This window comes from Piliocolobus tephrosceles, chromosome 12, assembly GCF_002776525.5.
Source record: "Piliocolobus tephrosceles isolate RC106 chromosome 12, ASM277652v3, whole genome shotgun sequence".
Lineage (NCBI taxonomy): Eukaryota > Metazoa > Chordata > Mammalia > Primates > Cercopithecidae > Piliocolobus > Piliocolobus tephrosceles.
The window spans coordinates 32,602,082-32,674,170 of record NC_045445.1 but is presented as its reverse complement, the minus strand read 5'-3'; the positions used below and the strand labels follow the sequence as shown (position 1 = coordinate 32,674,170).

At 35.9% G+C, this 72,089-nt stretch overlaps 1 pseudogene; it reads right to left on the bottom strand.

The window, feature by feature from the left end:
- Positions 1-45,692: 45,692 nt before the first annotated feature.
- On the bottom strand, positions 45,693-63,910 carry LOC111535962 (annotated as a pseudogene).
- Positions 63,911-72,089: the final 8,179 nt, after the last annotated feature.

Here is a 72,089-nt window from a genome sequence, read left to right as displayed (position 1 = left end):
GGGTACCATCAACTTGAATTTCCTGATGACCTTGATCATAGTGGAAGTTGAGGGTTTAAGTTATTCAGTAGAGACCTCATTGATGTAGCCTTTCATCAAATCCTGTCATGAAACATGGTAAGATTCTACCCCTTGAAAAATAATGTTTTCCTTGTTTTTTTTTTTCAGTTTACAGAAATGCCTTATAAAAATTTTTAAAATAATCAATGATTTGGTGGAGGAAGAAAGCAACCAAAATTAGTGAGAGAACTTATAGAGTAATTCATGTATGTGTGTGTGTTTTGGGATCAGCTCACACTCTCATTTATTTATTTTCAATTCTTGATTGACAAACAATAGTTTTGTATATCCATGGGTTACAATGTGATTTTTTTGATCTCTGTATACATTAAAAAAAGATTCAAGCAAATTAACATATTGATCACCTCACCAACTTGTCATTATATTCTTTCTGGTGCAATTGAATGAAGATAAGGTGGTTATTAAAATAATGTATTTTCTCATTTTCCATGAATATTGGGTATACCATATATCTACAAATTCCCTTCTTTTTAAGTATATACCTAGTGCAAGTGGGTATCACACCAGCCCATATACTCATATTTACATATTCATTAATAGTGCCTCTGAATTAATGAGAAGCTCTGCTTGTTTATTTTGCATATACTGTAAAGTAAAAAAAAAGTTTCAATTAGCATTCCGTGTGCATGAAGAGAACAATCAAGGACCCATATGGGGGGGTGGAGCAAGATGGCCGAAGAGGAACAGCTCCAGTCTCCAACTCCCAGCACGTGCGACACAGAAGACCAGTGATTTCTGCATTTTCAACTGAGGTACTGGGTTCATCTCACTAGGGCGTGCCAGACAACTGGTGCTGGTCAGCCACTGCAGCCCGACCAGTGAGAGCTGAAGCAGGGCGAGGCATCACCTCACCTGGGAAGCACAAAGGGGAAGGGAATCCCTTTTCCCAGCCAGGGGAACTGAGACACACAAACCTGGAAAATCGGGTAACTCCCACCCCAATACTACGCTTTAAGCAAAGGGGCACACCAGGAGATTATATCCCACAGCTGGCCGGGAGGGTCCCACACCCACGGAGCCTCCCTCATTGCTAGCACAGCAGTCTACGATCCAACCGCAAGGCAGCAGCGAGGCTGAGGGAGGGGCGCCCGCCATTGCTGAGGCTTAAGTAGGTAAACAAAGCCACTGGGAAGCTCGAACTGGGTGGAGCTCAGAGCAGCTCAAGGAAGCCTGCCTGTCTCTGTAGACTCCACCTCTGGGGACAGGGCACAGTTAAACAACAACAACAACAACAAAGAAGCAGCAGAAACATCTGCAGACGCAAACAACTCTGTCTGACAGCTTTGAAAAGAGCAGTGGATCTCCCAACACAGAGGTTGAGATCTGAGAACGGACAGACTGCCTGCTCAAGTGGGTCCTACACCCCTGAGTAGCCAAACTGGGAGACATCCTCCACTATAGGCAGACCGACACCCCACACCTCACAGGGTAGAGTACACCCCTGAGAGGAACCTTCCAAAGCAAGAATCAGATGGGTACACTCACTGTTCAGCAATATTCTGTCTTCTGCAGCCTCTGCTGCTGATACCCAGGCAAACAGGGTCTGGAGTGAACCTCAAGCAATCTCCAACAGACCTACAGCTCAGAGTCCTGACTGTTAGAAGGAAAACTATCAAACAGGAAGGACACCTACACCAAAACCCCATCAGTACGTCACCATCATCAAAGACCAGAGGCAGATAAAACCACAAAGATGGAGAAAAAGCGGGGCAGAAAAGCTGGAAATTCCAAAAATAAGAGCGCATCTCGCCCTGCAAAGGAGCACAGCTCATCGCCAGCAACGGATCAAAGCTGGACAGAGAATGACTTTGACGAGATGAGAGAATAAGGCTTCAGTCCATCAAATTTCTCAGAGCTAAAGGAGGAATTACGTACCCAGCGCAAAGAAACTAAAAATCTTGAAGAAAGAGTGGAAGAATTGATAGCTAGAATAATTAATGCAGAGAAGGTCATAAACGAAATGACAGAGAGGAAACCATGACATGAGAAATACGTGACAAATGCACGAGTTTCAGTAACCGACTCGATCAACTAGAAGAAAGAGTATCAGCAATGGAGGATCAAATGAATGAAATGAAGCAAGAAGAGAAACCAAAAGAAAAAAGAAGAAAAAGAAATGAACAAAGCCTGCAAGAAGTATGGGATTATATAAAAAGACCAAATCTACGTCTGATTGGGGTGCCTGAAAGTGAGGGGGAAAATGGAACCAAGTTGAAAAACACTCTTCAGGATATCATCCAGGAGAACTTCCCCAACCTAGTAGGGCAGGCCAACATTCAAATTCAGGAAATAAAGAGAACGCCACAAAGATACTCCTCCAGAAGAGCAACTCCAAGACACATAATTGCCAGATTCACCAAAGTTGAAATGAAGGAAAAAAATCTTAAGGGTAGCCAGAGAGAAAGGTCGGGTTACCCACAAAGGGAAGCCCATCAGACTGACAGCAGATCTCTCGGCAGAAACTCTACAAGCCAGAAGAGAGTGGGGGCCAATATTCAACGTTCTTAAAGAAAAGAATTTTAAACCCAGAATTTCATATCCAGCCAAACTAAGTTTCATAAGTGAAGGAGAAATAAAATTCTTTACAGATAAGCAAATGCTTAGAGATTTTGTCACCACCAGGCCTGCCTTACAAGAGACCCTGAAGGAAGCCCTAAACATGGAAAGGAACAACCGGTACCAGCCATTGCAAAAACATGCCAAAATGTAAAGACCATCGAGGCTAGGAAGAAACTGCATCAACTAACGAGCAAAATAACCAGTTAATATCATAATGGCAGGAACAAGTTCACACATAACAATATTAACCTTAAATGTAAATGGACTAAATGCTCCAATTAAAAGACACAGACTGGCAAACTGGATAAAGAGTCAAGACCCATCAGTCTGCTGTCTTCAGGAGACCCATCTCACATGCAGAGACATACATAGGCTCAAAATAAAGGGATGGAGAAAGATCTACCAAGCAAATGGAGAACAAAAAAAAGCAGGGGTTGCAATCCTAGTCTCTGATAAAACAGACTTTAAACCATCAAAGATCAAAAGAGACAAAGAAGGCCATTACATAATGGTAAAGGGATCAATTCAGCAGGAAGAGCTAACTACCTAAATATATATGCACCCAATACAGGAGCACCCAGATTCATAAAGCAAGTCCTTAGAGACTTACAAAGAGACTTAGACTCCCATACAATAATAATGGGAGACTTCAACACCCCACTGTCAACATTAGACAGATCAACGAGACAAAGTTAACAAGGATATCCAGGAATTGAACTCATCTCTGCAACAAGCAGACCTAATAGACATCTATAGAACCCTCCACCCCAAATCAACAGAATATACATTCTTCTCAAAACCACATCACACTTATTCCAAAATTGACCACATAATTGGAAGTAAAGCACACCTCAGCAAATGTAAAAGAACAGAAATTATAACAAACTGTCTCTCAGACCACAGTGCAATCAAACTAGAACTCAGGACTGAGAAACTCAATCAAAACTACTCAACTACATGGAAACTGAACAACCTGCGCGTGAATGACTACTGGGTACATAACGAAATGAAGGCAGAAATAAAGATGTTCTTTGAAACCGATGAGAACAAAGATAAAACATACCAGAATCTCTGGGACACATTTAAAGCAGTGTGTAGAGGGAAATTTATAGCACTAAATGCCCACAAGAGAAAGCTGGAAAGATCTAAAATGGACACTCTAACATCACAATTGAAAGAACAAGAGAAGCAAGAGTAAACACATTCAAAAGCTAGCAGAAGGCAAGAAATAACTAAGATCAGAGCAGAACTGAAGGAGATAGAGACACAAAAAACTCTCCAAAAAATCAACGAATCTAGGAGTTGGTTTTTTGAAAAGATCAACAACATTGACAGACCGCTATCAAGACTAATAAAGAAGAAAAGAGAGAAGAATCATATAGACGCAATAAAAAATGATAAAGGGGATATCACCACCGACCCCACAGAAATACAAACTACCATCAGAGAATACTATGAACACCTCTCCGCAAATCAACTAGAAAATCTAGAAGAAATGGATAATTTCCTGGACACTTACACTCTTCCAAGACTAAACCAGGAAGAAGTTGAATCCCTGAATAGACCAATAGCAGGATCTGAAATTAAGGCAATAATTAATAGCCTACCAACCAAAAAAAGTCCAGGACCAGATGGATTCACAGCTGAATTCTACCAGAGGTACAAGGAGGAGCTGGTAACATTCCTTCTGAGACTATTCTAATCAATAGAAAAAGAGGGAATTCTCCCTAACTCATGTTATGAGGCCAACATCATCCTGATACCAAAGCCTGGCAGAGATACAACAAAAAAAGAGGATTTTAGACCAATATCCCTGATGAACATCAATGCAAAGATCCTCAATAAAATACTGGCAAACCGGATTCAGCTGCACATCAAAAAGCTTATCCACCATAATCAAGTGGGCTTCATCCCTGGGATGCAAGGCTGGTTCAACATTCACAAATCAATAAACATAATCCAGCCTATAAACAGAACCAAAGACAAGAACCACATGATTATCTCAATAGATGCAGAAAAGGCCTTTGACAAAATTCAACAGCCCTTCATGCTAAAAACACTCAATAAATTCAGTATTGATGGAACGTACCTCAAAATAATAAGAGCTATTTATGACAAACCCACAGCCTACATCATACTGAATGGGAAAAAACTGGAAAAAAATCCCTTTGAAAACTGGCACAAGACAGGGATGCCCTCTCTCACCATTCCTATTCAACATAGTGTTGGAAGTTCTGGCTAGGGCAATCAGGCAAAGAAAGAAATCAAGGGTATTCAGTTAGGAAAGGAAGAAGTCAAATTGTCCCTGTTTGCAGATGACATGATTGTATATTTAGAAAACCCCATTGTCTCAGCCCAAAATCTCCTTAAGCTGATAAGCAACTTCAGCAAAGTCTCAGGATACAAAATTAATGTGCAAAAATCACAAGCATTCTTATATACCGGTAACAGACAGAGAGCCAAATCATGAATGAACTTCCATTCACAATTGCCTCAAAGAGAATAAAATACCTAGGAATCCAACTTACAAGGGATGTAAAGGACCTCTTCAAGGAGAACTACAAACCACTGCTCAGTGAAATCAAACAGGACACAAACAAATGGAAGAACATACCATGCTCATGGATAGGAAGAATCAATATCGTGAAAATGGCTATACTGCCCAAGGTAATTGATAGATTCAATGCCATCCCCATCAAGCTACCAATGACTTTATTCACAGAATTGGAAAGAACTGCTTTAAAGTTCATATGGAACCAAAAAAGAGCCCGCATTGCCAAGACAATCGTAAGTCAAAAGAACAAACCTGGAGGCATCACGCTACCTGACTTCAAACTGTACTACAAGGCTACTGTAACCAAAACAGCATGGTATTGGTACCAAAACAGAGATATAGACCAATGGAACAGAACAGAGTCCTCAGAAATAATACCACACATCTACAGCCATCTGATCTTTGACAAACCTGAGAGAAACAAGAAATGGGGAACGGATTCCCTATTTAATAAATGGTGCTGGGAAAATTGGCTAGCCATAAGTAGAAAGCTGAAACTGGATCCTTTCCTTACTCCTTATACGAAGATTAATTCAAGATAGATTAGAGACTTAAATGTTAGACCTAATACCATAAAAACCCTAGAAGAAAACCTAGGTAGTACCATTCAGGACGTAGGCATGGGCAAGGACTTCATGTCTAAAACACCAAAAGCAATGGCAGCAAAAGCCAAAATTGACAAATGGGATCTAATTAAACTAAAGAGCTTCTGCACAGCAAAAGAAACTACCATCAGAGTGAACAGGCAACCCACAGAGTGGGAGAAAGTTTTTGTAGTCTACTCATCAGACAAAGGGCTAATATGCAAAATCTACAAAGAACTGAAACAAATTAACAAGAAAAAAACAAACAACCCCATCAAAACGTGGGCAAAGGATATGAACAGACATTTCTCAAAAGAAGACATTCATACAGCCAACAGACACATGAAAAAATGCTCATCATCACTGGCCATCAGAGAAATGCAAATCAAAACCACAATGAGATACCATCTCACACCAGTTAGAATGGCAATCATTAAGAAGTCAGGAAACAACAGGTGCTGGAGAGGATGTGGAGAAATAGGAACACTTTTACACTGTTGGTGGGATTGTAAACTAGTTTAACCATTATGGAAAACAGTATGGCAATTCCTCAAGGATCTGGACCTAGATGTACCATATGACCCAGCCATCCCATTACTGGGTATATACCCAAAGGATCATAAATCATGCTGCTATAAAGACACATGCACACGTATGTTTATTGCGGCACTATTCACAATAGCAAAGACTTGGAATCAACCCAAATGTCCATCAGTGACAGACTGGATTAAGAAAATGAGGCACATTGGCACATATACACCATGGAATACTATGCAGCCGTAAAAAATGATGAATTCCTGTCCTTTGTAGGGACATGGATGCAGCTGGAAACCATCATTCTTAGCAAACTATCACAGGAACAGAAAACCAAACACCGCATTTTCTCACTCATAGGTGGGAACTGAACAATGAGATCACTTGGACTCGGGAAGGGGAACATCACACACTGGAGCCTATCATGGGGAGGGGGGAGGGGGGAGGGATTGCACTGGGAGTTATACCTGATGTAAATGATGAGTTGATGGGTGCTGACGAGTTGATGGGTGCAGCACACCAACATGGCACAAGTATACATATGTAACAAACCTGCACGTTATGCACATGTATCCTAGAACTTAAAGTATAATAATAATAAAAAATAAAAAAGTGAAAAAAATAATAAATAAATAAATAAAATAAATAAATAAATAAAAAAGGCAAAAAAAAAAAAGGACCCATATGAAGCCTACTTGTCTACATAAGTATATATTATAGCATTTGACGTTGTAAAAGACAGAGTAGGAATTAGAACTTGCGTATTTGTAGATTAATTGATCTTTCCGAGGATTTTATTGGTGTCTTATGTGGTATTTTGTCCCTTTACTTGAAAATAGTTACACTAAGTGACTTAAGTTTCTCAACAGGTTTTTCTAATATTTATCCCATTTATATGCAAAGAATGCTATTTGCTTATTTTGTGGAAGAGTATAACTGTCACAGTATAAAATTAAATATATGTTCAATGTGTTTGTGATCCATTACTCTATTATAATAGCTATTTATTGAAAAATGCTAATGGATCAGAGACAGAACCCAATCTAAATGGAAGCTACAGATCAGCTTCAAAAGCACAATCTTTATCTAGGTAACTGAGTCATTCAGAAACCAAGTTTGGATCCAGTTCCTTTATTAGCATGCAGCTTTAAATAAATGGTGCAAAAGCTGAAAATGACTAATGTTCTTGTCATTTTTTAAGTCTCTTCTAACTTAAGGCTTGGTATATAATTATATCAATGCTAAACATCTTAGGTGGGCAGCATATTATTTGTTTACGTTTGTCGCCTGGAAAATGAAAATAGCTGTATTTTTTCACTTGTAAAAGCAATGTATTTTCAATTTAAAACCAAAGAAATAATGACATTAACGTTAATAACTACAGGTAATAATCTAATATATAAATATCACCTATATTTCTCCATGCAAATAGAATTATTAAGACATTTTGATTGACATTCTTCCAGACAATTCTACTTTTTGCTTTGGCCATTTTCATTCACTCAAAAAATATTTATTGAAGATCTAATGGAACGCAAGGTAATAACATAATCTGCTTTTTCTTGTTGTTGTTTAGATCTCAAGTACATAAAATTTAGTTGTTCATACTGCTCAGTTCCTGTCATGTTGTCAACATGAACGTTGGCTACACTCCTATTTTATTTTATATTTATTTTTCATTTTCGTATTTGTTCTCCAAAAGTATGCCTCTTCCCTTCTCTCCATAATTGATACCTACTTTAGTAGATTACATTATGTGATTCTAGTCTACATTCCATATAATTATTTGGAAATATGTATATTGTAAAAATTATACAGTGCTACTTTATGTGTGTGTTTTATGGAAAAAGTATGGTGCTTTAAATATATAAATCTTTTTTTTTTTTTTACTTTTTACTGCTGCATAGCATTTTATTGTAATCCTGTTACATTTTACATAGCCATTTCCCTAGTGATGGACAATTTAAGTTCCACGATTTTACTTCAAACAACACTGTGATTAACCTCTATTACATGTCCTATCGTTCTGTACTCAAGTTTATTTGAGATTTCTGGCTTATAGGTCATACATATAGTAAACATTAAATTATTACAGAATGCTTTTCAGAATGCTGTTTTTTTTTCTAATATAGACCAACATGACAGTACATGAGTGCTCCTACATCCCCACCAGGTCTTAATCTTATCTGACTTTCTAAATTTGCTAATCGGATGGATATAAGGGGGTATTATATAGTTATTTCAATATGTTTTTATTATTATAAAAAAAGTTAAGCACTTGTTAATTAGCCATTTGTTTTCTCACTCTAAACCTTGTTTGCCTATATTCCTTGTCCTTTTTTCTATTGGATTTTCTGTCTTTGTCCTATAGGTTTGTAGGAATTCCTTGTGTATTCTAGATATAGATCCATTTTTGGCTTATGATATTGCATATGTCTACTCCTAGTCTGTCACCTGCATGTTAACTTTTGGATGGTGTTAACTTTGGCTTCATTTGAACTGAAATCTTACTTTGGGAGCAGGAGGCATATTCATTTTCCTTATGTTCCCATCATTTTTTTAAAATATTGTTTAAGAAGTTCTTCCAAGCACCTCAGCATTAAGTGCTGGAATTGTGCTCTTCCCCATTGCAAGCCTGGGGCAAGAGGAGGGCTGCTACAGCAGCAGTTTATCTTGGGTGATGAAATTTGTTGCACAGCCTAGCTTAGTGACCTGGAACTCGTCTGCATGTGATATTGCTGCATGTCCCAGCCTCCTCCCCTAAGATCATTGTGCAACATGGCTCTCTTTACTCCACCTCCAGGCAGAAATCCAGGCATCTGGAGCACCCACTTGCCTGGACCGGCAGCCTGAGCCACCCCACCCTTCATGGACATCCATCATTGTGTAGCATGGCCTTCTCTGCTTCATGCCTAAGCATGTCTCCAGGCATTCAGAACACCTGCTCACATGGATCAGCAGCTTTACCCACTACCACCATTCCTGTGAAGAGATCGTGTTGTAGTGAGGCCCTCTCCACTTCATGCCCATGCACATCTCTAGGCATCTGGAGTAAACTCCCCTAGATCAGCAGCCTGAGCCACCCACCCTTCCTGTGCAAAGATCCTGGTGCAAGAGGACCCTTTGTGCTATACACCCAGACATATCTCCAGGAATTCAGGTCACCTGCTTGCCTGGTTTAGCAAACTGAACCCCACTCTTTCTATGCAGAGATCCTGGTGAAGGGGAGCCCTTTCGGCTACACACTGAGGTGGATCTCCAGTCATTCAGAGCATCTGCTCGCTTGGCTCAGCAGCCAGAATCACTGCACCCTTCCTATGCAGAGATCATGGTGCAGAGGGGCCCTCTCTGCTCCATGACCAGGTAAGTCTCCAGGAGCCATGATTGCATCATTGCACTCCAGCCTGGGTGACAGAGCGAGACTCCGTCTCAACAAACAAACAAACAAACAAAAACCGAAATGACATTACAACATATCCCACAGGAATACGAAAGTATGAAAGATCCTTACAGACTATTATGAAAACCTCTACACACAAAATGTAGAAAATCAGGAAGAAATGAATAAATTCAGGGAAACACACAATCACCTAAGATTGAATCAGGAAAAAATTGAAACCCGGAGCAGACCAATATAGAATTCATAAATTGATTCAGTAATAAAAAAATCTACCAACCATAAAAGCCCCAGACCAGATGGATTTACAGCTGACCTCTACCACACCTACAAAAGAGTTGCTCTGAATTCTACTAAAATTATTCCCAAAAAAGTGTTAAGGAAGGACTCCTCCCAAACTCATTCTAGGAAGCCAGCATCATGCTGATACTAAAACCCGCCAAAGAAAAAATGAAAAAAGAAAACTACAGGCCAGTATCCCTGATGAACACAGATGCAAAATTTCTGAACAAAATACTAGCCAACTGAATCCAACAGCACACCAAAAAGTTAATTCACCATTATCAAGTAGGCTTTATTTCTGGGATGCAAGGTTGTTTCAACATATACAAATCACTAAATGTGATTCACTACATAAACAGAATTAAAAACGCAAACCATATGATCATCTCAATAGATATGGAAATAGCTTTTAATCAGATTTAGCAACTCTTCACGATAAAATTCCTCAAGAAATTAATCATCAAAGGAACATATCTTAAAATAATAAAGCTATCCATGACAAATCCACAGCCAACATCATAATGAATGGGCAAAAACTGGAAGCATTTCCCTTAAGAACTGGAAAACGACAAGAGTCCCCTTTCTCACCACTCCTATTTAAAATAATGATGGAATTTCTAGCCAGAGCAATCAAGCAAGAAAAATAAATAAGTGACATCCAAATAGGAAAAGAATAAGTCAAACTATCTCTCTTCATGGATGATATGATTCTATACTTCGAAATTCCTAAAGACTCTGCCGAAGGGCTCCTGTAACTGGTAAACAACTTCAGTGAAGTTTCAGGATACAAAATCAGTGTAAAACATCAGTGGCATTTCTATACACAAATAATATTTAGACTGAGAGCCATATCAATAACTTAATTCCATTTAAAATAACCACAAAAAATACCTAGGAATACATCTAACCACGAAGGCAAAAGATCTCTACAAGGAGAACTACAAAACACTGTGAAAAGAAATCATAGATGACACAAAAAAATAGGAAAAAAAAAACATGTCATGCTCATGGATTGGAAAAGTGAGTATCATTAAAATGGCCATGCTGCCTAAAGCAATACACAGATTAAACACTATTCATATCATGCTACCAACATTTTTTACCAAATTGGAAACAAAACTATTCTAAAATTGATATGGAACCAAAAAAGAGCCTGATTAGCCAAAGAAATCCAAAACAAAAAGAACAAAACCAGAGGCATCACATTACCCAGCTTCAAACTATACTATTATAAGACTACCATTAATCACAAGACCATAGTACTCATCCAAAAATGACACATAGACCAGTGGAACAGAATATAGAACACAGAAATGAAGCCTAACACCTACAACCATCTGATCTTTGACTAAGTGAACAAAAATAACCAATAGAGAAAGGACTCCCTATTCAATAAATGATGCTGGCTAGCCATATGCAGAAGAATGGAACTGAACCCTTAACTTTTAACATATGAAACATAAAAAATTAACTCAAGATGAATTATAGTTTTAAATGTAAGAACTCAAACTATGAGAATCTTAGAAGAAAACCTAGGAAACACCATCTGGAATGGCCTTGGGAAAGAATTTATGACTAAGTCCTCAAAAGCAATTGTGACTAACAAACATTGGAAACTGGAATCTGATTAAATTAAAGTGCTTCCGCACAGCAAAAGAAACTATCAACAGAGTAAACAATCTACAGAATGGGAGAAAACATTTGCAATCTCTGCATCTGACAAAGATCTAATATACAGAATCTATAAGGAACTTAAACAATTGAACAAGCAAGAAACAAGTAATTCCATTCAAAAATATGCAAAAGACATGAACAGACACTTCTCGAAAGAAGACATACATGCGGCTAACAAATATATGAAAATAAAGCTCCACATCACTTACCATCATAATCTCACACTAGTCAGAATCGCTGCTATTAAAAATTCATAAAACAACATATGCTGACGAGGCTGTGGAAAAAAGGGAACACTTATACACTACTGGTGGGAGTGTAAATGAATTCAGAAGCTGTGGAAAGTAGTTTGGAGATTTCTCAAAGAACTTAGAACTACTGTTCAACTCAGCAGCCTCATTACTGGGTGTATATCCAAAAGAAAGCAAATCATTCTACCAAAAAGACACATTCACTCTTATGTTCATTGTAGCAACATTTACAATTGCAAAAACATGGAATCAACCTAAGTGCCCAGCAATGGTGAATTTGATAAAGAAAATGTGGTACATATACACCATGAAATGCTACACAGCCATAAAAAATAATGAGCCATAAAAAATAACGTCCTTTGCAGCAACATGGATGCAACTGCTGGCCATTATCCTAAGTGAATTTATGCTGAAACAGAGAACGAAATATCACATGTTGTCACTTATAAGTGGAGGCTAAACATATGGTATTCACGGATGTAAAGATGGATACAGTAGAAACTGTGGACAACTTGAGGGGAGAAATAGGGATTGAAAAGGTTTAACAACTAACTAGTGGGCACTATCCTTAGTACCTGGGTGAAAAACCATTCATACCCCAAACGTCAGCATTACACAATATACCCAGATTAAAAACCTGCGTGTGTACTGCCTGAATCCAAAATACAAGTGGGGAAAAAAGAGCAAAGGGTTTGGAAGAGCCATTCTCTCCCAGACCACAAATGATCTTTTCCTATTTTTTTACAAGTTGACAGGTACTCCTGACATTATATGTAAGATGGTTTTGTTTTTGGAAGAGATAGAGGAGTTAGAGGGGAAAAAAGTACTCTTTCTACAACGTGAAGATCACAGAGATACTCTCATTATTTTTCTTTGGTGGGTTATAGTTTTATTTTTTCTTGTCTTGTTGTTTCACCCCTTTACAGTTTTTTTATATCTTGTGAGGCAGAGATCGACCTCTTTTTTCTCCATAGAGTATACTATGTTTGCTCAGACATTTACTAAATAATTCATTATTTTCTTTTTTGCTGAGTTGTTATACCACCTGTTATATTGTTTTTTTAGTTACTAAAATAAAACATTGCTTTTTAAATAAATTCTGAATATTTATCAGAGAACATACCCCACCCTACTTTTATTTATTGTTATTGTACATTTTCTTACTTGCAGACTTTCTCATTTCATATAATTTTAGCTCATATGATCAACTTTCAAATGAAATATTACTGGGATTTTATTGAAATTAAACTAAGTTTATATGTTAATATAGAGAGCATCAATATTTTAATATCACTATGTTATCACAGTTAGAAACATGGCGTATCTCTTGTTTACTTCCAAGACTTTCTTCAGTGAAAATATATCAAAATTATTAGTATTTTAAATAGATTATTCTTTGTGTCATGGTAGGAATAAACTGGAGAGATAAGAGTGGAACTGAGAGAACTCTAAGGAAGTTATTGCAGTAGTTTTAGAAAGTGATGGTAATAAGTTCTTTGGACGAATGTGGCAGTAGGAATGGAGTGAAAAGGGCAGATTCAGTATATAATTTGGTGGTCAAAACAGTATATAACATTTCAATATAGGTGAATGAACTGTGATAAAAATTTCAAAACATTTCTGGTTTGTGCAACTTAGTAAATGGTGATGCCATTCCTGAATAGGGGAAACTTTGCAGGGGTTAGGGCTTATGGGAGGCCTATTAAAAGTCTCATACAGGGCTGGGCGTGGTGGCTCATGCCTGTAATCCCAGCATTTTGGGAGGCCGAGGAGGGGCGGATCACCTGAGGTCAGGAATTCAAGACCAGCCTGACCAACATGGAGAAACCCCATCCCTACTAAAAATACAAAATTAGCCCGATGTAGTGGCACATGCCTGTAATCCCAGCTACTCGGGAGGCTGAGGCAGGAGAATCACTTGAACCCAGGAGACGGAGGTTGTGGTGAGCTGAAATTGTGCCACTGCACTCCAGCCTGGGCAACAAGAGCAAAACTCTGTCTAAAAAAAAAAAAAAAAAGTCTCATCCAGACTGATCTTTTTAAAGGTGTTATGAGAACTCGGTGTTTACCGTTACTAGGCAGATGGAACCCATGTGAGATTATAGATTAATAAGCCCTGGGAGATTCTAAATCAAAGTTACAAATATTATATTATTACTGTTATTGCATTTTAAGTAGTTTTGCTCACATCTGACATTTGGTTTCTACATCTGAACATCTTGAAACATTATGAATGCTGAATTAGAAATTTCTAAGTTTATGTTACAGATATGCTATTTTTTAGCTTTTTGCACTTGAGGAAATTACTTGCATCTATAGATGAGATCTAACTAATATTATATAATACTAGGATTGTTGTAACTTGTAAATTACAGGGCAATAACGCTGTGATTCCTGATATCTCATTTCCTTTACACTGATGGACTTCATTTTATAAAATTGATATAAAATGTGAAATTTTCCTAGAGTCATTTTCAAATATATTAAAAATATGGTAATTTTAAGGAATCCTATAATGAACCATAGTGTAAAATGAAACAGCACTCTCAGTTTTTTTCTTTTTCCCCAGTTGTTGTATAGTTGTCATTTCATGAATGTGGTTTTTATTTTAAGTAAATCTCTTTATTTTAAAAACTAAATATAAGCAACCTAGAAACATACCTCAAAGCACACTATTCTTTAGGGAAAATTTAAAAAGTAAATGCTAACACACAAAAATTGAAGAAAGCATGGTTCTAGATTTTAATTTAGGACTTGTGGAAAAAGGAAGAATGTGTTTACTTATTATAGGTATTTTTTTTGACAGACATCATCATACAACAGCAGTGTTTTAAGTCGTTTATTCCATACTGTGCTGTCAGCTGTGATAGCTAGAAATGCATATTGCTCCATGACAATTTAAAAAAAACGAATGACCATTATTTTGAGTGACAATTGTTATCAAATTGTGTGAAGTTAAATCTCTAAGTGAGAATTTGCTGTAGTAAAAGAAGCTTATGGGGATGGAAAATGTCAAAAGTAAGAGGGTTATTTAATAGCATTTTTTGTTTTGTTTTGTAAAACTAACAAATTTTAGGAAGTTTTAGAAAATTTGAAAGTGGAAATATGCATAAACAAATAAGATAGAACACAAGTAGTCAATATCAATTAATATTTTACATGCTCTTGCAGGTTTTTCCGTGAACTGTTTTATGTAATTAAGATAATACTGTATATACATTTTTGCATCCTACTAGTTGTTTTTGAAGTTACATAAATGGCATTTATCTGAATTATTAAAAAATCCTTTTAGATGTTACTTTTAATGGTATTAAAAAATCCTTTTAGATGTTACTTTAGATGTTACTTTAATGGTAGATTCCATTGAATATATGTATTCTCATTTATTTAACACATCAGGCGTTATTGGTCATTAGAGTTACAATATTTACACGTTTACAAGTTGCCTATTATTGTTCTGTCCAGTATCTCTCACCCTTTCTCCTGAGATTGCTTACATACCAACTGTAGCCACATCATTCCCAAAGATTCTGTCATGTTCTGGCAAGGTCTTAAGCGTCAGGCCATAGTTGAATGGTCAAACTGTTAGCATCTGACCTCGAACTTATTTTCTCCCATAGAAGGTTTTTGGATTTGCAGTCTAAGAGAGCACCCTCCCTCTATGGCTAAATGCATAAATTAAGTCCCTGGAAGCTGTGGGAAGCTATAAATAGTGTCACGTGGCAAGAGCTGATTTGTGATGAAAGTCAATTAAACAGCTACTCAGAAAAAAATAGTTCTGAGAGACAATATTTGAATTCCTGTTCCAGTTGCTCCTGAAGTGACCCCTGTAGATTCCACAGCTTGGCTTTTCAATCCTTCTTTGAATCAATAAACTAATAATCTCTTCATATTAAAAGCTTGTTTTAATTGAGTTTCTGAAACTTTCAACAAAAGGAGCCTTAATTTAAACACTGTATTGAACATCTTTGAGCATAAAACATGGTCCAAATTTGAAATTAATATCTTACAATAGAGTATCCAAAAATTCTGGAAACTTTTATATATTTTAAAGTCTCTAAATAAGGGGATTTATATATCACAATGTTTAAAAAAACTGAAAGAGACAGTTTTGATGAGTCATAGAGTTTTAGCTTATTGCTAAAGAAAATAATTGTGAGAAAGGTGGACAAGGAATTACAATAAGGTAAAAAGCAATTAAATCTCATCATGAAAAAAATCTGGAACACTATTAAAGTTTCTGTGGAAAAGGACACATAAAGAATGCAGACAAATAGCAGATACTCAACATTTGGTATGAGTTCTATTAGTATCAAGTGCAGCTAGATAACATTAATGAGTTTTGAGGAAAATAGATTGTGTAATATCATGTTTCAGAATGACATGAAAACAATGCAACAGTGTCTAGTATGGCCAAATTTCTATTACTTAAGGATTTCTTCATCACTTAACCATGAAATAGATATAAAGAAACCTGTTTTAGTGTATCATCAATGACAATTTTTCATCAAAACTTTTAATAAGGTTGTGTTCTATCAATATTATTGTGTAATACTATCTGACAATGGATTAATAACCAGAATATATAAGGAATTCAAACAACTCCATAGAAAAAAAATCTAATATTCCAATTAAAAATGGAAAAAATATTTAAATAGACATTTCTCCAAAAAAGACATACAAATGACAAACAGTCATATGTAAAGGTGCTCAACATCATTGGTCATTGGAGAAATGCAGATCAAAACTACAATGAGGTATCATCTCACCTCAATTAAAATGGCTTATATCCAAAAGACAGGCAATAACAAATGCTGGTAAGGATGTGGAGAAAAGAGAATCCTCATACTCTGTTGGTGGGAATGTAAATTAGTGTAACCACTATGGAGAACAGTTTGGAGTTTCCTCAAAAATCTAAAAATAGAACTACCATACAATCCAGGAATCCCACTGCTGGGTATGTAACCAAAAGAAAAGAAATCAGTATATCAAAGTGATATCTACACTCTCATGCTTGTTGCAGCACTGTTTACAATAGCCAAGATTTGGAAGCAATCTAAATGTCCATCAACAAATGATTGGATTTTAAAAATGTGGTACATATACACAATGGAGTACTATGCAGCCATACAAAAGAATGAGATCCTGTCATTAGCGACAACATGGATAGAACTGGAGGTAATTAGGTTAAAAAAGTCAGACACAGAAAGAGAGAATTTGCATATTCTCATTCATTTGTGGGTGCTAAAAATTAAAGCAATTGAACCCATGGAGTGAGAGAGTGGAAGGATGCTTATGAGAGCCTGGAAAGGGTAGTGAGGGTTGGGAGGGATGTGGGGATGGTTAATGGGTAGAAAAATGCATATAATTAGAAAGAATATAGAAGAGCTAGTATTTGATAGCCTAACAGAGTGATTATGGTATGTAATAATTTAATTGTACATTTTTTAAATAAATAAAAAGTCTGTAACCCAAAAGATAAATCCTTGGTGGGATGGATACCCTATTTTCCATGATGTGGTTATTGTTTGTTTCATGTCTGTATCAAAGCATCTAAAGAACCCCATAAATATATACGCCTACTATGTACCCACAAAACTGGAGAAAAAAAGAAATAAAGAAAAAAATTTAGAAAGATTTTTAGTCTTGTAATTGTTTTTCAGCATGATATGCTCTGGCTCAGAGAATATCTTTGAAATGGTGTAGATCAAAACAGATGTTAATCAAATTGATCACTCGTTTCCTTTACCATTTTATTGTTTTATGTAACTTTACAGTTTTTCCCAACGATGAAATCCATCTTCAAAGGAAGGAGATCTGTTACATTTGAGTATATATAAAGAAAGACTAAAATGTCTAAAGTCTCGAGAAACGCTTTTCAAATATATCTCTGAGTAGTAGTTGTACTACTGTAATAATTACATTGCCTATGAAAGTGACTAGTTTGAAGTGAATGTCACTTCTTTAGTTACATGTGGAGACAGATACATCATTTGCTTGTGCTCATATGTTTTAAAAGCATAGCCTAAATTTATCCCTTTCTGAAGTTAACTTAGCAACTGAAGCCAAATCTTAATTGGTATCAAAAGCTTCTATGATAGCACAGTGCCTTGCTTGTAAAATGCCCTTTGCAAATATTTATAGAATAAATGGGAAGACTTCTCCAGTCTTATCCATCCCTCAGTCTTCAGACTACACACTTCATTCAGATGTCAAGAAAGTGTTCCCTATTTATCTTTTCAGGCATGAACACATTTTTAATCTAATTAAGCAGCCCCAAACTCCATATATCAATTAACATGTTTCTACCTCAGCAAAAGGTTTTTTAAGAATTTAGTTCAGTTACATTAAAACAATGACAGAATTCCCTTACTAAGTAGAATAAAAAATACATAAATAGATCAATCATCTGTGTATAAGGCTTCATTATTACCTACCCTCCAGAAAGCTTTTCCCTGCCTACGTCATGCAAAAATATAGAGAGATTTTTGTGGGAAAGAACATAATCTCTTCCCACCAAGTTGGATCAGCTGGTTGCAACGTTTGCTTCAATTACATTCTTGGTAAGCCCTTTAATAGTGGATCATAGATTGAATGGAAGTGTCTGAGATGCTCTCTTCTCCTGGTAAGGTTCCCAATCTTTATTCCATCTATTCTAGTTTCCTTTTCCACTCCAGCAAACTCATAATACTGAGAACCTAGGAGGCTTATGCTTGAACACACAGTTGTTCCAGACTTACTGTATATAAGAGGTTTCTGAGGTAGCCATATGGTTGGAAGGTAGACTGAAGGATTTGTCTTTTTTTGTTTTGTTTTGTTTTTTGAGACAGAGTTTTGCTCTTGTCACCCAGGCTGGAGTGCAATGGCACGATCTCAGGTCACTGCAACCTCTGCCTCTCAAGTTCAAGTGATTCTCCTGCCTCAGTCTTCCGAGTAGCTGGGATTACAGGCATGTGCCACCATGCCCAGCTAATTTTGTATTTTTAGGAGAGATGAGACTTCACCATGTTGATCAGGCTGGTCTCGAACTACAGTTGCATTCACAGGGGACTCATATTGTTTTTCACTTACTCTATCTACTTATTTGAAATAGCTTTGGGAAGCATTAACGGAGATTTTGGAGTACTTAACATTCATCCCCAAGCAGTCCTTGGCTTTAGTACTGTCTAAAACCATCACATTTTAATAGCAATAAAATATATACTTAACCCTCCTGTTAGAACTAATGAAAACCTCTTGGTAATAGAGATGAATTTCTAAGTCCAGACTGTATATGCAATTGGAGTAGACCTTCATCAGATTGAGTTCCAATAATCTAAAAATATCAGACACTCTGGAAAGAGTAGGAAGGAAAGGGAGAGTAACTCTGCCAGGAATAGTGAGGGAAACCCACTAAGGAAACAGTGAATCTAAGGATCAAACATTCTGAATTTTAAAATTTTGATAGGAAAGATAAGTTTCATAATTTTAATTTTGCTATAGTCATATATATTCAATATTAGAGTTAAAAAGCAATGAAGAGATGTGTTAAGGCATAATAGAGAACTTTGAGAACTTTGGAATACATATTAGAGTATGACTAAATTTATTTCCTTTTTAGCTGGAACTAGTTTATAAAATTAATACATAGCCTTCAAAATATGAAGGAATAGAAGAGAGAATAAGTAAGTTTGGATTCTGAAAAATGGCAAATATTTCTTGAAGCCCCTGAACACCTGCATTTTCTAACATGAGTAGAAAGATATTTAAATCGGTAGTAGACTATTTTCTAGGAGAAAAATTTTATGTGGAGATATTGCATGACCCTGGAACAGAGTTTGTTTCCTGTTACTCATTAATGAAACCTGAAAGAAAAAAAAAAAACATTGAAGTAGAAAGGTATCCAGAGAGGCTCACAAAGAGCAGTGGGAAACAAGACTAGGGAGGGCCATTTAATATATAATGACTGGTTGAGTACTGTCCTAGGTTGCTCAACTAAGGTTTTTCCTCATTGTTAGCTTCTGCCCTTCTCCCTGTCTAACAGCACTAAGTGCTCAGTAAGATGACTGGCTATACCCTGGCCAACAGGTTGCCTTACTGTAATCTCTTATTCTTATGTTTGTTTACCTGTGAACTTGCAGTTGACCCTAATACCCACCCTCACTTTTCATATCAAATAAATTCCCTTTCTATTTGCTGAATGCTGGAATTGGGGGCGGGATTCAGTAGGACACAGTACCCAACCTCTCCGCCACCATGGCATTGTAAATGGAGGATGTTATAAACTAGAAAAGAAAATTTACATATAAGATCAACTTTTTGAGTTCAGTAATCTCTTGCATCAGCTGTAATTTCCTGAAAATGTTTCAGACAATATCTCTGCGTTATTGATGTAGAATTTGTTATCATCCACTGCAAAAAAAAAATACTCAAAGTTAGTCTATCCATGTTACATCTGCTCAAAACTACTGCAACTGAGTCCTAAATATTGTCCTAGTCTCTCTTCTTAATTTTGTTTTATTATTCTCTATATCTATAGCCTTGTGCAGAAATTTCACAGTTAAAATCGGAGGACAAGGGTAGAAATCATACATACACTTACCAAGGAAAGACTGAAAATATTTTTCTAAGTCACTGTAGCACAGCTGACAGAGATAGATGGGATCTCTGCCTTTTTTCCTTCAGGAGTTTCCTTTGCTCCAGGAAATGCTAACTCCTCTGTGATCGAATGGCTCACCTCTAATGTTCTTTGCCATCAGCAGAAAGCTATGCCCCATTGCTTGGCACAGAGTTTCCCTCTGTTTTTGGGCGCTGCTTCTTCCCAACAGCTGGGAAGGTATCTTGCTTTTGTCAGCGTTTTCTTTGAAACTTGTCAAGTGGAGCTCAGCTGCCTGTTAGAGCAGTGGTGATGTCATTTTGTATTCTTTCAAGAGTCTCCAGTTTGAGTTTGGGAAGTGGGTGGTGGCTGAGCGTTATTTGGATACTGTAGCTATGCCAAAGAAGTTCAGGTAAAGACCAGGAAGAACCTTTCTTCAACAGACGTTAAGATTAAATAATTCCACTCTGATGGCAACCGCAACATGAGAATTTCTTTCCTTGTTCTCATAACAATTTCTTCTCTTTTGCTGTATAGAGCCAAAAACAGTCATGTAGATAATAATTTTTCAATATTTTTTATCTGATGTGCAGTAAGTGATACAGTTTACATTTCAACACATGTATAAACAAATATAACTGGAAGTATTTCACAAAACAGCTTTACTAATGTGAGGCTTTCTGATATTTTATATTCTATCCTATTCTATTAAAACCCTGCTTGTGACCCAAACAACTTATTTTACAGCCCTATAAGGGGTTTCCACCTACAAATGAAATAAATTGATCTAGTCCAATAACAACTTGATTAATGAATTTCTTCTTTTGTTTGTATTTATCACCTTCTTGTTTTCTTAATTTAAAATTGATTTATTTCAATCTCTGTGAAGACAACTAGGCTGTACATTTATACAGTTTAAAAATCCAGGAACAAAAAAAGATAATCTCCTGTGTTACTGGTATTTCCTATATGTATGATCAGTAGTATGGTAAAACAAAAAGAGCACCGGATTGGGAGTGTCAGTCCTGGATCAGACATTATTTATCTTAAAGAACTTTAAGAAATCTCTTCCCTTTCTTAGATCTCAATTTTCTCAACTGTAGTATGAGGAGATTGGATTATAATTGACTTATAAGGCCTATTTTGAGAGAATTAGTGATTTTGTGTCATTTCTTTTAGGGAATTGCTATTGTGATGATGAGAGATAATATGTGAAATAAGCCTTTGCAAGATGTTTTGGCCCTCATTTGTTTATAACAACTGGTATATTTTATAACTACTTCATGCCTCAGTACTGTGCCAAATAGGTGCAGGACAAAGAAAATATAGTAAACTAATATATTTGCAGAAATAAAAGTATCTGAGCTCATAGAACTCTGCTATATTAATCTAAGTTGGAAGGACCCTTAAATTTATAGTATAGTCTAAGGCACTAGTTGATGGTCTTTGAGTATCACTTTTCCTAATAATAAAAAATCATCTGGGAGCCTGAGGCAGGTGGATCACTTGAGGTTGAAAGTTCGAGAGGAGCCTGGCCAACATGGTGATTTTGCATACCCACAAGGAGTGAATGAGAATTTCTGTTGTGTCACATCCCAGTCAGCTTTTGTTTGTAGCGCTCTCACGTATTTGCCATTCTATTTAATAGCTGTGTTCTAGTATCTGATTGCTGTCTCTGCTATCAATTCCCCAGTGGCATATATTGTTGAATTTCTTTTCATATACTTTTTTTTGTCATCATTATATCTTCTTTGGTAGGGGTCTGTTAATTTTTTTTTCCATTTTTAATTGGGCTACTTGAGTTTTTATTATGTTTTTTTTTTTTCAACTAGAGTTCCTTTATTAAAAGAATTAGATCAAGCAATAGACTTTGAATGAGAAATTTTTTTCACATCAATTTTACAAATACTGTATCACAAACATTCTACAGTACAAATTTAAATAAAGCAACTTTCTACCTTATTAAAAGATTCTTCACCTACTAAATAGAAACTGAAGGGGAAGCAATGCTATTAAGGATCACATATAAGCTAATAGAGGCAGCAGAATTATCTATTAACATTCTCATAACACTAGTCTAGTGACCTTAACGTTTTAATCACAGAGCTGCAGCTGTTTGCATGTGTTCTAAAGCTAGCATAATCTTTAAGACAGCCAGGAAAAAAAAAAAAACCCTCAAAACAAATTACATAATATTCTATCTAGAAAAATTTCCGGGAAGGCACATTCTTGGGTGAAAGAAAACCACCCCTTTGTCATTGTGATGCACTGAAAAAAAGCTTTGGAGCCTGATAGTTAAATGTCCTTTGTGCATTTTAGATAAAAGTCCTTTATCATATTTGTATTTTTCAAATATTTTCTTGTAGTTGGTGGCTTGTCTTATTCATTCTCTTAAGAGTGTCTTTCACATAACAGATTTTTAAATTTTTACATTTTAATGAAGCTCAAATTGGCAACTTTTTTCATGGATTGTGCTTACAGTGTTTTATCTAAGAAGTCTTGTTTAAACCCAGGATCACCTGGATTTTCCCCTACCTTATCTTCTAGAAGCTTTGATGGTTTTTCATCTTACATTTAGGTCTCTAACACATTTTGAGTTAATTTTGTGAAAAGATTAAGGTCTGTGTCTACATTCTTTTTTTTTTTTTTTTTTTTTATGTGGATGTTCACTTGTTCTAGCACGTTGAGAATAAGGTCCACCCTTCTCCCTCTAGAATCACAAGCCCACACTGGGGACACTAACTATCACAATGCTGGGGACTGAGGTATAAGGCAAAGTAAGACAAAGTATCACAAAGCTCTTCTTCTGAGTTTCAGTCTTATTTTTCTTGATTAAGCATTTACTTGGTTTCTGTAAGCCTTTGACTATTTTCTCAGAGTTCTGACAGTTTATTGTGACAGTTTTGCCAGACTTTTTAGTGTTCCTTTGAAATGATGGGCCCTTGGAATTTCCCATTCTGACATTTTCATGCCTTCTGGTACCTGCTGACTGTTTTGTAAATAATGTTTTATTGTCCCACTCATTTGTTTATGTATTGTCTATGGCTACTTTTGTACTACAGTGGCACAGTTGAGTAGCTGTAGGAGAGACCTTATGACTCCAAAGCCAAAAATAATGTTCTCTTTTCCCATTGAATTAGAACACCACTTTAATCTTAATTAAATATAGACTCATGTTCCTGTGCCTTCTACTACGTTTTTATGGCCAGTGAGTCTATTCTAGTAAGATTGGCACAATGTTTTAATTATTCCACTTTTATAGATAATATCTATCAATAAAGTCTTGTTTCAGTAATATTTTTATAACTTTTCATTATACTTTCTTGTGTCTGCTATACACGATCATTAGAATTATTTTATCAAGACATTTTCTATTCTCCACAATCCCCGTGAAAATCTGAATAACATGTATCATGTAATCTTTGTGTTTTTCTTTCTAAGAAATTAATGGATGTCAATTCCTTTAATTTATTTTTATTTCTCACAGTAAATGTTTCTCATTTAAATTAAACTGGTATATTTTTATTCTATTCAATCCCTAGAATTTAATATTTTAGCATGATTTTTTTATAGGTTAATTCGTTGTTCAGTAACAGTTGTGATATACAAGCACCATTTTCTCCATATTTTGTTAGGAATGCTTTTGGTGCTCTAATAGACGAAATAGGTTTCATCTCCTGTGGCAAATGCTGCACACTGGTTATATCTACTTAAAGTACTAGATTTAGAGAGATTTTTAGGCCTGTTGCAACTCAGCTGTAAAGGTAAGTTTCATAGTTGAATTTGACAAGTTAGTGAATGTGGATAGAAAATGGCAGCACATAACTGAATTTTACATACCTGTTCTTCTATTTTACCAGTGTGACAAACAGCTACTCATTTCCCTTATACATTTTTAACATGATAAAGAAGCTTTCTCCAATTTTCACTTCACTAAGAGTGTTTCCTGTCAGAAATTGGTGTTGACGTTTATCAAATGCCCTTTAGCAACTGTCAAGACTCATATGGTTCTTTATTAAAATACAATAGTATAAAGAGTAGGTTAAAGATTTTCTAATTCTAACTCATCTATTATTTCCTGTGATAAAATCAGTTTGGCTAACATGTTTGACTTTTTTTTTGTTGTTGTTAATATGTGATTAGATTGATTTGTTAGATATTTGGGATTTTCATGTTATGTTTATTAGTGAAATGTATCAGTATTTTGATTCTTTTTGTGACAGTGTACATCAAATATACCAGTTTGTTAAAAATAATTTTAAGCTTTTATCTTTTTGTCCTGTACTTTGTAACATTTTGGATGAAATAAGAGTATCTCTTAGTTTGAAGTTTCAAATAGCCTGTATAACACTGTTGTAAACTACTGTCATTATTAGAGGTATTTCTTTGAAAAATTTTTCAGTTGCTTTCATGGATGTTGGTATAACTTTATACTTTTTAAAAGTTAATTTAGTCATATATATTTCCCAGTTAAATACTTTACTAAATCAGTTGATTTTATTAGAATGGAGTTGAGCACTTGTATTTTCTCCTCTAATTTTATTAATTAGCATTTATTTTATAATAATACATAAATATAGATTTTTAAAAAATTACATGGCACAAAAAGAGTTTCAGGGAATAACAACAGTAGGCTGCATCAAACATCCCCACTCCTCAGCCCTGTTCTCTAAATATAACAACTTTAAATTGTTTAAGTTTTTTCTCCTAGTATCACTTCCACATTTCAAAGTAATATGCTTAAACTATTTTTATTTCATAATTTTAAAAATTATATATACTTGTTTCCTTGTGATGGTATAGAAACATTTAACTCTATAACACCATTCAAATATTTTAGTCTCCCATCTTCCAAATACAATTATAATTTTGAATAAAATTTGTGTGTATATTATTATGTCTATGTCAATATCATTAACTGCTAATCCAACCACTGTGCTATGAATTTCTTTTATACAACTTTTGAATTTTCATGCAACTAATAATTATCTTGTTTTCTCACTGATGAAGTTTCACTAATTGTTCCAACAGGTATGTGAAATGTATATTAATATTATCTTCTAAAAAATCAAATGCATAATTTAATGTGGCATTTCTATTTTTTCCCTGGAGACCATTTTTCCTTCTTAAATTCTGCATTCTTCTACACTATTCCACAATCATTTATCTCTGGGTATACTGAAGACCCATCATTCTAGCAGTACTTTCATTCACCTCCTAGGTTGTACCTCAAGTTTTCTGAATCCCATGCCTATTCTGTTGTTAGTAACTATTTCCTCATTTTCATGGAGCAAATTTAACAGTAGATTTCTGTGAAAGGAAACGCAGAAGGTAAAATTTTGAGCCACTGCACATTTGAAAATCTCTTTACACTATTCTGAAACTTGAACTAGGGGAATGGTACTCTCAGAATTTTAATGGCATCATTTCATTTTCTTCTAGTTTCTAGTATTGCACTTGAGAACTTTGATGCTATTCTGCCTCTCATTCCTTTTAGGATCATCTTTTTTATATCCAGTGTTCTGAAATTTCACAATATTAGTAGACCTTTTCCCAGTCGTTTTGTTAATACTTTGTTGGATATTTCCTTTAGGTGACTAATGTCTTTTAAGTTTATGAAATATTTTCATTTTATTTATTTGGTAATTTTCAACCATTTTCTTAGTTTTTAAAAAATGTGAGGTAATTCTACTATATAGGATGTTATACTTCCTGAATTAATCTTTTAACTTAAAAGAATTTGATATTGCTCATTGTCCAATTTTTATTGTTTTTGTTTTCATTGTTATTTAAACTTCTAGGAAATATCCTTGACTTGACTTTTCTTCTAACATTTTTAACTTTTAAAATAGTGAGTTTATTTTTAAATTCCAGGAACTCTATTTTTCCATGACTTTTCTCCATTTTGTAACAACCTGTTCTCATTGTTCAGTTCCCACCTATGAGTGAGAACATGCGGTGTTTGGTTTTCTGTTCTTGTGATAGTTTGCTAAGAGTGATGGTTTCCAGCTGCATCCATGTCCCTACAAAGGACACAAACTCATCCTTTTTTATGAACATCACACACTGGGGCCTATCATGGGGAGGGGGGAGGGGGGAGGGATTGCATTGGGAGTTATACCTGATATAAATGATGAATTGATGGGTGCTGACGAGTTGATGGGTGCAGCACACCAGCAGGGCACAAGTATACATATGTAACAAACCTGCACGCTATGCACATGTACCCTAGAACTTAAAGTATAATTAAAAAAAATAAAAAAAACCGGTTCTGATTTCAAAGACAAGTTCTTCAGCTTTTGGAATCTTGGACTTAGACCACTGGTTTGCCAGGGGCTCTCGGGCCTTCTGCCACAGACTGAAGGCTGCACTATCGGCTTTCCTACTTTTGAGGTTTTGGGACTTGGGCTGACTTCCTTGCTCTTCATCTTGTAAATGGCCTGTTGTGGGACTTCACCTTGTGATTGCGTGAGTCAATACTCCTTAATAAACTATTTTTCATATATACATCTATTAGTCCTGTCCTTCTAGAGAACCATGACTAGTACAGCTATTTAATGTCATTCTATGTAAAGAGGAATTAAAATATGAACTTATTAACATAAATATTAGAGCCCATTTTTATATTACAAAATGCCGATTTTAAGTGCAAATATAAGCATTTAAACCATGTGTGAAATCACTAAAATTATACAATGTATATTTTTTAGCTCATACCTGCATACTCCAATAGTGAAAATGCTGCATAAACTGACTGAACTGTTTTTGTTTCAGTTTTTCCACATATGCACCTTCTACAGACACTCTCTACCCATGACTTACTAATTTGTAGGAAGCAATAAGTGAAAAATAATAATATGTTGCTTTATCTTTTCATTTCTTTCTTTCATAATTTTCAATGTATTTGGCTCACACAGAGAAGTAACACAAGCAGGATCCTGTGGTTATTTTCTATTCTCAGAATTCCTTTTTTTTTTTTTTTTTTTTTTTGCTTTTGGAGTAAGTTCTGGTTGACACCAAAATCCTGGCCTCTAGGGGCTATTAGCTCCCATGTTTACTTAGACACAGGTGTAACACACTTACCTTATACTCACTTGGAGTCTTGCTGAAATGTCACACATCATGGATCCATTGGAATTTTGTACTCATAGATCAATATAAATGCTACACGGAAATGAGGTGGCAGGGAACAGTAGGGGAAATACGTATTGCATATCTCATGCACATGCTCCATTGTCCCATGAGGTTTCAAGTATAAAACCCAAGTTCACAGATATAATTAAGGACATCCAGACAGCAACATCAGAAGCTTTACAGCAAATGTTTTGAGCACAAGACTCTGTGCAATTGCACAAGTCACATACCCATGAAGTCTGTCCTGATTGCATGGGATCTTACACTTTTTGCTGTATTCTTTCTAACTTCGATTTAATGTCCAGTTTAATTATTTTTATTCTTGTTTATTTAAAGAAAACATATTTCAGTCTATAGATTTTGAGTACAACATTAGCTGTATTCCATACATTTTGGTGTCTAATTGTCACAGTTTTTCTACCCTATAATTTTGATTTCCTATTTAACCTAAGAGTTACCTAGCAGTATAACTTTTGGTTCTATAATGATATATCTTACTCTATAAATATAAGTCTTTAGAAAATGTCACATAATTTATTTCCCTTAAATAAAATTTAAATCCAAGTCTATTGTGGATTGAATTGTGTCCTCTAAAAATATATGTTGAAGTCTTAACTCCTAATATCTGTGATTGTAGCCTTATTTGGAAATAAGGTCTTTTCATGTGTAATCAAATTAAGATGAAGTCCTACTGAATTAAGATGGGTCCTCATCCAGTGATTGTTGTGTTACGAAATAAAGAAGAAGGAGATTTGGACACTGAGACACAGGAAGGAAGGGCATGGGAAGATGGAGGCAGAGACGGAATTTATGCTACAACCAGCTAAGGAATGCCAAGGATTGCTAGCAACCACCAGAAGCTAGATGAGGCAAGGAAGGTATCTCCCGTAGGACCCTCAGAGGAAGTATGCCCTGAAAACAACTTAATGTCAGACTTCTAGCCTCCAGAACTAGGAAAGGATTGATTTCTGTTGTTTTAAGCCACCCTAGTTTTGCTAATTTGTTATGGAAGCTCTAGGAAACTAACGTAGATTTTGGTACCAAGAAATGGGATGCTGCTATGACAAATATTTAAAAATGTAGAAATGGCTTTGGATTTGGGTAGTGGGTAGAGACTGGAAAAAAATTGAAGTAGATGATAGAAATGCCTCTATATTTGCTGAAAATATGGAGGTTAAAATGCTTCTGGTAATTTCTCAATTGGAAATGAGAAACATGCTATTAGACACTGGAAGAAAGGTAATCCTTGTTTTAAAAAGGCAGGAAACATGACGGAATTGTCTTCTTCTGTTGGATGGAAAGTAAAACTCATAATTGATAAACTTGAATATTTTCCTGAGGAAATGTCCAAGTAGAAGGTGGAAGATAGGGTCTGGTTTCTTCTTGCTGCTTGTAGTGAAATGTAAGAGGAAAGAGAAAATTGAGGGAAAAAACAGTAGAATTTGATGATTTAAACAATTTTCAGCCATTTATATTTCAAAAGCTGTTAAGACATGCTCTTTAGAGAACAACGGTGTGGTGGAATAAATTTCTACTGGAAAGATTAGGCGTGTGACACCTGAATCCAATTAACCACTTCTGCAGAAAGCCAAGAAAAGAAATAGGGTTATCCAGGAAAGATCTGTGGAGAATGCTCATGTCTAATGGCATGGGATCGTTTGACATACATGAAAGATGCACGTGGAATATTAGAATGTTATACCACTACATACACTGCCAGCTTGGACTGAAGGGAACAGAGATGGCATGAAATGAAGGAAGGCTATGCGACCTCTGAAATACTGCGTGAGGAAAACAGACTGATAAAACTACTTGGCTGCAAACATCTCTCATCTTTCAAGAAAAGGGATAAATGACTGAGTGTGGTTCAGAGGTCAATGGATCTTATTCCCATTTACCTCTGCTTGAGGGGATGGATTACCCCATTCTCTGTGATGTGTTTATTTCACATAATATGCCCATATCAAAACTTATCATGTACCCCATAAATACATGCACCTACTATGTACCCTCAAAAAAATTTTAAATTAATAAAAAGAAACTGAAAAAAAGGTCACTGGGGACAATGGAGCATCTGTAGGCCCAGAGTTGGGAGTTTCAAACCACAGAGGATTATTCTCAGGTTGGGAAACTTATTGGAGTATGCCTTACTCAGTTTTATATTTCATAGGACTCATAATCCCTTTATTCCTTTTGATTTCTCCCTTTTTTAGTGGGGAAATTTATCATATTTCTTTCCCACTATTGTATTTTGGAAGCAGTTAACTTGTTTACACAGCCCCACAGTAAAAGAGGAAATTTACCCCAGGACAGACCACACCAAGTGTATTACTAATACCTGATTTAGATGATTTAGAAAATGAGATTTAGATCTTTCTGAATTGATAATATTTAGATGAGATTTGGGACTTAGAGTTTATGCTGGAATGGTTTAAGGCATTAAAGAAAGATAAAAATTTGTGTGGAAGTTAAGGGTTGACTGCTATGTGTTTAATTTTGCCCCTCCCTAAAAGGGATATACTCAAAGTTCTATTTTCCTGTTTCTGTGAGTATGACCCTCTTTGGAAATAGGGCCTTTTGTAGATGTAATACAGTTATAATGAGGTCAAGCAGGCACTCATCCAGCGAATGGTATCTTTATAAGATAATACGGCGGAATATTGGACACTGAGACACAGAGGAGACAAATGAGAAAGAAAGCAATGGGAAGATGGAGGGAGAGACTGGAGTTATACTACCACAAGCAAGGAATGCCAAGGATTGCCAGTAACCATCCAAAGCTAGAAGAGGCACCTAAGAAATCATCCCTAGAGTTCTTAGAGGGAGAATGATTATGCTGATACTTTGATTTCAGATTCCTGGAATGGTGAAATAACACATTCCTGTTGTTTTAAGCTACCCAGTTTGTAGTACTTTGATATGACAGCCCTAGGAAACTGATTTAAAATCCAAACCTGAATTTTGTTGAATTTAAGGGAGATTACAAATTCAATCTTAATCAGGGCTAATACTCCCAAATCCATCCTGAGTTACAAAAGATGCCAGCAATATATCAAATGAGACATTTGCAAAGGCCCTTCTGGAGTTTGGCTCATGCTGCTGCTGCTTAATTGTTGAAATCTCTTTGATTCCATGTATATTGATGGCTTTCTTGATTCAGTGCACTTTTTAAAACAGGATCCTCTTCCAAGTCTAAAAACCATTGCTTTAGATATCTTGCAATCTTCATAGTAGACAATGATTCATAAAACCACAAACTTCCCAGTCCTCCTGAGTCTAGGAAAGTCTTCACTCTCTCTAGTGCTTATCGTGTCTTTTTTTCAGGCTTTCTCTCTCTCTCTCTCTCTCTCTCTCTCTCTCTTTCTTTCTCCTCCTCTGCCACCTCCTCTTCCTCTCCCTGCCCCCCGATACTACTACTTCTTCCTCCTTCTCCTCCTTTTCCTCTTCCTTCTTTCTCCTCCTTCCTCCTCCTTCTTTCTTCCTCCTCCTCTTCCTGTTCCTCTTTTCATTCTTCCTTCTTCCTTCTTCCTTCTTCCCTCTTCCCTCTTCCTGCTTCCTTCTTCCTTCTTCCTTCTTCCCTCTTCCCTCTTCCTGCTTCCCTCCTTCTCCTTCTCCTTTCTTCTTTCTTCTCTTTCTCACTCTCCCTACTACCTCTTCCTAAAGAATATTTAGAAAATCTATAGGCCGGGTGAAGTGGCTCATGCCTGTAATCCCAGCACTTTGGGAGGCCAAGGTGGGTAGATCACAACGTCAGGAGATCGAGACCATCCTGGCTAACACAGTGAAACCCCGTCTCTACTGAAAATACAAAAATTTAGCCAGGCGTGGTGGCACGTGCCCAGCTACTCGAGAGGCTGAGGCAGGAGAATCACTTGAACCCAGGAGGCAGAGGTTGCAGTGAGCCGAGAGCCGAGATCGCGTCACTGCACTCCAGCCTGGGCGACAGAGCAAGACTCTGTTTCATTAAAAAAAAAAAAAAAAAAAATCTATCATCTATATTGTCTTTAAGGGACTTGTATTTTGGATACATCAAACTTGTGTAAGAAAAAGGGAGCCAAGGTCTTACTAGCTTCTTAAAATAGAGGAAGGAAAAATCTACAGAACAAGAATTCTTTCTTTTACTTTTTTAACAGCTACAAATATAAAACAGAGATTAGTATAATAACAGACTACCCTGTCATAGTTCCATTCATTTTTAAATTTTAAAATAATACCCCTACTTTCACATTTTTATTGCACTGTAGTTGAATAATATAACACATGATTTTTTGCTTAATGAGAATTTATTTGTATTTATTAATGTCTTTCTGTGTTTCCATGTCAGTGATGTGATTGACAGAAAAATGTTAACACACACTCTAATGGTTATAGAGCATATTTGAAGAAAAAGGATCCACAAGCTTACCAAGACATGTACACAAATAAGAAAATCAAACATTTTATGAAACAGAGCTAAAGGATTTTCATGTCCCTGAGTCACCATGATAATTTAGAGCTGCAAATGATACGGTCACATAGAGTAGAATTTATTCCAAGTGCAAGATAATTTTGCCTTGGCTCACTAACTTTCTAACTTGTTTGACTGTGTCCAGTTTTGCTCCCTTCCAATTCATTTCCATACTGGAGTTAGAGTTATCTTGTTAAAAGGAAAATGCACTTATGCCACCCTTATATATAGATCTTTTCCATTCTTTCCCATTACGCTTAGGATAAACTGTGAAATCCTGAACGTTGCTTACAAATACTTCAGCTTTCAAAACACTGCCTACCTCTCCAGTTTCATTTCTTGTCCAAAATTCCTCAAGAATTCTCTTATTCATTATACCGTAAACATCTTCCTTTGTTATGGAATATGCAGTATTTCTCTCTTTCAATATTTCATACTTGCTGATTCTTCTACTGGTGTTCTTTTCATAATATACTACCTTGATAGTTTTTACCTTTTTGCTTTTTGGGAAATTCTTCTGGATTCTTGACTAGATTATATTATTTATATATTTAATTTCTACCTATGCCTCTCAATTTCTGTCTTCCCCAATTTTACCTGTTATTAACAGCTTGCATTAGTGAGGTACATATGTCAAAACTGATGAGACAATATTGATAAATTATTATTAACTAAAGTCCATGCGTTACATTAGGGTTTACTCTTTGAGTTGTATATTCTATAGGTTTTGATAAATGCATGAGACATCACGTATTCACCATTACGGTATCATACTGAATAGTTTCACTATCCTAAAAGTCTCCTTTGTTCCACCTATTTGTTCCTTCCTCCTTCCCTCCCTGCAAATTCCTGGTAACAGCTGTTCTTTTTACTCTCTCTATAGTCTTGCTGTTTTCTGAATATCATGTAGTTGAAATAATATAGTATGTTTGCTTTTCAGGTTGACTTATTTCCTTTCGTAATATCCATTTAAGTTTCCTCCATGTCTTTTTGTGGCTTGTTAGCTCTTTTTGTCCCTGAATAATTATTTATTTTATGGATATACCACAGTTTATTTATCCATTTGACCATTGAAAGGCATCTTATTACTTGTAAGTTTTGGCAATTATGAATAAAGTGGCTATAAATATGCTAGTGCAGAACTTTATGTGGACATGAGCTTTTCAACTCATTTGGATATATGCCAAGGAGCATGACTGATATGGTAAAGACATGTTTTCTTTTTAAAGAAACTTCCAAGCTGTCTTCCAAAATGACTACCATTTTGCATTCCCACCAGTGATAAATGCTACTTCATGTTGTTCCACATCATTGTCAGCGTTTGGTGTTGCCAATGCATTTGATTGTAGCCATTCTAACAGGTATGTAATGATATCTCATTATTGTTTTAGTTTATAATTTACTAATGATTTATGATGCTTAGTGTTATTGTATATACTTATTTGCCATTTGTATATAGTCTTTGGTGACATGTCTGTTCAGATTTTGCCCATTTTTAAATTAGATATTTGTTTTCTTACTGTTAAATTTTAAGAGTTATTTATATATTTTGTATAGCAGTCCTTTTTCAGTTATGTGTTTTACAAAGAATTTTTTGTAGTATGCAGGTAGTCTTTTCATTCTTTTTTAAAAATTATTTTTGAAACAGGGTCTCATTCTGTCCCCCAGGCTGGAGTGCAGTGGTGTAATCTTGGCTCACTGCAGTCTCAACCTCCCAGGCTCAAGGGAATCCTCCCACCTCGGTCTCTCCAGTAACTAGGACTACAGGCATGCATCACCATGCCCAGCTAATTTTTTTTAATATATATTTTTAACAGACACGAGGTCTCGCCATGTTGTCCAGGCTGGTCTCAAACTTCCAGTCTCAAGCCATCTGCCCACCTTGGTCTCCCAAAATGCTAAGATTACAGGCATAAGCTACCACACTGGACCTAATTTTTAATTTTTGTGAGCACATAGTAGGTGTTGAACATACCTCAACATAATAAAAGCTATGTATGACAGATCTACAGCTGTTATCATACTGAATTGGGAAAAACTGAAAGCCATTTCTGTAATATCTGGAACACAACAAGGATGCCACTTTCACTCACTATTATTCAACATAGTAGTGGAATACCTAGCTAGGGAAATCAACAAGATTAAAAAAAAAAAAAATCCAAATTGGAGTGGAAGAAGGCAAACTTTCTGTGTTTGCAGATGTTATGATTTTATATTTGGAAAACCTAAAGACTATTGGAACTGATAAATTAGTTTTATTCTTTTAAGGTGGCTTTCACAGAGCAGAAGTTTGTAATTTTAACTGTAAGTTCAACTTATCAGTGTTTTCTTTCATGGATCATGCTTTAGGTGTTATATCTAAAAAGTTATTGACACAATCACCTGGATTTTCTTCTGAGTTTTGTATTAGTCAGCTTTAGATACCATATAAAAATAGCAAACACTGGTTGGCTTAAGCAAGAGAAATTTGTATTCTCACAGTCTGGAAGCTGGAAGTGTAAATTCAGGGTGCCGGCATGGTTGTGTTTCTTGTGATGGCTTTCTTCCTGGCTTGTAGATGGCACCTTCTTGCTGAGTCCTCACAAGACAGAGAAAGAGAGCAAGCTCTCTAGTGTCTCATCTTATTAGAACATTAATCCTAGCAGGACCCCACCATTATGTCCTCAATGAACTTTAATTACTTCCTTAACCCAAATATAGTCACATTGGATCCTTAACCCAAATATAGTCACATTGGATGTTAGGGCTATAACATATGAATTTTGGGAGAAACAGCTCATGTCATAACAATTATATACTAGAATTTTGAAAGTTTTTCATTTTACATTTAGGTTTATAATCCGTCTGAGGTAATTTATTTAAAAAACTGTAAGGGCTAAAGGGGATGTGTCCTCTAGTTCTATGATTAGGTCTCAGTCTTTTAGTTAGCCTATGCCACTGGGTTATGACCTTCACAAGTTCTTCTCAAAGATTTTCCACCACTTAAGTGAAACAAGAAAGTTATTGGGAACCTTCCTGTCTCACATAAGAGGTGAAAAATACCCTAGACTTGGATATTTCCCTTAGTTAGAGTTCTGAACAATTCCAGTGAAATTGCTTAGTGTCTTTTTCTCCCTACCTTTGTTGACATGTAATTGACAAATAAAAATTATACACACGCACACACAATTTACAATGTGATTGTTTGATATACACATACATTGTGAAATGACCACAATGAAATTAATTACCCATTCATTACCACACATAGTTACTATTGTTTCCTGTGTGTGTGTATGCATAGCATGATGGCAGATAAGACCTACTCTCAGAGATAAGCAAGATGGCTGACTAGACGCATCCAGGAGAAACATCTGCCACCAAGGGACTGGGTCATTAGGAAGACCTGCACACTCCTAGAAGATTTTCAGAAGGAAAGCATTGAGAGTGGATGGAGGGAAGACGCAGATGCTGGGCTGAAGAGGAGGAAGCTGGGAATCCTACAAAGATTTACCGCACACTGGGACTTACTCCTGGCCCCCAGTGACTCCTGTGGGAAGAGGTGAGTTAAACAGGCAAGGAGCAACCCACTCTCACCACGGCCTCTGGAATCCCAAGAGGAGGAGACGTCACAATCACCATGGACACTTGAGTTGGCAGGGAGAGCTGCTTACAGAAGTGGAAGGTGCAGAACTCCAATCAGCTTGGGGACCAGAGAGTTTAGTGTAGGAGGATCTGTAGTGGAGCATAGCCGGGGATGCCCATGCCCCTAGCCTCGGCTTGCTCCCATAGGAGACCTTAAACATAGGGGAACTGTCAGACCTGAACTCTACAGGGTGGTCTTGCCGGTGAGATGGGCCCGGTCAGACCTGAACACTCCTCTGTCGGCTGACCTCTCCAGCGTCCCCAGCCTGGCCGCACCTGCTTGGAGCACAGCCTCGGGTGTCAAGGGTTGATAACTCCTGGGGGCCCCACATCATAGCTCTTGCACTGGTGAACCACACCTGACCAGCAGAGAGCTCCAGCAGAGCGTCCCCTGTAGGATACGCACCAGCCCACTCGCACCCTCCTCTAGCTCCAGCTTCCCCGGTGCTGCTATGCCTGTGTGCACTCGCCCAGGACCACCCACTACATCACTTTGCTGGTGCGTGTGTGCAGGAACGGACCTTGGCTCCCCTTCTCCCCCAGCACGTGTGTGCAGGTGGGCCATGCTGTGCCACTGCTGCCAGCATGAGTGCACCCCATGCCCTCTCTCCCTGCCACACCACCATTGCCTTTGGAGCATTGCTGGGAGGAAAGTCTGCCAGCCCCGTTCCTGCCAGTGCCTGTCTCCTGCGCCAGCACTGCTGCCAGCGCACAATTAGCACGGGAACAGCTGCCCAAACTCCATCCTGATCAGCCACCACCGCCCATGTGAATGTGCACAGAGGACACACACAGTCCTGTACCCACCAGCACCGTTGCCTCCATGTCAACAGCACCACAAGCACGAAGGTATACATAGTCTACGGCAGGGGCACCTCGCCACCCTGAGCCATGCTGCCACCACCTGCAAGAAATGCCCATACAGAGGCCAGCACCCTGGCACCCACTAGCACCCTGTCACAGCCAAGAAGCATGGACCGCACTGTGCTACCTCTGCTGCTGATCCTGGCATGCATAAATGAGGTTGGAGCCCGCTGCTGCTGCCCTTTGAAGAACTTTGGCTGGCACCACCCATCGGAGTGTTGTGACCAGTGGTCCAGAAGCACCTCAGCCCCTCCAGTGCAGCAAATTCCTAATCTCCAGGAGCCAGATAACAAAGCCAGGGCCTGATACCTGCCCCTCAGAGTTATAGAACCCAGTCCAGGAGTCCTGAGCTGAGCCTTGGCCCCCTAAAATCTTCAGAAACAAAACCAGTTGACTGAACCCACCTTATACTAAAATCAAACAGTCAAGGTCATCAAATATGATAAAAGAAAAAAATCCAAAAGACAGCAACTTCAAAAATTAAATGAATATCAGCCAGGAAAGGAAAGAAGAAACCAGCATATAACTCCAAAAGCCAGAGTACCTTCTTTCCTCTGAATTATCACATCACTTCTCCAGCAAGGGTTCTTAACCAGCTGAGATGGATGAAATGAAAGAAATAAAATTCAAAATATAGGTAGGAATGAAGATCATCAAGATTCATGAGAGTGTTGGAACCCAATCCAAGGAAACTAAAAATCATAATAAAACAATACGGGAGCTGACAGACAAAATAGCCAGTATAGACAAGAATGTAACTGACCTGATAGAGCTGAAACACACACTACAAGAATTTCATAATGCAATTGCAAGTATTATAAGCAGAACAAACCAAACTGAAGAAAGGATCTCAGAGATTGAAGATGGGCTTTCTGAAATAAGACAGTCAGACAAGAATAATAATTAAAGAAAGAATAAAATGAATGAACAAAAACCTCTGAGAAATACAGGATTATGTAGAGTCCAAATCTACAACTCATTGGCGTCCCTGAGAGAGGTGACAGAAATGGAACCAACTTGGAAGATATATTTCAGGATATCATCCATGAGAACTTCCCCAACCTAGCCAAGGAGGCTGACATAAAAACAGATACACAGACCAAAGAAACAGAACAGAGCCCAGAAATAAACCCATGCATATATGGTCAACTAAACTTCAACAGTGGCACCAAGAAGACATAATGGGGAAAGGATAATCTCTTAAGTAAATGGTGCTGTGAAAACTAGTTATCCACATGTAAAAAAGTTGGTCAATTTTCTTATACATATACAAAATTAACTGAAAATGAATAAAAACTTAAGTTGAAGACTTGAATCTGAAATAGTTTCTTTTGAGGTCAGGCCTTGGTAAGAACAGAATTCTCTAGGTGTATTACAAAATGGCTACCTATTATTTTTGCCCCACCCTGCTGAAAGTATGAGGATATTTTTCTCTGATCTTCACAGTGAAAACATGGCAGGGCTTCTGGAATTAAAACTCATGAAAGTATGGGCCCCTTATTGTCGGTCTGGGCCCCTTTAGTGTTTTTAACCCTCACATTTGTCCACACAGTGCCTCCAGCATTTTATCACTTACGGTTTAAGATTTCCTGTCTTGGTTCTGGTTCCCATGGAGGTGTCTGCTCTTGGGCTTCTACTCCATTGAGTTTTGATTCTCATTATCTACCTGTTTGTTCCTCCAATTTGGGGAATAGCACTTTGCCTTGTGACTTCACTTCTAGATTAGTTCTAAGAAGAATTGTTGGTTTTGTTTGACAAGATTTTTTCTTTTTGTTAGGATGGCAGTGATGAATTGCAAGCTCCTTACATGCCAATCTAAAAACTAAAGTCTCCATTGATTACTTTTTATTATGCAATTAATATGTAAACATATTTATTATATTAAAGATGAACATCTTACTAAATGGTAGTCTCTTCTTATAATCTCCCCTAAATCTTCGTCCCCATGTTCATTTCAAAGATAAGCATATGGGTTTGGTCTATAACCTTTCAAATCATTGTCAATGCATTAATATTTATATAACTGTACCTATGCAAAATATACAGGGCTATTTGTTGTCATTTTTGTTTTTTTGTTTTTTTTTACCTCCTCTCTTCTTTTAAACTTGTCAAAGTTTGTATTTTAATAGGTTTTTTTGAAATCACTAAATTTATTTTGTTCTATGGATGATACTTTTTTCTCTCCTTGTCTTCAGCTTCCATATGTATTAATTTTTTAACTTGATCCATGTCCACTTCTCTGTACTCTTTCTAGTTTTATATTCCAGTACTTAATTCATTATTTTTATTATTCATATTCAAGTACATTACTTTCTTAATATAACATTGACTATATCAGACAGGTACTGTTTATATTGTTTACATCTAAATACATTTAAAAATTCTTCAATTTATCTTTGATGAAAGAGTATTTTAGAAGTGTATTCTTTTCGTTTTTAAGTTGTATAGAATTTACGGATAACCTTTTAAAAAATTATTGCTAAATTTTTTAATTGTAATGTGTGGATATGGTTGGTACACGGTGATTATTTCTAATTTGTCAAGACATCCATGTGAATTTCTGCAAGTGTTCCAAATATGTTTTTTTACCTTACCTTCAAATCAAGAATATGTTTTATTTTAAATGCATTCATTCATGTGATTACTCAAATCCTCTATAAATTTATTTGATTTATTTAATTTATTGGTTTCTAAGAAATATCTGTTCATGTCTCTTACCATATTGCACACTTTTTCAAAGTCACCTTGAGAGTAAATCAATATTTGCTTTCCTTTAGTCAAAATATTTTGAGAATGTAAATAAATGTTCATGACTTTTATATATTTATTTGATTTTTCTTTACCAACATATAATATCAAACTTTGTTTCTCTTAATGCTTTCTATGATAAAAACTATTTGGTCTATACCTGCTTTTATATTTAACCTTTACCTGGTACTTTAAAAAATTCATTTATTTTCCACATTTTTGTGTCATTTTAGTTAGGTGCCACACTTATGAAAAGCCATTCTTGAATTTTTAGAAAATCCATTTGAAGATCTTTGACTTTTAATAGATGAGATGAACCAATTAGCATTTATCCAAATACTGACTTATTTGGCTTTATTTCTGCCATTGTATTTTGTGCTTCCCTATAATAATTTTATTCCATTTTTACATTGAGTGATCAAATTTATTTATATTATTTATGCTTTAAGGAGGTTCTATTTTGGTGTATTTTGAGGATGTGTTTCGAGATATAGACCTTGTCTTAGCAGTTCTTATAGTGCTGGCTTGGTAGTGGTGAATTATCTCAGCATTTTTTTTTTTTTTTATGTTGTTGCTGTTGTCTGGAAAAGACTGTATCTTTCTTTAATTTATGAAGCTTAGTTTCACTGGATAGAAAATTCTTGGCAGATAATTGTTTTATTTAAGGACGCTAAAAATAGGACCCCAATTCCTTCTAGCTTATAGGGTTTCTGCTGATAAATCTGTTAATCTGATAGGTTTTCCTTTGTAGGTTACCTAATGCATTTGCTTCACAGCTCTTAAGATTCTTTCCTTCATCTTGACTTTGAATAACCCAATGACTGTGTGCCTAAGTGATGATCTTTTTGTGATGAATTTCCCAGGTGTTCTTTGAGCTTCTTGTATTTTGATGTCTAAATCTCTAACAAGGCCAGGGAAATTTTCTTTAATTCTTCCCTCAAATATGTTTTCCAACCTTTTAGATTTCTCTTCTTCCTCAGGAACACCAATTATTCTCAAGTTTGAACATTTAAGATAGTCCCAAACTTCTTGGAGGATTTGTTCACTTTTGAAAATTCTTTTTTCTTTGTCTTTGATGGATTTGGTTAATGCGAAAGCCTTGTCTTTGAGCTTTGTTCTGATTATTCTATTTTGTTTCTCAGACTTTCCAGTGCATTTTGCATTTCCCTAAGTGTGTCCTTGATTTCCAGAAGTTGTAATTGTTTTTTATTTATGCTCTATTTCACTGAAGAGTTTTCCTTTCATATCCTGTATCATGTTAACTTTACCTTTCTCTGGTCCCTCTTTGATTAGCCTAATAATTGACCTCCTGAATTATTTTTCTGGCTAATCAGATATTTCGTTTTGGTTTGGATCCATTGCTGGCGAGCTGGTATGATATTTTGGGGGTATGAAAGAACCTTGTTTTGTCATATTACCAGAATTGTTTTTCTGGTTTCTTTTCATTAAAGTACACTATGTCAGAAGGAAGATCTGGGATTCAAGGGCTGCCATTCAGATTATTTTATCCCACAGGGTGCTCCCTTGATGTGTGTTCTCCTTTTTCCCCTTGGAATGAGACTTTCTTGGAGCTGAACTGTAGTAATTGTTTTTGCTCTCCTGGGTCTAGCGACCCAGTGGAGCTACCAGGCTCCAGGCCAGTACTGGAGAGTGTCTGCAAAGAGTCCTGTGATATGATCCATCTTCAGGTCTTGCAGCTGTGGATACCAGCACCTGCTCCAGTGGAGATAGCAAGGGAGTGAAGTAGATTCTGCGAGGGTGCTTGGTTGTGTTTTTGTTTAGTGTGCTGGTTTTGTGTTGCTTGACCTGCAGCCAGCAAATGGCACTTTCAAGAACACATCAACTGTGGTCCTATAGGGAGGATGCAAGCTTGCCCAAGGGACACCTGGTTAAGTATTCAGGTTTCTCAGGTGGTGGGCAGGGCCATAGAGCTCCCAAGAAATTATGACCTTCGTCTTCAGCTACCAGAGCAATTAGAGAAAGACCACTGGGTGTGGGCAAGGATGAGCGTGTCTGAACTCAGCTTCTTCTTGGTCAGGGTTCACTGCAGCTGCTGTGGGCATGGGAGTGTGGTTCCCAGTCCAAATTAGTTATATTCCCAGGAGGATTATGGCTGCCTATTCTGAGTCATACATGTCACCATGGAAGTGGGGGAAAGCTCGCAGTCACAGGCTTCACCATGCTCCCATGCAGCCCACAGTCCCAAAGGCCCATCTCACTCCCACCATGCCCCATCAACAGCACCAAGTCTATTTCCAGGCAGCCAGTGGCCAGGGCTGAGAACTTGCCCCAGACCATGAGCATCCCAGTTGAGAAAGCAAACAGACTCAGAGTTCTTCGGCATCTCAGAGAGCCTACAAGGGTTATCCAGGTCCTTCAAAGGGTCTGTGGATTCTCTCAGCTTTCCTGGTATGTACTTGCTATAGTTCTTGGGACAAAAGTCTACAATCTGAGTCTCCACATGCTACTCTGTCAATCCAAGTGGGAGCTGCAACTAGTCCTGCCTCCTATCTGCCATCTTAATCTCTCTCTAAATTGTAAACTTGAAAATAGTCTTCTGTGACTTATATCCTGATATTTGGACATGCTGGGGTGGAAGTTGATCTTCCAAGGCCCCAAGAAGCCCCAGATTTTGCTGAGTGTAGCCCATGCAGTAGCTGTTATGCTTGGAGTTGTATGCTTATGGCTCTACCAGGATGAAATTGCACACTGGTGGCTTTACTGATTTGAGGCCTTGGAGATGACTCTATCCTCATGGCTAGACATTGCTCTATGGGGGGCTCTCTGCAGTGACACAGCCCCAGTGGCCCGCGTTCCAAGGCCCTTTAAGGCATGCTCTGAAATGTAGGTGGAGGCAGTAATGTCCCTACAGCTCATGCACTTTGTGCCCCCATGGAGATGGCACTGTACCAATGCTGTCATGGTTTACCATGAGTGCCTTCTGCAGGGGCAGCATGAGCCACACCTGGCTTGCTTGAGCCACAGCTGGAATGGCCAAGGGGTGAGTGCTGTACTAGAATGACAGGAGCAGAAAGTTGAAATCATCCTGCTCCCAAGACCCTGGCATTCTCGGCCGGTGATAGGTGGGGCAGTCCCAGAGATCTCTGAAATGTTTTCAGGGTTATTCTTTCATTGTCTTGATGAATAGTATCTGCTATTAATTTAATACTAATCTTCTTATCAAACTAATCTCCTTATTAAACAGTTGCTTAGCCATCCTTGGTAGGCTCTTCTGAACACACTTTATAATTATATGGCCAGGCTGATAATTTTCTAAATTTTAATATTCTGCTTCTCTTTTGATTATAAAATCTATCTTTAACTTTTTCTTTCTTCTTGCATTTTACTATAGTCAGTTAAGAGAAGCTGTGCAGCACGCTCAACACTTTGCTTAGATATTTCTTCTGCCAAATACCCTAGTTCATCATTCTTAAATTCTACCTTACACAAAAGTGGTAGGATAGCAATACAATTCAGCCAAGTTTTTTTTTTTTTTTTACTTTGTAACAAGGATGGCCTTTCCCAGTTTCCAATAAGACATTCCTCATTTTCTTCTAAGGCCTCATCAGAATGGCCTTTATTATCCATGTTTCTACCAACATTTTGTTCATAACCACTTTGATCATTTCTAAGACTGAGGCTTTTTGTATAGCTCTCCTCTTCTTATCAGCTTTCACCAGAAATGTCCTTAATTTTCCATTTATGGCAATACAGGCTTTTTCCAGCATTAATTTCACAACTGTTCCTGCCCCTATCCATTACCCACTTCCAAGGTGGCTTCCACATCTTTAGGTATTTGTTATAGCAGTGCCTCCACTTCTTAGTACCAATATCTGTCTTAGTGTCTTTGTCCTACTATAAAATAATAACACAAACTGGGTTATTTATAAAAACATACATCTATTTCTCACAGTTCTGGAGGCTAGGAAGTCTAAGATCAATGTGCCAACAGGTTTGGTGTCTGGTGAGAGCCTGGTCTTTGCTTTCAGGATGGCATCTTATTGCTGCATCTTCCATTGGGGATTAATGCTGTGTCCTTACATGCTGAAAGGGGAGAAGAAAGTGAAACCACTGCCTCAAGTCCTTTTATAAGGGCCACCATGCATTCATAAGGGTGGAGCCTTCATGACTTAATCACTTTTCAATAGTTCCTGCCTCTTAATACCATCACTTTAGGGGTCAGGTTTCAACATATGAATTTTGGGGCCACATACATTCAGAAAAACTTTTATAAAATAAATACCAATTCTTCACAAACACTTAAAAAACAAGGGTAAAGGAACATTTCCCAGCTCATTCTATAAAGCCAGCATTGCCTTTGTATCAATCCAGATAATGAAATCAGAAGAAGATAAATCTGTAGACCAATATGCCTTTTAAATATAGATGCAAAATCCTCAACAAAATACTAACAAACTGAAACAAATAATATATAAAAAGGATTAAACACAATAGGCAAGTGGTATTTATCCCATAAATGCAAGATTAGTTCAACATCCACAAATAAATTAATAAAATATTCAGTATCATTATAATACAGGAAGGAAAATGCGTTGTCTCCACAGATGCAGAAAAGGCTTTTGAAAAATTGAACATCCCTTAATGATAAAAAAAAAAACCTTTAAACCTAGAAATGAGAAGGAGCTTCCTGTGCCTGATAATGGACATCTATAAAAGCATCCATTGCTACCATCATCATTATATTTAATAGTGAAAGTCTGGATCCTTTCTCTGTAATATCAGGAATAAGATGAAGATTTTGGCTCCAACTACTTGTATTCTTCATTGTACTGGAGGTGCCAGCTATGGCAATTAGGCAGGAAATGAATTGAAAACATCCATATCAGAAAGGAAAAGGTAAAACTACCACTATTTAGAATTAATAAAATAGCTCATAAAGGTTGAAGAATACAAGACCAATATACAAAAATTCACTACATTTCTATTACATTTGCAATGAACACCCAAAACTGTAGTTAAGAAAATCATCCCATTTACAATAGCAACAAAACAGATAAAATATCTAAGAATAAATTTAAACAACTTGTGGGTTCATTTTTTTTAGTGGCATACTCGAGAAATTACAACATGCATTCTTAGTTTAGTAAACCTACTATAAATTAGAATTTTTCTACTTCCTGGACAATTAAAAAACTTTGGAATAGGTTAACTTCATTTAATACCCTCGCATTTTGTGTTATTTTTGTCACATATTTTAATCATGCATAACTGGCAAATATTTAATGTTCCACAGAATATAATTATTATATCCTTTAATGCTGTCCTGCTGATAATGAATTTCCAGGTTTTTGCCTTAGAAAGTTATTTTGTTGACATAATTTTAGAAATTGGTTGGGCATGGTGTCTCACGCTTATAATCCCAGCACTTTGAGAGGCTGAGGAAGGAGGATTGCTTGAGCCCAGGAGTTTGAGACCAGCCTAGGCTACATAGTGAGACCTCATCTCTACAAAAAGTTTAGAAAAAGAAATTAGCTGGGCATGGTGGCTCACTGCTATATTCCAGCTGCTCAGGAGGCTGAGGCAGGAAGATTGCTTGAGTCCAGGAGTTCCAGACTGCAGTGAGCCATGATCATACCACTGTACTCCAGACTGGGTGGCAGAGTGAGATTCTGTGTCCACAAAACAAAGCAAAACAAAACAATTTGGTTTTAAAAATTACTATACATATAATAAAATGCAAAAAATTCAATGTACAATTTGATGGGTTTTAACAAATACATACACCCATGTAACCACTACTAAATCAAGATGTGAAACATTTCTGGGACTCAAGAAAGTTATCTCATGCCCCTTTGTAGCAATCACCACCACTCGTTTTTTGTTTTTTTCAACTGAATTAGTCTCTCTTTATTCTCTTGGTAATCTCTTCCAAAGTTCACTACTTCCATTGTAGGTGAGGAAATGTAAAAGACTTCATTTCACATGTTGGCACTGTCATAAGCATGGTTTTTCCTTTTACTGCAACTCAGAATTAAAACTTTAGATTCTTGATTTTTTTATATTCCAGTCCTAGAAGTAATTTCCACTGAAGAAGTTATCTGATGACAGTCTTATTTTTCTAGTAGTGCCTTATAACCCAGCTCCAGCTTCTCCAGGAACACTACAAGATGTATTTAGCTTAAATATATATTAAACTAAAAGGTATTCTCTGAAATGAGTTTAAATACATTTTATTTTTAGACAACCTACATGACATGTTTTTCCTAAAAACAATGCCTCCACTCCAAGTAAGTCACAGTCAACGTAAATGAAGAGCTCAAGATGACATCAGTTCCGTTTGTCGTAAGTCCTGCTGTTGTGTGGATGACAAAAAGCAGGTAGTTTTGATGACAGCTGATAAATTCAAAGTAATTGCCAAATTTGTTAATAATTTTTCATTTCTAAATCATTCTTAAAGACAAGCATATGTAGGGTAACAGTGTCCTCACGGTAGTCCAGTAGAGCAACCAACGATGTCAAGATTCTTGTTTTCACCAATAAAGAACTGGTAGATTTTGAAATTAGCAAGGATGTGCTTGATTTGTTCAGCAACCCCTATCATGAAAGCTTTTACTCTTTCTGATCTCTGTTCTTCATGTTTCCTTTGATTGATTTCATGTAATGCGTTACGTACTTCTTACAGGCCTCTTTTTTGAAGCTTGTGTCCTGTGATAGTGTATGACATCAACACTAGTGATAACTGTGCTTTGGGTTTCTTTACCATCAGGGACTTCAGTAGAGGCGTTTCTACCAAAAAGCGAGCCATCAATGTTATCCTCTGTCCTACTGACTATCTTCCCCTCCATCTCCAGGCACCGCCCTTCTGTGATCTCCTGGTTCTTGTAAATCTCATCCTGGCTGATGAGATCTGGATAGATAATCGTGATGGTGGCTGAAGGGAGACGATGGTGGCGCTAGGTTAGCAGTGTCATAGAGCTCAGAGCTAATGCAGAGCAGCTGGAGCAGTGCTGAGGTAAGTGGGAAAGTGGGGGGGAAAGTCCAGGTAACCATCATTTTGTGTATCACTGTGCTAAATTTTGTCTACTTTAGTCATTTATATGCATGGGAACATGCAGTAAGTAGTCTTTTGTGTCTGGCTTTCTTAACATAAAATATTTTTGTTATTCACCCATGTTGAATGTTCAAATAGTTTATAATTTTCATTAATGAGTAGTCTTCTAGTGTATGAATGCATACAGTTCATACAGTATCTTCTTAATGGCCATTTGTGTTAGTTTCAGATTTTAGCTACTGTGAATAGAGAAGTATGAAATTTTTTCTAAGTCTTTCTTTAGATCCATGTTTTTATTTCTCTTGGAGAAACAACTAAGAGTGGAATTGCTGGGTGATATGTTAGGTATATGTTTAACTTATATGAGAATTGCTAGATCTGTTCTCCAAAGTGGTTTATACATTTTACACTCAAACCAGAAATGTATGTGACTTCAAGCTACATTGCATTTCACTCATACTTGGGATTGCCATTCATTTTAACTTTTGCTGTCCTTGTGTGAAGTGCTCTTTTGTGGTTTAATTTGCAATTCCCAGATGAGTAGTGAGGCTGAGCCATTTTTATGTTTTAATTGGCCATCATTATCTATTCTGCTAGGTTTCTAATAAGATGTACTGTGGATTTTTAAATGAAGGATGTGTGTATTTTTATTACTGAGTTGTAGTAATTTTTTATATATACTGGATACAACTTCTTGGTCAGATTTATGTATTATAAATATTATCTCCAAGTCTATGGTCTGCCTTTTTGTTTTTATAATAATGACTTCTGAAGAGCGAAATGTTTTAACTTTTATAGATATGGTATTTCAAGTTTTGCTTTTATGATTACTACCTTTGCATTCTGTTTAAGAAATCATTGCCTACCCCAAAATCATGACAGTATTGTCCTTTGTTTTCTTGTACAATGTTCATATTTTTAGTTTTTACATTTCTGTCCATGATCCCTCTCAATTTAATATTTGTGTATGGTGTGAAGCCTTGGGTTCTGGGTTCAGTTTTTAAAAATAAAGCCAGCCAGATCATCTATCACCATTTGTTGAAAAAATACTCCTCCTTGCATTATTTTGGCATTATTCTCATTTCTGTTTAATGAACAGCTGCCAGTTTTATTATTACTATTTTTCTTTTCTTTTCTTTGTTAAAGATAGAGTCTCTCTCTGTCCCCCAGGCTGGAGTGCAGTGGCGCAATCTTAGCTCACTGCAACCTCAACCTCCCGGGTTCAAGCGATTCTCCTGCCTCAGCCTCCTGAGTAGCTGGGATTACAGGCATGTGCCACAATGCCTGGCTAATGTTTGCATTTTTAGTAGAGATGAGGTTGTACCATGTTGGCCAGGTTGGTCTCTACCTCCTGACCTCAAGAGATTCACCCACCTGGGTCTCCCAAAATGCTGGGATTACAGGTGTGTGCCACTGTGCCTGGCCGTATTATTACTATTTTGCTGATTGTGCCTTTTTATCCCAGATTGTTTTTTGTTTTAGAAGTTTTACTGTGATCTTCTGAGATCTGAATTTCCTTATACTTATTCTATTTTGGGTTCATAATTCTCTTGAATTATGCTTTCTGTTTTTGGTTTATTGAGAAAGATTTTTGAGTATCATTTACTCAAATATTGCTTCCTCCCTATTATTTCTCACATAGCTTTGTAGGTTGCCAATTAAACATATGTCAAGAAGACATCCCCTGTTTCTCCTATACTCTTTTCTACATGTTCCACCTGTTTTTTTCTCTTTGTCACTGCATATATTTTTTTCACCTATCAGGTTTAATGGTCCTCACTTCAGCTGTGTTTAACATGCCATTTTTCACATCCATTGAGTTAACTTCAGTTGTATTCTTCTCTAGTTCTATAGTTTCTATGTGTTTTTATAAATTTAAAACATATGTTCAATTTTGTCACATTTTTCTTATATTTTTGAACATGGTATATCAGTTATTTAATTAATATTGTATTACAAAAACTCAAAATATAGAACAAATGCAAGTTTATTACATGGAATGTTCTTATAACCTTCACATAAATCCATCAACAATTTACATTTGGCCACATTTGCTTTGGTGCTCTGTGTGTGTGCATTTGTGTGTGTGTGTGTGTGTGTGTGTGTGTCTTCAATTACTATTATTTATTTTGCTGAACCTTTTAAGAGTGTGTTATGTGTATGACCCTCTATAGTGGATTGAATAGTGGATCTCCAAAATATATGTTCACCTAGAACCTCAGAATTATGACTTTATTTGGAGTTAGTTACTTGCAGATACAATTAAGGTAAGGAGTTTGAAATGAGTTTATATTTGGTCAGGGTGGGCCCTTAAAGTCAATGAAGGATGTGCTTATAAGAAACAGAAAAGGAGAAAATACGAAAATGCAGAAGGAAACCATGTGCAGTGGAGGTAGAGACTGTAATTAAGCTGCAACAAACCAAAGGACGCCAGGATACACCACTAGCTGGAAGAGACAAGGAAGAAGTCTCTCATAGGGACACCAGGAGGATCATGGTCCTGCTGACATTTTGATTTCAGACATCTGGCCTCCAAAACTGAGATAATAAACGTGCATTGTTTTAAGCTGCCATCATACTTGTACAGTAGTCCTCCTTGCCTGTGGTTTCATATTCTGTAGGGTCACTTACCTCCTGCACTCAATTGTGGCTTGAAAATATTAGATGGGAAATTACAGAAATAAAAAACTCATAAGTTTTAAATTGAATGTCATACTAAGTATTGTGATGAAATCTCAACATCCCACTATATGCTGCACTGGAATCATCCATTTGTCTAGTGTATCTATAGTGTATAAGCTACCCACCCTTCAGTCATTTAATAGCCAACTCATTTATCAGATTGACTGTGGCAATATTGAAGTGCTTGTTTTCAAGTAACCCTTATTTTACTTAACATTGCCCCCCAAATGCAAGGGTAGTGAGCATATTATAATTGTTTAATTTTATTATTATAGTTGTTAATCTCTTACTGTGCCGAATTTATAAATTAAACTTTATTAGAGGTATGTATGTAGAAGAGAAAACATTGTATATATAATATTTGATACTATCTCTAGTTTTGAGCATCCACTGGCTGTCTTGGAACATATACTTCATGGAGAAGAGGGGACTACTTTAATAATATCTTACAGCAGTCACAGTAAACTAATTCAACCCCAAAATATTTCACCATGTATATCCTGGAGCAAAGATATTCTTTTACATATATACAGTACAATTATCAAGTGAGAGCAGTTAACATTGTTATGGCACTATTATCTAATATACACTTCTTAGCTAATTTCTCCATTTGCCTGAATAATATGATTTGTAGAATTTAATTTATTCAATTCAGGATCTAATCCAAAATTAAATGTTGCATTTACATGTCTTTAGGCTACTTGAATCTGAAAAAGCACCTCAGTTTTTGTTTTTAAAACATTGATTTTTTTAAGAATATAGGTCAGTTGTTTTGTAAATTGTCCCTCAATGCTTGTCTGATTGTATTCTCGTTTGCAGTTTCAAAATGTGTTAGAAAAAATATATGAATGACGCTAATTTTTTCACTGAATCACATCAAGAAGCACATAATGTTAAGCTGTCTGATCATTGATGATGTTAACTTGGATCGCTTGATTAAGGTGATGCCTTTCATATTTATATACTATGAAGTTACCCCTTTTTAATCAATAAGTAATTTATTCAGAGACAAATGAGAACTGCATAAATATCTTGGTAACAAACAAGTTTCACCCAATAGTATTTTCATCCATTGATGATTCTTGCCTTAATCAATTATTACCATGACAGTAGCAAAATAGTGATATTTTAGTTATCATTTCTTGTACATGTATTAGTTTTACATAGTAAACAAAAGCTTTTCCTCGTCTCATTTTCTTTCTTTCTCTACCTTCTTTCCTCCTTTCTATTTCTGTCTCTGTGCCTCTCTGTCTCCTTTCCCCTTCTCATCATCCATTTTTATTTACATTTCTTAATGTGTGGATTCACAAATTATTCTCTTCAATTGCATTATAATCTGTTACTGACATTTTTCATATTTTATTGTACCAGATTTAGCCAGTAGGAGCTAACAATTTCTAATTTTAATCCAACATTTAAAATCACATGGTCTTCTTTATCCTCTCTGCTTACATATTCATATCTACTTCCTTTCACAATCATAATCTTGCCTCCCTCTCCCAAAGGAATATATTTTCTTCTATGGGACACCAAAGATAATAGATACAGAATAGTTTCATCCATACCACGACCATAAGCAAACCTACTAAATGAAGTAGATTTCTTTCCAGTTCTTTCCATTTTTAACCTGAAAGTGTGTGTCTAAAATTTGCTTGTATTCATCTTCCCCTTGTGTCTTTATTCTATGCATTTGATATACCATTACATATATATTTTATATTTTAATTTAGTTTTAGAGTTTTCTAAAATGTTTACTGATTGAATTTCGTTTTTGATTATGTATTAATTCAATATGCTTCCAGTTGTCACAATTATATAAAATGGTATATACAGAGAATTGCCACTCAATCTTCTCTTCTTCCCATATTATCGTCACTTCTTGCCTGTGGTTAACCAATTTCACTGGATTCTGGTTATCCTTATGTTTATTATTAAAAACTACGTAAGTTATATATACGTGAGCTTTTCCCTTAAAATTTTTCCTGATAATCCATAACAGGTGATAGAGATCCCCTTTATTACTTCCTGCATAGTCATTCGTTGTGTATATATATTAGGTTGGTGCAAAAGTTATTGCAGTTTTTGCAATTACTTTTAATGGCAACAACTGCAATTACTTTTGCACCAACATACATAGTATAGCCCGGGAACTACTCACTCTGGGTCTCCTCTCTGCTGAGGGCTGGCTGCACACAAGCTGGGATGAGCTGCCTGTGGAAAGGAGCTACCACTTCAGGTCTCCTGAGAGCTGTAGGTAGGTTAGTTTTGCATCACTGATTTAAGCAATTTTCTGTGTATGGGCGTTTACATGGTATTCAATATTTTGTTATATAACACATAATATCCCAATGCATGAAGGCACAAATATGTATTTTCTTGCTGTTGGTGGTGTATCTTGGGGGTGAATTCCTAAAGTGATATTGTTTGGTCAAAAGTTAAATGTATAAGTAGTTTTGGGTTACTATTGGTAACTTTCCTTCCATAGGATTTGTACCATGTTGCTTTTCCATTAGCAATGTGTAAGAATGCCTGTTTCCCTGTAGCCTCCCCAACAGCTTGTGTTATCAAGATTTTGGATATTTAACAAACCTTAGGGTGAGAAATTACATTTCTTAATTTTTATCTATCTTATCTTTAGTCATGTTTAATAATTTATATGCTTCAGATGATTTTATAATATATCCGAGATTTATCTATTAATGATTCTTGCCCATTTTCTATCAATTTTTGGTCTTTTCTTAATTTTTCTTTTCATAATGTGACTTTCCTTGATTATGTATTACAAATGTATTCTAGTTTGTCCTTTTATTGACATTGCTTACAGTTGGCTTTGCTGTTATTTTTGCTATGGAAAGGTTTGCTAAATGAATTCATTTTTATTTTAGAGTTAAAATTTTCGATGTTTTCTTTTATTGTGTTGCAATTTTGGATCATTATTAGAAAACATTGTTTTTTAGAGCCAGATTGCAAATTACCCCACATTTTCTTCTAGTGCATTTGATGGCAGCAGCGGAGCTGCAGTGGGGTATGCATGACTGGGACTGCTAACTTCGCGGAGCTGGCAGGAGCTGGGAACAGGTGGGAGCCCCACCCCCTTCCAAGTGGGTGGGGCATGAGCGCTGTGCTCCGGGGTGTAACTGCAGCTGCCCAGCCACGACTGCAGACTCAGGCACCCCTGTGGTCTTGGGGGCTCAGGAAATCCCCCTGCCCCCACAGGCTCAGAAGTGCCTCCTCCTGCTGCCTGGCCTCTCTCCACTCCCAGCGTCCACTCTGAGTTTGGAGCAAAGTTGTGGCTGAGCTCAGGCTCTGTCACGACCTGGCTGGGTGTGCACACACTCAAGGTAGCACTGACACGCCAGCCCCTTGCCGCCTCGGCTCCACTCCATAATTTGGGCACTGATGAACATGGGAGGGAGGTCAAGAGGGGGCTGAGGACTACGCATGAACAGCCTGGGCACCATGAATGACAGCAGAAGGCGGACAGGATCCTGGGCGGAAAGGGGCACGTCCCTGGAGAAACCCCACCTTCAAACCAGGGAGGGCCTAAAGTCTGGGGCCTGGGCTGCCAGTTGCACAGACCAGAGTGAGAACTTATGGTGCTTTTTTTGGGCCTACCCATGGCCAGCCGTAGACTAGTCAGCCCACTCTTCCTCCCCTGTGAAACCCATAAAAACCCCCAGAGTCACCCAGAATTGGACAGATGACAAGACAACTGGACTGCAGAGAGGAGCTACCCATTCTAGAGTTCCTCTCCAATGAGGGCTGCAGAGATGTTGGGGCAATTTGCCTGCAGATAGGAGCTACCCATTTGGGAACTCCTCTCCACTGAGGACTATGCACTTGATGGGATGACCTGCTTGTGGAGAAGAGCTACCCTCTGTGGGTCTCCTCTCAGCTGAGGGTTACACAGATGCTGGGACCCCCTGCCTGTGGAAAGGGGATACCCGCTTTCGGTCTCCTGAGAGCTGTACTGCCACTCAATAAAGCATGACTTCACCTTGCTCACTCTCCAGTTGTCTGCATACCTCATTTTTCCTGGATATGGGACAAGAACTTGGGACCAGAAAAATGGCAGGACTAAAAGAGCTGTAACACAAGCAGAACTGTAACCCCCACCCCAACACCACTGGCCACATTGTGGTTGACGAGAAGGAGAAAAGTAAAGAAGAGCTGCAGTCCTTTGGGAATCACAAACCTAGGAGCTCCCTGAGCCAGGGCTGTGAAACCTTTGGGGCTCTGTAGTTCCTGGCATCTCCAAGCTTCCAGGTGCCATTGTGTTCCCCAGTGCCTGAGACAGAAGCCACTTGCAATACGCTTGGTCCAGCTACAGCCTTGCAGGGAGCCTGTGCCTGTGCCAGTGCCTGTGCCTGGAGCTGCCCACCCCACCACAGCCAGCTTGCCTGGCTGTGCGCAGTGGCCGGCCCCCGCGTTTGCTTGTTCACGCAAGCCTCACCGCTCTGTGCTTGGCTCAATCTTGGCAGGCATGGGATCCGGGCAGGAGCGAAAACGGAGTGCCGCCTGTCAGGCCCAGTGGGTGGAATAGGCTCAGTGGGCCCAAGCAAAACTTGGCCCAAGGCGCCACTGGCCACAGAGGTTGCTGGCTGGTGAAGCAGCACCCTAAAGAACCTGTGAAACATGTATGGCTACATTTATATTTTGCACTCAGAATTCTAATTCATCTGGATTTTTTTTTTCTGTGTACAGGGAAAAGTGTGAATCCATTTTTATCATTTTCTAAATGACTGTTCAGTTGTTCCAACATGTTTTGATAAAATGTCCGTATTTGTCTCTGTGATTTGAAATTACTACCTTTATTGTGTAGTAAATTTTACTATGTTCTTAGCTGTTGTATTTTCTATTATATTCCACTGGTCTCACTGTTACTTCTTCACCAGTTTAACATGGTTTCAATTGTAGAAACTTTATAGTATGTTTTAAAATCTGGTGGCACTATTCCTTTCCTATTGCTCTTATTTTTATGAGTTGTCCTAAGTGTTCATGTGTATTATTTTTTCACGTGAACTCCACAAATACTAGGAGAAAAAAATATCTTCCTGGTATTTTATTAGAGTTGCATTAAATTTATGCATAAACTAAGAGATAAGAGAGACATAACATCTTGTTGACATTGACACATCATAATCAAGAACAAGCAATGTCATTTCACTTTTGCACATCTTCCTTTTTGTCTTCCAGGAGATGCTAATCATTTTCCTTATATAGTTTTTAAATAGTCTTCCCTTAGTATTACATAGCTTGTCATTATTTTAACGGCTAATTCTGACAGCTTCATTATTTGGCTTCTTTGTGGATATCTTTGTATTGTGCATATTTTTTTCTGGATTTTAGATCATTTGATCTTGAGTCCTAGTATGCCGGTTAATTTTTTACATTCAGTGCAAGTTATTATGTGTGATAAAATATAAAGATAACTTAAGCTTTTGCATATGGCTTATAATCTAGGGGGAGATCCCTTTAATTCAGACACAGTTTGCACTTATTAGAGGCTTAATTTCAGTCTTTCAGATGGCTGGTCCATCTTTGGTGCATTCCTACAATACTGTAGATTACATACCTGCAAAGTAGATTATTTTACCAAGGCCAAACATCTTGACTAGTCCCAAACTCCAATTTCTGTCTCCTTTGCTTCATAAGAATGCTGACAGCTATGCTCAAATTCTTAGCTTTCTGGCCACCACTTGTGAACTTACAAATGCCTATGGAGGAATAATAGTGCCAAATGTTGGACTCATTTCTTTGTGTTTCCATTTTCTCTGGGATTTTGATCCTTCAAATTCTAACTTTATTTATGACTTTCAGATGCCTTCAAAAAGATTTTTTTCAAAACACCATTTCTTTTTGAAATACGTGTAGTTTCACAGGACATTATCAAAATAGTACAGAGACGTACAGTATGCCCTTCACCCAATTTTCTGCAATATTTACATTTTACATAGTTAAATGACAAAACCAAATCAGGATATGAATGTTGGTAAAATAAGTGTGCATAGTTCTTATGCCATTGTGTCCAGTATGTATATGCATGAAAATACCATTGCAATCAAAATACAGAATTCTATATTTTAAAAAAAACTACCTTAAGTACTTTATTCAGCTTTTCCGTTGGTTCTTAGAAGTAAGGTTGATCTAATCCCAGCTATATCATCATGATCCAAAGCAGATCTTCTAAAATTAGCTTTATAATATTTATTTTTTGTATTTTGTATTAGGAAATTTTCTGACATTTTTCTAACTCTGAGATGATGTATATTGTGTGAAAGTTTAAGACGGAGTTTGAATAATTCTCTTTTGCTTCCCTATAGTGCCTAGTGGGGAGCCAGATAAGTAGTAGGATTGAAAAACATAATTATTTAATGATATTTAACAGTAAGCTTCTTTCTGTAGTCATAGCTACAAAAAAATGTCTTTATGGCACTGCATTTAAGCTGTAATCATCATTTCTAGTTTACCTACATGGCAGAGATGTAGTTTAACTTATTGTGTTGGTAGATTCAAGCCAACTGAATCATGCTTGGCTTGTTCTTGAACAATTTTATATCTCCATATACACACACTTAAAGGGTTTCAAACTGTTTCTGAAACCACAAAATTTAAGTCACATGGTGAACTAAACTTCTGTATCACTGTGGAAAAACTTAAATTTCATGTTAAATCATGTGAGCATTTACTGGTGAATACATATTAGTGGCTACTCAGCAGAGCAGTGCTGCTTATTGAAACATACTTCAGGAAGTACGTGGTATTATAAGTGCACATAATGGTTAAAATGTGAAAAGTAATATTTCAGGTGGAAAATGTCACCAATAGCCATGTAGTTAATCCAGGGAACCAGTTTGTTAGAACTGTATAGCTATAAGAATATTAGAGTTTAAGTCCATGACTTTGTATAATGGAAGGGAAAATGGAGGGGGAAGGCAGAAAGTAATTAGAAAAAGCACAGGGTAAGAAAATCAGTTCAAAGGCATATTATCTAATGTACCAAGTTTTGGGCTTTCACGTATTTTTAAATGGGATTGTCAAATAAAGAGAAATCTGGACTTAGATAAGAAGAAGCTTTATTCAGAAGAAAGACTATTGCGATAGGAAGAATACTCTGATGTTAGAAATCTGCAAGTGTCCCAAAAGCAAATAGAAAAGGATTTTCTTTTGTAGAGAGGGGTAAGCAATAATGATGGGGAAGTAAGGCAAATGAGAGGAAATAATCAGAGGGGTCTGACAGGGATTATGTGTTCTACTGTGGTCAACTGCTCTTGGGATAATCTGATTAAGGTAATATTTTCAGCCTTTTAGAGTTTTCTCAGGCTGAGAGCAAGCAGAGTTCAGGAGGCTGTAAGGAAAATAGAAGCCTGACTAAAGTTTGGTCAAGACAAAGCAGAAGGTAAGCAATTTAAAATTGTGGCCACCTGGTCAAGAGCCAACAGTACGCAAGGATGCTCTGTTACTAAAGGCTTTCTAGTGGACAATAAATGGCCTCTTTTTATATGCTATAGAAGAAAGTTATTTATTTTTAATATAGTGATAATTTTACCTATGTGACTTCAAAAATTTATTCTAACTTGAAGAACAATTTATTTGATGATTCAGTAAGGGTTAGTATTTCTACAAAAAAATACAGAGGTTGCCTTAATGTACATTCCTGGACAATACGATTTGGTACATCATCTAATCATTTTATATAGCACCTTTCAATAAAATTTAGTAAAATTCTTTAAAAGCAAGCTTTGCAGCCATCATTTTGTAGATTTCACAAATGACTTATTCAGAATTAGGCATTTCAGAATATTTATTATTTCAGACTGAACAGAATTGCTGTCTTTATGATATATACTTCTTCCCTAGGAATGCAATTATAGTGTGGAAAAGATGTGCAGTATTAACATTTAGATAGGTATCATGGGAAAAGTGAAGCTTAAAATTTACCTAGAGTGAAGAAAAAAGAGAAAAGGTTTTGGTTAAATCTTATCAGACTCACCACTAGTCCATCAATTCAGTCAGCTTGGGAGCGATGTTACTTTTCAAGCTCTCATGAAAAGACTTCCTGATTTGTAAAGGAGGCAAATTTATTTATGTAAATTGACTATTTGGCAGTACTTCTGCTTCTTTTAGTGTTTAGTCCCACCTCTGATAAGACAGGTCTAATTTCATTTCCATTAAAATGCAATGAAAGCACATTTATGAATTTAATAATTTCTTGCCTGAGTTTGATAGGAGCATTAAAGTTGTTAGTTATGGACTGTTGTTAATAAATATTGCTTTTTTAATTAAAGTAGACCAAGAGTCACTGGCCAATAATTTTTTTCTATAGACTATGAAAAAAAAAAAAAAAAGAATCGGTAAAAGAAATAGCAATTTGCCCAGGGGTTTGTTTAATTGGACATTCCTGCTTATCTCATTGTCAAATTATTTTTAAACCTAAGCCTTTCTATATAATTTAAATGTTGCTTTACTTTGTTTTGCATAGCTTATTCATCTTCCTGAAAGGAACATGAAGAAAATATGAATTTAGGCCTTGTAGCACAGCTTGAAAAGAGAAAACTGACATTATGAATCTTTCTTTTTTCTTTCAGAAGGCTTTCTTAAACACTTACCTTTTTTTTGCTCCTACTTTTTACACTTTTATATGAACTGCCTATGTAAATATCAATGTTTCTGATAAATTAGTATGCCTCCTGGGTCCATAGCCTTCCTGATGAAGTAGTATTTAGCTGAAGCTTTTTTGCATAATCTGCATAGTAAACAACTATTTGTTCTTTAACAAAAAAGGGAAATATGTGCGAAAATTATAAAAAATAATAAATACAAAAGGATTTAAAGATTATGAGAATCACTGGTAACAGAACTAATTTTGATTTCCTGCCTAATTTAAGTTTCTGACTCATCCTTGTTCGGCAAAAAATGAATTTACCTTTTTTATCACTTAAAATCATGACTAAATTGATAGATCAGATGAAATAAACAAGTTTTGTGGTATAAAGAGGTGTATCTTTTGGGGCAAAATACAGAGAAACTTTATACACAAACCAGAAACAGTGGGTTGCATGAATTAAAGTGCTAAAACAATATGTCTACAATTTAGAGTTTCTTAATCATAATTACTTAAAATATATAAATCCTGAATTTACAGGTTCTTAATTTCCTTGACAGAATACTGCCACACCTCTTAGTCAAGTCTAACACATAACATATTCAATGGTCGATAATGAAGTGTGGATTGCATGTAACAAACCTGTACATGTACCCCCTGAATCCAAATTATAATGAAATCAAATTAAAAAACCAATACAACAATTAAAAATAATTCAACTATTTATATAACATTTACATTTAATAGGTATTATAAGTAATTCTAGAGATGATTAAAGTATTGTGTACAGGAGGATGTGGCTCAGTTATGTGAAGTTAAATAATTCAGATTTAAAGTTGTTGGAACTTTAAATTATTCTGAGCCTTGAGAGGAATGTGGCAATGTAGACTGAGTCGCTTGGCATGCAGCTGCAACTTCTAAATAATTAGGAAGACCAAATGGTCCAATCAAATCATCGTAACTGGTCTTGTACGGAAAATATAATCCTGCTAAAACTTGTCTGTCTCTGTCTGTATAACTAATACCTTAACCTCTCTAACTTATAACACTGACCTCATTCATTTGGAGTCTGTATTTCCTAGGTGTCTGTCCACAGGCTTTGCACTCAAATAAGCTATATGCGTAAAATAAAAAAAAAATTAAGAAATATGGATTCGAATGTGACATATCATCTGGTATCAAACAGTTCTGAATGCCTAAATATGACTGGAACTTCCAGTTTAATTGAAATATTTTGGATCTATTAATAAACATGTGTAAACTTGCTTCCCTTTTTTTATTATTTGATATGTGCAATTTTAAGCTAAAGGGATATTCTAACCTGTTTCTAAATACAATCTAAATTTACCATGCTTTTCAAAATTCCTATCAGTGTTATGTGCAGATCTTCCCAATATTTTGCATGCGGGAAAGAAATCTATTTTAATCAAAATATATTTTTACTGTGATTACAGTCGTGATATAAAATGAAATAAATTCAATAGCTAATAGAAAATATTTGAAACATAAATCCTTATGTATGTTAAAATTCATACCAAATTAAGAAAGAAAACATTATTAATTTGATAAATATATCAAAACCATAAACCTAGAACAAAAATTATACTTAATCATAAATATTAATAGTTTATCTAAAATCGGAAATAACGCAATCTTTTATTTTACCAGAGGATCTAACCATTGCATTAAGATAAGAAAGGAAGAGATATAAATATTGAAAAGATTGATACAAAACTGAGAATGCTTTCCAATGATTTGATTGATCTGATGATAAAAATTTGCTATCATATTAGAAAGAATTTTCCAATACAACTAGTAATACCTAAATAATATATTGTACTGAGAAAAATAAAGATGTATATTAAAACATATTCAAGAACTATAATTTCATTTTGGAGTGAACTTAACCAGAAATTTGGGAAACCTCCACAAAGAAAGTTGTAAAATTTATGGACAGATTTAAACTAAATTCTGAAGACCAAATATTTTCCTTTCAATCTAAAAATTAACAAGGTTATTCAAGTTCTGAAAATTTATTTATATTAATTATTCAATAATTTTGTCTTTTCATTTTCTTTCTTCACTCTTCTTTAATTCCTAATAAACATTGTGCCTATAGAATTGAACCCCTATGTTACTTATTGTTGCTTTCATGTTTTTCCTCCTTTTTCCTCTCAAGGTAAATATATGTATTTCTTCAGTGTTATTTTCTAGCCATCCTATTGATTTACTTTTGTGTGACGATTATGCTTTATTGTCTGGTGCTTTTAAATAACAATTTCATTTTCTTTTCTTTCTTTTCTTTGAGACAGAGTTTTACTCTGTCACCCAGGCTGGAGTACAGTGGCACCATCTCAGCTCACTGCAACCTCCACCTCCCGGGTTCAACCAATTCTCCTGCCTCAACCTCTTGAGTAGCTAAGATTACAGGTGCCGGCCCTCAGGCCCAGATAATTTTTATATTTTTAGTAGAGATGGGATTTCACCATGTTGGCCAGGCTGGTCTTGAACTCATGACCTCAAGTGATCTGCCCTCCTGTGACTTCCAAAGTGCTGGGATTACAGGCATAAGCCACCATGCCTGGCCACAATTTCACTTTCTAATAGAGGATTTTATTTTGAGATAATTGTAGATTCCCATGGCAATTGTAAGAAATATTAGAAATACCATGCACCTCTTACCAAATTATGCCAGTGATAAAATCTTACAAAACTATAATGTAAATTATCACTGAGATGTTGAAATTAATACAGTCAAGATGTAGAACATTTCCATCACCACAGAGATCCCTCATGTTATCCCTGTTGAGTCATACTCACTTTCCTCCCACTCCACTTTTTCCCTAACCCCTAGTAACCATTAATCTGTTCTCCATGTCTACAATTTTATGATTTTAAGCATTTCATACAAGTGGAATTATACAGCATGCATTTGGTTTGTTTACTCTGCATAGCTTTCTGGAGATTCATACAGGTGGTTGCGCATATCATTGGTTCATTCGTTTGTATTGCTGAGCAATATCCCACGGTACAGATAAGATATGCCACGGTTTTTTTTTAACTATTCATTCATTGAAAGATATCTGAGCTGTTTCTAATTTGCGGCTACTGTTATAAACATTTATGTACCAGTGCTTGTGTACATTTTTTCCCCTCTGGTACAAATACCTGGGAGGAAAATAGCTGAATTTTATCATACTCGAATGCTTAAATTTTTAGAAATGATCAAACTGTTTTCTAGAATGGCTGTACCATTTTATGTTCCCATCAGCAATATATTATGTTCTCATATTCCTCTGAGAATATTAATTATGTTATTTAAAATTTATCTTTTCTAAACTATATTTATTCTGGGCTCAATATTCTGTTGTTTCAAAACTTACTGTTTTATTCTGCTGTTTTCTATCTTATGTGTTAAATTATGGTTGCTTCTTTTATACTTCAAAAGGAAATATTTGATTGATTATTGTTGATGTGTTAGAACTGATTTTCTCTGTAATTGTGTAGTCAGGTTTTTTTTTTTTTTTTTTTTTTTTATAAACTGCTTGCCAGATGAGGAAGTCTAAATGGAAGCTTTGTTTCTGAGGATGAAGCTAGACATTTAGAATGACAAGCTTTATTTTAAGATGACTATATGGAGACTTAAAATATTAGGACTGAGGTCCCCAAAGGCCAAACTGGGGAAGGCTTTACTTCAGATATCAAACTCGATATATGAAAGCATAACTCTACCCATGGAGATAATCATTACAATTTTGGTGCGTATCTCTATATCTATGTTGGTGACTGCGTGCCTGTGTTTTGATTATGTGGCAGGAGGCAGGAAAATGGTCTTCCCATCTCCCTGCACACAGAGGAGGATAGAATAAGGGTGGAAACTGGGCCAGTTTTGCCATAGTCATTAAAATCACCACTCTCATAACCTCACTTCTCACCATATTACTGTGTGGTGGAGTTGGACAGAATGAGATGATAGTGAAAACTAGTACAATTTTTAGATAGTCATTCAAATTAGCTCCTCTATAGACCCCTATTCATGCTGACTTCAGAAATAGATATTCTCTGGGGTTTTCCCTTGTGGCTCAGCTCCTAATTCTACTCTAGCTAACAGAGTCACTATGAATAGAGCAGGGTAAGAAAGAAACCAGCCCCATGCTGCATGCTTTTGATGTTCCCATATCACAAACACACAAATAGTTAAATTTATATAGCAACTTCTGTCACTTTGCATCTGACACTGAGACGCACAACCTTAATCAAGATCTCTTGTGGCTAACATTTAGCTCCAAGGAAAACACTTTTCCACCTATATTATCTTATGCTCAAACATGTCCAAATGCCAAAGAGTTTTGTGTACTGAAGACAGGCACTGCTTCAGGGGGTGAGAAACATTTGAGTGCATTATGTAACAGGAAACATAAATTAACTTCCTTTTCCTCAAATAGCGTGAATCCAATAGATTCTTGCTTAAGGAAGTATTATTTCTCAGTAGTGTCACATATTCCTTTTCTTTTTTCTCTTTGTACTTCAAATCTTGTTTCTGGAAAGACAAACAAATCTACATGGTTTTGTAACCATTGCACAATGCAGATGAGAAAAATTTTGCTATATTAACAATTTTTATTCCTCTTAAATTTGTGTATATGTAGATATGGCAAGCATTGTATTATACTAATTCTTTGCATTGGCAATTGGATGCGCGTTAAAGGGTACAATTGCAAGTAATTTTATATTTATAATATTAGTTCATAAATTTGTTTAAATTGTCAAAAAATTGTAAAAATTTTAGCTTTGTTTAATTTTTTAACAAAAATTTTAATATTTACTAATATTTGTATTTGTCCTTTTAATTTTATAATTTTTAAAATTATAGAAGAGAGTAACTTTTGAAAGCATATATAAAATAACTTTTAACATAATTTATCAATTTAATTTTATGAACATAAGTTCAAATTTGTCCATTTTGAGAATGATTGTGTTTTATATTTTAATCTTTTGTAGCACACTGTCAATAGCGCAAGGCTTATATGAATATATTAAATTTAACAACATGGAAGACAGGAAAATAAATAATATGGTAGGAATATTCATAAATTAAGAAATGAGTATGTCTATATTTTATTATTCATCCAAATATCACTGACTAATCAACAGAAAGCCCAGAAGCATACATTAATGATTAAATTTATTTTTAATATTTTCCAAAATTTAGTCATATAAAGACATAATTCAACCATGCTTTTAAACTTTTTTCAAGGTAGAACAATATATATGTTTTATATGACAAATTGTTAGCTCAGTGTGGAACTCTTGTACTCTTGCCAGGCCCCAAAATTGTTAAGGGTGTGTCCAGGCTCCGATTTGATTTCTGGTTCCAAAAATGTATTCAAATCTATTTGCTCTTTTTTTCTTCCTTAGTCTTTGTAGTCCAGGTATTCACCTTGATATTTCAGACATGGCTTATAAAAATAATTCTGCCCAGTCTTCAGTAAAATATTTATACCTCAAAATAAACGTTTCATAACCTTTGTTGAATTTTTGCCTGATCTTCAATTTCTTTATGATCTTCGGGACCAATGTGTCCTTTGTGTTAAACCTAGGGCTTAGGTTAAAGTAACAAAGCCATATCATTGAGGGATAGAAGCTAGAATTAGAGATATCTGCTAAGGTATGGCAGGATGAGAAGTAGCCTGCCTGAGGTATCAAGAAAGAATTAGCACAGTCAGGTAAGCGGCGAGTCTTTGTCAAAAGAATTTTATTGAGAGCTTGTCAAGGAGATGATTAATGAGAAAAATGTAAATGCTAGCTATAGTCATATTGGATAAAAACCAAGATGATCTATTCCCAGTAAAGAACTCTCCAGTATTTATAGGAACCCATGAAATTAGTTCTTTTGAACCTGGGTACTGTTTTGACATATCATTCAGAGTAACAAGAGGGGGACTTGATACAGGAGGATATAATAATGTTTTTTTACCTAATTGATGGAGCAATAACATTATAACAACCAACAAACCTCCAAAACATAAACAAGAAAACAAGACAAAACCCTACTTTATAAGACTTAAACAACAGCATATAAGAAAAATGTCTCCTGTCACATTTGTAATTCTTCTCTTGCTCCTCATAAACACTGAAGAGTAAAAGAGGATAGATAACTTGTATTTTATTTAAGCTCATCTGTGGAATGTCCTGATATCCTGATTCAAATGCCAACATTACCAGCCAGTAATTCTCATTTCTCTTTGGTATAGGCAACTCATGGGAAAGGTCCTCTTTAAGCCTTCTTAGCATTTGGGTCATGCTGATTTCACCATAGTTTTTGCTTTTTCATTAACGGACTACAAGCTTCATGAAGGCCTGGACCATATCTACTTGGCTTTTTGTTTGTCATTATTTTCCCATATGTACATTTGCATATTTTTGAATGAATGAATGGTTATAAGGTCACTGGCTATGTAGAATTGTAGCCCAGGGCTATTTTAATAATATATTTAAAGGGACAGATGATTTAATGTTCAAAAGCATTTGTTAGAGCAATTTTATTTTGGGAGACTATTATAGGCACAGTGTTCTAGTAACAATACGTATGAATAGTGAAAAAAATATAGAAGATTTTAATATCTGTAAGAACAGTAAAAAATATAGAAGATTTTAATATCCATTAAGAGATTAAAAAACTATTCAATCCCAGTTACAGTGAATAAGAAATGAAAAGCATACTTATAGTGATTTTTATTTACTAAGTAAAACCACTTCTTCATTTGCTCTGAATTTCTGAATCTTCAACTGCTATAATTTGATTTAGGATCCAAAATTTTAATAGCAAAAGTGGTTCATCTGCACAGACATGTTTAGAGAATCACAGAGAAGGATCAGACACTTTGAAGTCATAGTATTCTTTTATACTTAATTGTACACTAGGGTGTACTAATCAACAACTTCTCCTTCTTAAAGAACAAAGAAACTGATAGAAACAGCTCTCTAGGATTAGTTCACAATCACCTTATTTCTCAGAAGTTTTTTTAAAAAACAGAGAAAAACATACATTTCTGAAACACAGATGGCAAAAAAAGAGAAATCTGTAGAAGTATAGAATAAGGAATTGGCATTTGTTCCTGTCTTCCAAAGCATAATTTCAGGAAAAGCCAAGAAAATCATTGAAGGTCTCTTCAGAAGGCTATTATATTTTAAATAATGGATTAAGGCCAAGACTCACTGCTTTTAAGAATCATGAGATTCTCAAAATATTTTCAAAATGTGTGTGTATATCCAGTAAGAGATAATGTTAACATTATCCAGAGACCAGTCTGTACCAGCCAAGGTAGAGCATGGTTAATAACTGCAAATTTTGATGGTGGAGTGAAAAGGCTAAGGTATCTGAAAAACACAATCAAGCCTGGGGTTCTGGGTTTTGGGTTGGCTTTCAGAAACAAAGTGGCAATGGGCAAAAGATTTAGAAGTAAATTATGTATACAGAGGTTGTGTGTGTATGTGTAAAACAGAGAGGGAGTTGGAAGAAGAAATAGGGTGGGGTGTCTGTGGCTGATATGGTTTGGCTCTGTGTCCCTACACAAATCTCATCTTGAGTTGTATTCCCATAAATCCCATGTGTTGTGGGAGGGACTTGGTGGGAGATCATTTGAATCATGGGGGCAGTTTCCCCATACTGTCCTTGTGGTAGTAAATAAGTCTCATGAGGTCTGATGGTTTTATCACAGGTTTCCACTTTTGCATCTTCCTCATTTTCTCTTGCTACCACCATGTAAGAAGTGCGTTTTGCCTCCAGCCATGATTCTGAGGCCTCCCCAGTCATGTGGAACTGTAAGTCCAATTAAACCTCTTTGTCTTCCCAGTCTCGGGTATGTCTTTATCAGCAGCATGAAAATGGACTAATGCAGTGGCATTAGTCACAGAATATTGAGTTTCCAGTTAAGCAGAAACTCAGTTAAAATAAATCATAAGAGGTATCAGAATTCACAGTTGTTACCTAGTGAGTATAGAGTTAAGATGGGAATTTTGGTTATAATTGGGCATAAAGAAATACGTGGGAGCAGCTTTTGATCAAACGACTCAAAGACCAAGGAAGGAAGCATGTTTCCTGGTCCTTAAATACCCACAAAGTGAATTCTTTCCAACCAGAACAGAGACCATACCGTATCTCATATTTTGGATAAAATAAGGTGACTGACAAAGGATTAAGGCTGCACATGAGACTTTTAAAGGAGGCTGGATATTATTCCTATTATCACACTGGAAATAACCTAATACTCAAAGTGATGAATTTTCCTAACAATTTTGGGATAATTGTTTTCATCACATAAAATACTTTTTTCTCATTTCTTTACAAAATTTATCAGAAAAGTCATTTAATTATATATATGTATATATTTTTTCTTTAAAGTTTGATCAAACAACTTTTTAGCAATAACCTATTCTTGTGAACCTTGATAGATCTTTGTGACTTTTTGGAATACTGGCATTATGACATATAGTAAAGTTACTTATCAATTTGGTCTGTGAAAAATTGTTGTATGAGCTTCGTGAGGACAAAAATTTGTTCAGCTATTGTAAAGAAAACTATGCTTATAAAAAGAAAAAATATCCATGTTTTAAAACATTTATAAAAATTTAGATAACATCATAAATTAATAACCACCAATAATTTCATCATTATAAACAACTACTTAAATGATAATTAAATGATTGCAGTCTCCTTCTGTGTATATCTCCTATTTTTATGTATCTTATTTCTTTCATTTGATAACATATCTTGAGCATCTAAGAGTAGTATATAATAAGAAGTAATGAGTTAAATCCTTAATGAAATACATCTATAAATATACAGCAATATATGTAATCTATCGTATATGTATATTTCAGATATATGTATCTATGTGAAAACAGTAGAGTGTGGTTATGTTTTAGCTTCCCACAGAAAAGTCAAAAACAAAGGTGGAAACAGCATTTATAGTGTAATTAGGGAAAGATAACAATCCCAAACCACAGATTCTGAAAACTTAAGATCAAATTGAAGGACAATCCCATCATCTGTCACATATTTCTTCTAAATTAATCCCATGTAGAATTTTGGAAATGTAAAAGCAATTTGAGTTGTCAATGATCCTTAACTTTCGTGGATGATACCTTGGGTAGCAGAAATCAGAGAAAAGAAAAGAGAACATCACTTTGAGGCCTACAGATGCACAAATGCAAACAAACAAAAAATCTGTGTGTTTGAATGAGTATTGTTTTTTAACTACTCAGTTGTGTATGCAAGAAAATGACTTGGAAGCAAAACTAGGCAGGTAAGCGAATAGAAGGAGATACCTGAATTTTCTCTTTGCAGCAGCTGAGCAATAGCAACAATAGCAAGTCAATCATAAAGCATCCAAGTGGCCTACTTGTGTTTCAGTGGTATTGAATGGATTCTAAAATTAAATGAAAAAATTTTGCTTTTTTCCATTTTGGTTTACATTCATTGAATGTAGAATCGACATGTATTACTACAGAACACTAAGTTGAAAACATAAAGAATGAAGTATATGAAAGTTATAGACAATGTAGTTTTTCATGACTACATAGAGGAAAAACTAATTAGAAGAAGTTAGATATGAAAACCAAGAAGAACCAAAGCCCAAAAAGTGAGATAATTGATATTTCTGATCAAACCACAAGTTAAACAGGAAAAATATATGCATGTTATGGACTGAATATTTGTGTGTTACCCAAATTAGTAAGTTGAAATCCTAACCTCCAATGTGATAGTATTAGGATGTGGGGACTTTGATAGGTAATTAGGTCATGAGAGTGGAGCCCTCATACATGAAATAGTGCCCTTATAAGGAGAAACACAAAATAGATTATTTCTTTCTCTGCCATTTAAAGATACAAGAAGATAGGTATCTGTAAGCCAGTAAAAGTGCTCTAACCAGATGTGATGCCTACTAGAATCTTGATTTTGGAATTTCCAGCCTCCAGAACTATGAGAAATAAATGTTTGTAGTTTAAGCCACCAAGTCTCTGGTAATCTGTTATAGCAGCTGAAACTGACAAGACAATGCATGTTTAATTTTATGATTGAATAAAACTTTCCTGAAATCAAGAGAATCTTCAGTCTGTAGACTGAAATGTCTCACCATATATCAGAAAAGAATTAAACACGAATGATCCCTATAAGTCTGAATTTGTTGGATGATGAGTATAAATAATTCCACAAACATCCAAAGAGAAGAAAATAATTTACTAAGTGAAATAAGTCTATTTCAAAATTATGTTTAGCCACATTTGCTATCAAAGGAAAATAGAAAAATGTCAACAGATGGGAAAACGTGATGACTCAAGAATTGTCTACCAATTGAGAACGTGGTTCACTTGTAAAGAACAAAAAGGAGTACTTAAATATGCAAGAATAGTAATTACAGTAACCACAAATCTTTATTAAAAATATCCCTTTTTAAGTGGAGCCTTAAAAATGTCCTTGAAAATGTGCTTTACCTACTAAAAATTGAATTAAAATGCATTTCAGTAATGGAGAAGTCCTGGTGAGAAAACAATGGTGCAAAAATTTTATTCACAATGACAAAGAACAAAATGTGGTAATGATGGTTTCAAAGCACAACTTTGTAATTAAATATAATTGAAATAAATTTTGAAAACAGTTCCCGAGTGTATAGATAATAATGGCATAATAGTATTCAGAAAATTAGAATACTATAAGTATATTTCACTTTAGTAACCAATATATGGGTGAAACGTGTATAAACATCACGACAGACATTGAAAGACTTGATGAAATTCAACACCCATTCTGATATAAGGTTTATAGATATTTCTACTGACTAATGCTTATTTCCTTAACATTGTTTTCTAAACAAAATCTAACATCCATACATAAAAAGAAGACCACAGAGACATTTTCAATAAAATAAAAGAAAAAACAAAGATTTGTTTTTTCCTCTACCTTTAGCATTGTTTTGGGTATTCAAATATACAAGATAAAAATATAAGAAGTTTGCTAAGCAGAGAGACAAGTTATTTTTACATAAGAATTATCCAAAAAGCCATGTTATAAACTAGTGGAAATAGTAAGCAATAACAGTTCGATGGTGATTATAAAATTAGTATAGTATAGAATTAATAGATTCCTTGTAATGCATCAAGCACAACTAAAATTTCAAAGTCTATTGCCCATTTTTATATTAAGGTATTAATCTTTTAAAACATATATATGTGCATATGTATATGAACACAAATATTTAGATAAATCTTATAGAAATGATCTCTTTCATTTTTGACTACATCAAAGTAAAACATTATTTTCAGTTGGAACCAAATAGTTTCTGGTATTGTTGTAATTATTGGAAAGTCTTTTGTATGCCAGAGTTATTGAAAGATTTCACTTGAATTCTATTTAAATATTTATTTGTTTTATTTTAATTTTTTATTTATTAATAACATTTAAAATGTGTGCTAATGTATTATATGAATGAGGGATTTAGATTTCTTTTACAAGTGACTCTCCAGTTAGTTTACTTAATTTACTAAATAATTGTTATTTTATCCACTGACTTGAAATCATGACTGCATCATAGACTAAAATAAGTACAAAATAAGTTTAAGCTTATATAGTTCTTCAATAGAATAGAAGAAAAGGAAATATTATCCAACTTGTTTTTTGAGGCTAGTAAAATCTTCATACTATAGAAGTGAAAACCACAGGCCACTCTTACTCTAGTGAAAACATTCTAAGTGAAATATTAATAAAATGAACCTGAGTGTTTAAAAACATATTGTATCATTATCAACTTGGGGTCACTATAAGAATACAATATTTATTCAAGATGAATTATTCTATTAAAATAATTAAGTACATTTGCAGATTAATGAAGAGAGCATGTGCTCACCTAAAAATGCAGAAAAATTTATAATTATTAATAATTCAGTATACATTCATGCAAAAATTATTGACAAACTAGGAATATAAAAGAATAAAAATGATAATAAGTATTTCCATACTCAATTCTGAAATGTTAAAAACATTCTCTGAAATCAGAGATAATTAAACTGAGAGCTCTAGCCAATAAAGAAAAGGAAATAATGTATGTTAGTATTACAAAGGAAACAATACTTATTTGCAGATGATAAAATTGTCTATAGTGAAAACCCAAATGAATTTACAAATATTATTAGGTTTAATGAAAAATATAATCAGTTTCTTAAATTCAAGATCTATATTAAAAAGTCAGTTGCATTTCTGTATAGGCGTGCCTTGAAGATATTGCAGGTCCTGTTCCAGACCACAATATTTAAATGAATATCACAATAAAGTAAGTCACAGAAACTTTTGGTTTCCCAGTGCATGTAAAAGTTGCGTTTACACTATCTTGTAGTCTATACCATTGTAGTATGTTTACACTATCTTATACTCTGCAGTGGCATTGTGTCTAAAAAATACCTTAATACCTTAATTAAAAGACACTTTATTTCTAAAAAATTGCTGACACAGAGATACCAAGTAAGCACATGCTACTGGAAAACATGGTGCTGATGGATTTGCTCCATGTAACGTTGCCACAAACCTTCAAGTTGTAAAAACTGCAAGATCTGCAAAGTGCACTGGAGTAAAGCACAATAAAATGAGGTATGCCTGCATATCTGTAACCTCTTTAATGTAACTTGTTTGGAAAACTGCCAATATTCACTGGCACTAAAGAGATATATGAGTGTGTATGATGGTTAATACTGAGTATCAACTTGATTGGATTAAAGGATGCGAAGTATTGTTCCTGGGTGTGTCTGTAAGGGTGTCGCCAAAAAAGATTAACATTTGATTCAGTGGACTGGGAAAGGCACACCCACCCTTAATCTTGGTGGGCACAATCTAATCAGCTGCCAGTGCAGCCAGAATAAAAAGCAGGCAAAAGAAGGTGAAGATACTAGACTGGCTTCACTCCCAGCCTGCATCTTTCTCCCATGCTGGATGCTTCCTGCCCTCAAACATCAGACTCCAAGTTCTGCAGCCTTGGGAATCAGCTTTCTTGCTCCTCAGCTTGCAGACGGGATCTATCATGGGACCTTGTGATCATGTGAGTTAACACTCCTTAATAAACTCTCCTTCATATATACATCTATATTATTAGTTATGTCCCTCTAGAGAACACTGATTAATACACTGTGTGTATATACATATCATATATATAGACTGTCAGAAGGAAAACTATCAAACAGGAAGGACACCTATATCAAAACCCCATCAGTACGTCACCATCATCAAAGACCAGAGACAGATAAAACCACAAAGATGGGGAAAAAGCAGGGCAGAAAAGCTGGAAATTCAAAAAATAAGAGCGCATCTCCTCCTGCAAAGGAGCACAGCCCATCGCCAGCAATGGATCAAAGCTGGTCAGAGAATGATTTTGATGAGATGAGAGAAGAAGGCTTCAGGCCATCAAACCTCTCAGAGCTAAAGGAGGAATTACGTACCCAGCGCAAAGAAACTAAAAATCTTGAAAAAAGAGTGGAAGAATTGACAGCTAGACTAATTAATGCAGAGAAGGTCATAAACGAAATGACAGAGATGAAAACCATGACACGAGAAATACGTGACAAATGCACAAGCTTCAGTAACCGACTGGATCAACTGGAAGAAAGAGTATCAGCGATTGAGGATCAAATGAATGAAATGAAGCGAGAAGAGAAACCAAAAGAAAAAAGAAGAAAAAGAAATGAACAAAGCCTGCAAGAAGTATGGGATTATGTAAAAAGACCAAATCTACGTCTGATTGGGGTGCCTGAAAGTGAGGGGGAAAATGGAACCAAATTGGAAAACACTCTACAGGATATCATCCAGGAGAACTTCCCCAACCTAGCAGGGCAGGCCAACATTCAAATTCAGGAAATACAGAGAACGCCACAAAGATACTCCTCCAGAAGAGCAACTCCAAGACACATAATAGCCAGATTCACCAAAGTTGAAATGAAGGAAAAAATCTTAAGGGCAGCCAGAGAGAAAGGTCGGGTTACCCACAAAGGGAAGCCCATCAGACTGACAGCAGATCTCTCGGCAGAAACTCTACAAGCCAGAAGAGAGTGGGGGCCAATATTCAACGTTCTTAAAGAAAAGAATGTTAAACCCAGAATTTCATATCCAGCCAAACTAACTTTCATCAGTGAAGGAGAAATAAAATTCTTTACAGATAAGCAAATGCTTAGAGATTTTGTCACCACCAGGCCTGCCTTACAAGAGACCCTGAAGGAAGCCCTAAACATGGAAAGGAACAACCGGTACCAGCCACTGCAAAAACATGCCAAAATGTAAAGACCATCGAGCCTAGGAAGAAACTGCATCAACTAATGAGCAAAATAACCAGTTAATATCATAATGGCAGGATCAAGATCACACATAACAATATTAACCTTAAATGTAAATGGACTAAATGCTCCAATTAAAAGACACAGACTGGCAAACTGGATAAAGAGT